Source organism: Vulpes vulpes, chromosome 16 (assembly GCF_048418805.1).
Source record: "Vulpes vulpes isolate BD-2025 chromosome 16, VulVul3, whole genome shotgun sequence".
Taxonomy (NCBI): domain Eukaryota; kingdom Metazoa; phylum Chordata; class Mammalia; order Carnivora; family Canidae; genus Vulpes; species Vulpes vulpes.
In genome coordinates, this window is record NC_132795.1 from 50,272,210 (window position 1) to 50,341,633 (window position 69,424).

Consider the following 69,424-nt stretch of genomic DNA (forward strand, 5'->3'; position numbering starts at 1 on the left):
AGGAGATGAGAGGAGAGCCGGGCAGGGAGGAGCCCACGAAGGCTTGGTCCCCACGTGAAGCTAGGAGCTGGGGTCAGGAAAGTTCACCCTGGGAGGAACTTTCCAGGTGGAGGAGACAGTGCTGTGAGGCCTGGGGCCTATGTGAGGTTGGCAGCCACCCGGCAGGGCAGGGGCAGGTTTGGGCTTTACAGAGCTCAGGTGAGGACCGTCAGGGAGCAGGGCACCTGACGCAGGGGACAAGAGGCAGGGAGGGCACTCTGGACAGAGCAGGCGGCAAAGGGCCAGGGGAGGAAGGCCCAGAGCAGACTGCAGGAGAGCCAGCCCCTTCAGTCCCCATGGGCCCTACGCATGGTGCCAGGGCCTCAGGCTGCAGGTAGGGACACAGGCAGAGGGGCCACAGCGCTGGGATTAGAGGGGGGCTCCTGGGCAGCCCCTCTGCCTCCCACCCACCCTGGAGAGCTGGGGGCGTCCTGGGCTCATGTGACCCCCTAGCCACCCCACACCTGGGGCCCCAGTCCGACAGCCATCACAGCCCGGGGCTGTCCCAGTCCTGAGAGCTGCGGCCTACCACGCAGGAGAGGGCTTGGCATGGGCGAGGAGCCCTGGCTGCCGGCCCTAGCCGGCCCTGACCTTGACCTGCCCTTTGGACTCATGTGGCCATGTCACACAGACACCGAGTGAGGCCCTGGGCCCGGTGGCTCCAGGGAAGGCTGTTCCCGTAACAGTCTGCCCGCATGACCTCCCCACCCCACTGCTCCCCTGACCCCGAGCATCTCCAGCCCCCCACCCAGGCCCTGGTCAGCAGCCAGCCGTTGGCCAAACGGCTCCACCACGAGGCCGGGTCAGTGGTGTGTGTGCCCCCAGGGCTGTGAGAGGCCCAGATCCTCCTGATGACCCCCCTCACCCCTCATCCCCAGCTTCCCCAGGTGCCCGGGACCCCCCAGCCACAGTCAGATAGAGGGCTACTGCTCACAGCACCACCCAGCACAGACCAATGTCAACCCAGCACAGAGAATGTCAACTACAAGTTGAAACCCCAGGTTGGTCCTGGTTGGAGGTCAACAGACTGAGGTGTGGAGCCCCTCTGAGGGGGAACACTCAGTGCACCCCCTCCCCGTGTGCAGCCTCACGGGTGATTGGGATCCAGAGGTCAGGGCAGAGGGTGTGCAAATGTTGCTGTCCTGAGAGGGTGGCTGCAGACCACCAGGCCACCCACGGGTCTGGATCCTGCTGCCGGGCCAGAGGCCTTGGGTGCCAGACACACACAGGCCAGATGCTGACGGACGCCCCCAGCTCAGGCACCTTGGCCTAGCTTCCCAGCCTGCCTGGAGCTGGTCGTGGGTGTGAAAGCATGACCCAGAAGCCACACGAAGATGCTTCTGGCATGGGCCCTATCCTGGCCACCCTGGCCACTGGGGCCACTTCACACCCTCAGCTCCTGTCATGGGCCATGCCTCCTAGATTCGGGACCTGGTCCTGGACCCCAAAACCATAGTCATGCTGGACAGCAACTTCTAGAAGCATCTAAGCCCCAAATCACGTACCCCTGCAGTTCCAACGGGCCTGTCCTAGGACCTTTGCACTTTTGCTCCCACTGTCCTCTCTGCCTGAAGCACCCTCTACCCCAATACCAGAGGCGCTCATCCTCCAAGAGGCTTCCCTGGACCCCAGCAGAGGGGAAGCTGTGCCCTGCACCCCCTGGTGAAAGGTTAGTCCCTGAAGCCAGCCCCCACACCAGGCACCGGAAGCTGCTGGCTGGCCTGCTGTCTGGTGGTCTGGGCCGTGGGGTGGGGGCGCAGCCCCTTCAGAGCCAGGTCTGCAGGCCCGGGGAGCAGGAGCAGCGGGAAGGAGGATGAAGCCACAGGGCCCCACAGCACCTGGGGCCGGGGGAGGGGAGCGGAGGGACTGCGGCTGGACCCTGCCAAGCGCCATGGGCCGGGGCTCCCCCTAGCGGCCGGGCCCTGCCTGGAGCAGCCCCCCCAACCCCACCAGCTCCCATGGCCTCCCAGCAGCTGCAAGGCCACCAGCACTTCCAAAACACACACCTGATCTGTCATGAACCTGTAAAGCCTTCACTCGCTCCCCGTGGCACTCCAGGACCCCAGGGCCTTCACGGCCTCCTCACTCAGCTCTCACCTCCAGGTCCCAGGCCTGCCGGGCACCCCCTCACCTGTGGACGCCACCTGCTTCTATCTCGGCTCTTTGTCCCTGAAGACTTGGGTCACATCACCTCCTCCAGGAAGCCTTCCAGACTCCCAAGCCGGTAAGGGCACGCCTCCCACGGCCCCTGTATGCTCTCCGCAGCCGCTCTCTCCCTGTGAGAGGTAGTGTCTCCCAGATAGAGCTGCACAGTCCCGGTTCGGGCTGGACAGACAGACATACCGTCTTGCTCCGGGGGTGGCGTGGAGTACGGAGGCCCACATCCATCCAGAGGCCGGAAGCGCTGGCTTTGAGTGCATGACCCAGCGTGACCTCAGGGGCTGCTCCTCCCTGGGCTTCAGGCTCTTGACCTGTGACACGGGAGCCGTCTCTGCGTGTGGGGGTCGCAGGTGCTTCCAACCCCCGCCCCCCACTCACCACCATGTGACCTTGGGGTGACCTCGCCTCACCTCCTGGCTGTGAAAACACCCAGAGCCTGAGAACAAGGGGGCTGACTCGGGGCAGGAGCACCCAGCTCCCTGGGCAGAGTAGCTGGGACAAGGTGGGCCCCGGGGGAGTGGGGACGACCGGTCAGGAGCCAGCAGACCCGCTTCCGGCCATCGCCCGCCCATCTGCCCTGGGAAGCTCACCGCGCCCCGGAGCTGACTGCCCCTCAAGACCCTCCTGCGGGGCTGGGTCCTGCCCCTGTTGCCAGGCCTGGGTGTCTGCCTAGCAGCCCAGCTGGGCCTGGGAGCTGACCGCAGGGATAGCACAGGGGGGGCCTGCCCCAGGAGAGAGCGGGAGGGCGCAACCACGAGGAGTCCCGGGTGCTCTTCACAGCTGCAGGCAGGCTCAGAGCCCCTCTAGCTGGGGCAGGTTCTGGGCGACACTCGACCTTGTGGACAGGTGGCCATCGGGGATGAGCACACCTCATGGGGCCCAGGGTGCCCCCCATTCCCCGTGGCTTGGTTTTCCCCCCGTCCCTTTCCCTGCTCCACTGACTGAGGAATTTGTCCACCAAGCACCTCCTTGGCCCCATCTAAGGGGCCCCATATGGTCCAGCCAATTCCAGGATGGGCCAGTCCCTGCCGGGGGTCAGGGGGACAGGGAATATGGTGCAGGGGGCACGAGGGGAAGGGAAGGGAGCCACATGTGTGGTCTGGGGCCAGAGACCCTGGCGACTTAGCACCGAGGGACAAGGGACACGTGGGGCTTATCCCCGGTAGCTGATGCACAGAAGTGTCACTGGGCCACCTTGCGCTGGGCTGTGGCTGGTCACTGCAGCCGAGGCACCCCACCTGCTCCCGTCACCCCCACCAGGCACGTGGGCTGGGGGCCTGGCTGAGAGTTCCCACTCACCCTGGGGCTGCCACTGGGGAGCCTGGGGGGCCTGGGAGGGCTGCTGCACGTGGCTCCCAGCCTTCTAGGGCTGTGGTCAGGGAGGTGGGACAGCGTGGAGAGCCAGGGGTGGGCATGGGGGGGCCCTCCGCAGCTGGGTGCCCGGCCTCCTGACCCTTGCTTCGGGCCCGACCTAGACCTGTGCTCAGGGAGCTGCCCAGAGACAGCTGTGCCACCGCTGGAAGTGCTTGGGAGGGTGGGGGCATTGCACGGTGGCCACTAGCCCAGCCCGGTGGTGGGGAGAGCGCCCCAAAGGGCCTCAGGTCCCCACTGTATGGGGACAAGCAGGAGGGGCGGGCCGGCTGGGTGGGGCTCTCCCCAGGGGGCTGCTGGGCTAACGGCAGGGGTCGGGGTGCTGGGGAGCTGGCGGTTGGGTGTGGCCCGAGGGCACAACATGGGATGGTGGCCCAGGCAGGGGACCGGTCACAGGGAAGCAGTGACCACTGTGCAGGAGGGCTGAGGGCCACGGGGGACACGGGAGCGGGGGAGCCGGCTTTCTCCTTGGAAAGTCTCCTGCAGGCCTAGCCAGGGGAGAGGCCAGAGCCTGGGAGTGGGGAGGGCTGTGGGACAGCCCAGCGGGGGTGCTCCTCAGGGGGCCTGCGGGCCGCAGTCTGGGGGACAGGATGAGGTGTGGGGCAGCACCGGGGCCACCCGCCTGCATCACTCACCAGGGTCCTCCAGGCTCAGGCCCCACACAGGCCTGCAGGAGCTCTGTGTCATGTTCTCAGAGTCAGCCTCAAGTCTGTGGCCGGGGATCCCCCACATGATCCACCCCAGCTGGGGGTGTCACTTTGGGTCACCCCAGTGTCCTCATTTGTCCAGTGGGTGCTGTCTAGCCCATGGGAGGGGTCACACGGGCTGTCCAGGGCCCAGTACAGGGGGCCGGAGTGGCAGGGTAGGCAGGGAGTGCCACCAGCCCGTGCCGGGGAGGCCCCCTGGAGGAGGCAGCTGGGGCTGGGAGATGGAGGGGAAGCAGGCCAAGGCCCAGGGGCACCATGAGGCCAGGGGCAGGGAAGAGTGGACATTGGCTCCTGGAGGACCAGGACCTCACCTCCTCCTCCTGGGGCCCTCCACCTCTTTCGCAGCAGCAGAATACACAGAGCTCCTGCTCACCTCTGGGCCTCTCTTCTTTCCTTCCCTCGATGAACTCCTACTCATCCTTCAAAGCCCAACAAAAATGTCCCCTCATGGGTCTGTCTATCTGACAGAAGCCCTGAGTGCCAACTTTGTGTGGGCCCAGGGCACAAGGGGAAAGGGCTCGAGCTCGGGGGGACCGCCTTCCTGCGTGGACCTCACGTCGGGGCTGGGCTGATTAGCACCTGTCCTTGTGGGTCCCACCCTCTGGGACTCCCCAGGGTGGCGCTCAGGATGGCAGCACGGAGATGCCGAGTTTGAAGGTGAGGGAGTGGGGGAGGGGCAAAGGGAGGTGCTTCGGAGCAGGGAGGGGAGCCCCGGGCCAGGCTCTGGGCACCCTGTCCCCCAGCAGGCAGGTGTGCGGGCTGACGCCATGGGGCCTCTGCTGGCTCCTCCTGGGCTCGGCCTGCTTGCCGCCCCCCTGGGGATCAGAGAAGAATGAAGAGATTTCCCGAGGAGGGTCGGGGAGTGGGATGGGGGTGCGGCCTTCTCTGCCTTGTCAGGAAGAGCCTGCCCAAGAGGGGTGGTACGGGGAGAAGGCAGGCGGCACAAAAGGGCAGCGTCCTCAAGACACCCTTTGACCCAACCATGCCTGACGCTGGACCAGCTCCTGGACTTTTGGTTGCCTCAGCCTATAAACCCCCCTGGGCCTACACCGGTTTGGCTTGGGTTTCTTTTTCTTTTTTTAAAGATTTTATTTATTTATTCACAAGAGACGCAGAGGGAGAGGCAGGGACACAGGCAGAGGGAGAAGCAGGCTCCCTGCAGGGAACCCAATGCGGGACTCAATCCCAGGACCCCGGGGTCATGACCTGAGCCGAAGGCAGACGCTCCACCCCTAAGCCCCCCAGGTACCCCTTGGCTTGGGTTTCTATCACCTGAAACTACAGCTTCCTGATTCATTCTGAGACTGGTTCTAGGAACGACCTGCCCTTTCGGGCATGAGTGGTCCCCAGTGCCCACAGAGGGTTCCTCAGCCTTCCTTCACATCAGCACACCACGTAGTGACTCCCCAGAGGCCCCCATAACCTACACATATGATCAGAGTATGAGGGTGGGGCCCCTCATCCCTTTCCTTGCTCTGTAGCTAGCAGACTCCTATGCATCCTACAAAACCCAACTCAGGACTTTCCTGCCCGGGGAAGCCACCGTGAACCCTTCTCCACCGAGCCCTGCTGTTTCTCCTGGGGCTGCTCCTCCTGGGGTGCTGCAAAGCTCCCGCAGCCCTTCCCCCAAGCCTACTGTGTGGCCGCTGCCCAACCCAGGTCTGTCTCCCCGCCGGAGAGAACTGCATGAAGGACAGTTTAGACAGTGGCACCAGCAAGGTGGTGAGCGTCCTGTTCAGGCACATCTGCAGTCGAGGCTGCCCTGGACCGTGAACCGCTCCCGCCGCCCCCTCCCAGCCATCCGTAGTGCCCGGTGCAGGACCAGAGAATGTCTGGGTACAGGACTGCTGCCAGGAAGGCTCCCCAGAGGTGGAGAGGCCGGACCCTGGCCTCTGGGGCAGCTGGTTGAGGCAAAACCAGGCCTGCCCGTGTTTGTGCAAGTACACCCACGGCCCCAGGCACCATGTGTGTCTGCCAGGCTGTGGGACCTTGGGCAGACTTCTCATCATTAAGAAGTCTGTTGTGTGTTGGGGAGACGGACACCCACAAAAGGGTCGGATGACACGGCAGTGCCCGGCTTGTGGCAACAGAGGCTGGGGGTATAATGGAAGGCTCGGGGGATGGGGACGAGGAGAAGAAGCAGGAGGGGCGTGCTCGGCAGAGGGCCCCCCCGTGAGCAGGGGCTGGGCACCATGCACTCCAGGGTGGCAGGGGCCACTGTGGCCGCAGGTGGGGGGTCAGCCTTGCTGCAAGTGAGCTCCCAGGTGGGACGTCACCAGGTGACATCTGGCCCCCCCTCTGGGAGGCAGGCCCCATGCTGGGCAGGACAGTGGTCTGGCCTCAGCCTCCCCCAGGACTGCCGGGCCCAGGCCCAGTGAGGTCACACAGCCTGTGGCCTCAGCCTCCCCACAGGACCCTGGTCCCGGGCCCAGTGAGGTCACACAGCCCATGGCCTCGGCCTCCCCTCAGGACCTCCGGGCCCAGGCCCAGTGAGGTTGCACAGCCTGTGACCTCCCCCAGGACTACTGGGCCTGGACCCAGTGAGGTCACACAACCTGTGGCCTCTGCCTTCCCCTAGGACCGATGGGCCCAGGCTCAGTGAGCTCACACAGTCCGTGGCCTCTGCCTCCCCCCAGGACCGCAGGGCCCGGGCCCAGTGAGGTCACACAGCCCACGGCCTCCCAGAGAAGGCTGCCCAGCTGAGCCCTGGCCTGGCCGTTAGGGTCTCTGGGAGCAGCTGAACCCACCCGATGTGGCCCGGCTCCCATTCTGCTACCCTCACAGCCACCAGGCTCCCCCAGGCTGGCAGCCGCCCCCGCCCCCGCCCACTGCCAATGGGGCAATCTCACCTGTCAGGCCACCTGGGCCTCACCGGGCCGTGGGCCAGCTGGGCTGGAAGGGCCTCGGTCTCTCATGCGCACGTGTACCCAGCTCCTACCAGCTGCCAGGGGTGGCACTTGCCCAACTGTCCATGGCCATTCCCACACTCCCTGCCCACTATGCCACCGGTCTGTCCTGGTGAGTCTGCAACTTTGGGGGGCGGGCCTCTGTGAGGCTGAGGGATTTCTCCGGGATTCCCTTGGGATGGGGCTCCCAGAAGCCCTAGGGGAGCGCTGACCGCCCAGGGGCACCAAGCAGTGACCATGTACATAACGGCAATCAGTGTTCACTGCTCAGCATGTCCATGCTGGGCTCAAGGGACACAGAGGGGAAAGGGGGACCCATGTCCCCAAGACACTGCACTGTGTGACCCCAGACGTGATGCTGGCATCTCTGGGTCTCAGTGTCCCTGTCCCAGGCATGGAGATGGGAAATCTGATTCAGCCCCTGTTGTGGGATCAGATGAGACCAAGCCCCCCCTGCTCCCCCGCCCCCTGCCTTGTGCCACCTGGCAGGTGGTGGATAACGGGGGCTTCCCTCCTAGACCTTTCCTGCCATCTCAGACCCTGAGAGCTGTGACCTCAGGCCACAGGGCCTCCTGCGTGGAAGGGATGGCCAGCCTCACCCACCCAGGGCTAGCTTCTGGTCCATAGAGGGGGAAACTGAGGCTCAGAGAGACACAGGTGATGTGGCCCGATGCCACATGTGGGGGTGAGTCCAGACAGACACAGGGCTGGGCTTCAGCCCTGGAGTCAGACCCCCCCCCCCCCCGCACAGTGCAGGGGAGGGGCAAAGGGTGGCGGTCCTTCTGGGGCTGGAAGGGGGGCCTCCCATGTCCCTCCCTCCCCTGCCAGCCACCAGATCACTGACCCCCCACCCTGGGGTGTTTGAAGGGAGAAGGGGCCCTGCCTCCCTTGGTGGTGGCCCGGCTGGTGCTGCCTCTGCCCCACGTCCATCCCAGCCCTAGTCCCACGTCGGTGATCCTACAGCCTGGTGGGCCTTGGGGCTTCAGGGACTGTGGCCTCCCCGATCCCCCCAACAGAGGCCAGGCCCCAGGACCACCAGGCCAGCATGGCCCCTCTCTGGCTCACGTGGCACTGTTTACTGGGACCGGGTGCCACCTGGTGGTCACCCCAGACGGCAGGCCGGATAGTGCCATCCCACAGAATCAAGTTCAGGCCCTGGTGGTTGTGCAAGCAGGGAACCGAGGCTCTCGGAGCGCTCTGGGAGGGACAGAGGCCCAGGCTCCTGACAGCAGGTCATGCCCGGGCCCCTGGTGGTGGTGGCACTGGGTCACAGCAGCTGCAGGCCCGTGGGGACCCCAGCCTCTCCTGGCAGGGGCTCCAGGCGCAGGGGGTCTTGCACAGGCCCCAGCCGGTGGGTCTGGCCTGTGGCTCCAGCCAAGCCAAGGCCCTGCCTGCTGTCCTGGGCAGCCTCCCAGAGCCCGCTGCCTGCCACACCCTAGCGGGACACCCGCTCACCTGTGACCTCAAGTCCACAGGAGCGGGTCTGGACGGCACAGGCCACCTCGCCTGGCCGCCCCCTGGTACTTCACGGTCTGCCTCAGCCAGAGACACGTGGCGGGTTCCCCTCCTCGGGGTGAAGGCCTCGCCTGAGCACAGAAGCACCTGGAACTGGGGGTCCCGGCCCTGAGCCTGCCCGGGGCCCCTCAGTACACTACGGCTCACTGTCCGGCTCTAAACCCCATCCCAGCCCCCTCCCACCCCCCGGCCTGGTTCCTGGGAGCCTGCTGCCGTTCACAGGCCGGGCCTGATGCCCATGGGAGCGCGTGGGAGCTCGGCTTCTGACCCCGAGGGCCCGGGGCGAGTGAGCGAGGAAGCCTGAGGGCCTCTTGGATGCCCCTTGGGCAGGACACTTAGGGAGCGGGGCAGGGGGGTGTATAGGCCTGGCCTCCAGCCCACGCGGGGTCCCCAAGTCCTCACACGTGGCATGTCCTCAACCTCACCTGCTCCGGGCCTGTTCCCAGCCTGGCCCCTCTCAGTGACTGCCCGCCTGTCAACAGCCGAGGCTGAGGCCACCCGGTCCCCCTCCAGGTCCATCGCATGGTGTCACCTCCCAGTGGTTCTCCCAAGGTGCCCCTTGGTTGCCATAATGGTCCAAGTGTATCTGCTCTGGCCTGAGCCTGGTGGCTGCCACCTCTTGGGGCCCTCTCTCCTCTCGGTGGCCACAGGGAGATGCAGAGTTGCCAGGCCAGGCTGGGCTACAGCTTGCTATGGTGGCCCATGTTCTGGGGAACGGCCACTGGTGTGACTTGACCGGCTTGGTGGGTGTGGTCAGGCCTGAGAAACTGTGGGTTAAACTAAGTCTAAGAGCCTGTGTCCTCCAGGCAGGCCTTGTCAGAGCCTTCAGGAGCTCCCCAATTCCAAGAAAGGACACGGTTGGCAGCTGCTCTGGATGTATTTATGCAGGGAGCCCCCTGGGTCCATGTGCATCTCAAGGCCCTTTCAGGAGGCAGCCAGCTCCCTCCTCAGCCTGGGTCCCCCGGGTCCCCAGGTGCTGCTCCATGCCGCCCACCTGCCCTACTCTTCTCCCACCATTCTCCCTTGTGGTGCTGGGCTCCACCCCAACAGACCATATGCTCACTCCAATTTGTTTCTTCACTTGGTGGGTCTTTATGGGGCACCAGCAGTGTGCCAGGCAGTGGGCTAGGTGCTGGGGATCCTGCAGGGGTGAGAAACCATGAGTCCCTGGAGCCTCCGCCTGGGGGGTGGGGGTGGGGGTGGGGGCAGGAAGCCATAGAACATGGTGGTGGGGGCTGCTGAGAAAGCGGGAGCAGCCTGAGCTGGGAGCACACTGGACATCCCCCGGGCCTGGGTGTCCTTCCAGGAGCCCCAATGGTTTCCCCGAACAGCAGCGCTGGACAAGGCCGCAGTGGGGCCCCGATGGGTCAGGACATCACGGAACAGGCACGATGGCACGGGCATCATTCAGGCGACAGCGTGGCCCTGTCCGCTCCGGGCCCATCTCAGCCCTCTTGCTGCCCAGGATCCTACATGGCAACGGGGCTGCTCCCCACCCAGCCACCCTTCTAGAGAGAGAGAGGCCCAGCCCGGCACCTCCCCTGGCTCCATGGGGACTCCCCAGACCCCCAGGGCCCAGGCCGCTCTGACCCTTCAGACCCTGCCCACTCCAGGAGGCAGCAACACCAGGGAGACCCAACTGGGCTAAGCGACACTGGGTGGCATTAGGGCCCCTCTCCCTTCCTGCGGGGAGCCTGGCCCAGTGCCTGGGGACAGCAATGGCCCGAACTCCGCAGCTGCCTCGGAGCCCCGCACTTGGAGAGCGCCCGTGCCCCTCACGGGTCTGCTCTGGCTGTGGCTGTGCCAGCGCCGGGTGGGGGTGGTGATGCTGAGGGCTCAAGTGCCTGGAACGGGACCAGCTGTGTCACCTGGGGCTCGGTGACCTCGGCGAGCAGGCTGTGGGGGGGTAGTGCCCGGAGCCGGAGGGGCTGGCGGGGGCCAGAGGAGCAGGAGCGTCCCCGGCTCCCCCACCCCTCCCCTGTTGACCTTAAACCTGCCTCTGCCGCTGCAGCTGCTGCACAGGGCCCTGGAGGGCAGGGGGGGGGGGCCTTCCCGGCAGCCGCCATGCTCTCCTGCTGCCACACGGTGTCGCTGCGGGGAAGCGCCGCGGTCCGAGGGGGAAGGAGGGCAGCAGCTGGCCGGGGCTCGGCTGCCTGGAAGGGAAGGGGGACCCTGCGGGGGCTGGCGGCAGGCCGAGAGAGAGAGGGGGGCCTCCCCTCCGCGGTGGGGCAGTGCGGCCACCGTGCTCGAAGGAGGGAGACCCAGTGCCGGAGGGGGGATCAGGGCATGTTCCCTTTCGGGGTCCTTCCTTCAAGACAGATGGGGGGGGGGGACACGCAGAGGGGGTAATTACCCGAATGTCACCCAGGTCGGGTTGGGGCTCACAGAGGTCACCTGAACACCGTGCATCAGCACACGCTCGCTGTCCGTGTGGGATACATGCGCTGTGCTCAAAAGCTCCCGTTGGGCCGTTTGGCTTTTACAAAGACCTGTGTTAGGACCTGTTTTCGCAAACTGAAAAAAATCTGACCAGAACTTCTGTTTTTACAGGAAAAATAAAGGCGGGGGGGGGGGGAGAAAGAGCATTTGCACTGGTTTTACAGTGAGCTGGTGCAGACGCCGCGAGTGCCCTGAGCAGCAGGACAATGAGCGGCCCCCCGGCCCCGGCCCGGGACCCCCTTGGCACCCAGCCACCGCCCCGGGACCCCCTTGGCACCCAGCCACTGCCCCGGGACCCACCGCCCTGGCACCCCCTCGGCACCAGCCACCACTGCTCCGAACCATGTCCGGGAGCATCTGTGCTGTGTCTTGAGTTATTTTGTGCATCCGAGTCTAGGAGAGCTGATTTATTAGGTCTGGGAACAAACTTTTTTTCATGTAAATGAATGGCACCGGGGCTTCTTTGCTTTCTGCCACTGGGGCTTCGGGAAGTTTTCCTGGGGAACGCTCTACTTTGTGATGGGGGTGGGGGACTGGTGTTTATTTTTCCTTAGGATTTTAAAGGAAACTGAAATGGAGCCTCTTTTGGGCTCCTGGTGGCGTGTGACAGGCCAGCCCTGCCCCATGACCCTGAGAGGGAGGCCCCCCGCGAGGCTAGGCCTCGGCCACCTTACCTGGTCCTGGCCCCAGGTGACCACCCCACCTCGCAGAGCCAGGCCTGCGGGGGGGGGGGGGGGGGGGGGCAGTCCTTTGTCCCCCTCACCTGCAGGCCGCCCCAGGCCATAGCCAGTGGGAGCCACAGCCCAGGACAGGCAGCAGGTGGCGCCAGACGTCCAGCCGCAGGGGGGACTCGGGCCCTCCCACCTCGCCATGCCCCCCCTGCTCACCCCCTCCGCACCCCCGGCACTTCGGCTCACGTGCACACATTTAGGAGCATCCTGACCCCCGTCTCCAGGGATAACCAGGTGGCAAGTGAGACGCTGGAAGGTGGCTGGCTGGAATGTGGGGAGGGACACTGGGTGATCCAGGTGAATCAGGAAGCGACCCCGACGACAGGTCTGGGTCCAGGGCTCCCTGGGGGCCTCCCAGCCCCCCATCTGTCCACCAGGAATGGCTGCTGCATGTTCCTGGCTGCTCCCCGCTGGGCTGTGGACTCCGACCCCAAGGCTGGGCGCAGTGGAGCTGCCGGGAGGAAAGGGCGAACGAGGGGCTTAGACACAGACCACTGTGGTCAGACGTGGTGCCTGAGCCGCAACATGCGGCGGAGGGGGCTGTGCCCTCAGAGCAGGAGGGGTCCAGGTGAGAACACGCACAGGCGAGAGCACGGGGCTGGATAAAGGGATTAGGATCCCCAAGAAGCTCTGGGGGCGGAGGGAATGAGGTGCCGAGAGGGCAGGGGCAGAAAGGACACTCAGGGGACCCAGTGGCCAGTCCCTGCCAGACTGACCATGGGTGAGGAGGGAAGTGGACAGTGCCCAGGCTTGTCAGCCACCCTGGTGCCAGAGGGTGACAGGGGAAGGGAAGATGCCCCCCCCACCCCCCGTGGAAAGCCTTCTCTGCCTCCAGTTGCACCAGCTCAGACGGCCCCTGGCGTCAGACGCCTTCTGCCCGGGTGCCTGCTGTCCCTGAGACGGCAAAGTGGAAGCTCCTCGGGCACGCAAGCCGCACATGAGCTCAAGCTGCAGAACCCCGGCCAAGATGGCAGCTAGGGGACAGTGGAGGTGGGAGGGCCCAGGGCACCCAGAGGAGGGTCCTGCCGAGCCCTGGCTGCTGCACGCATGACCAGGGAGGGCCCCCCTTAGCCAGCCCCGCTGGGCCCCTGGCTGGGTCTGGAGCCTCCCCTGGTCCCTGGCCCAGGGTCCCGACCCTGGATCAGGGAGGACCGTCCGAGTCTTCACTGTCCTCCTGTCGGGCTGGCGCATTTGAGGACCGCCTTGGTGTCCAGTCCCGTGTGCCCTGTGTGGCCGGCAAGAGCCAGCGGGGGGTAGCCTCTCACAGGGGGCGGTGGGCAGACTCGGGGGGCTGGGAAGGTGGTGCCTCATCGGGTCAGGGCCAGGCATCACGGGCGAGGGGCAGGGTGTGGACTCCCCAAGGGGTGCACTCGTGCTCTGTCAGGCGCAGACGGGCGTCTGCTAACCCCCAGACTTTGGACCTGGGGGGACAGGGCTGCAGCAGCCGTCGGCATGAGGCTCGAGGCCTCCGGGAGAAACAGGGTGAACACTGGGAAGGCAGTTGGCCCAAGGACGGACACCTGAATAGGGGCTGCCCCAGAAGCCGTCCCCAGGGAGCCGGGCACAGGATGGGGAGCTCCCGGGCTGAGACGGAGCAGCAGGTGTTGAAGTGGCCATGGAGGCTGGGCCCTGGCCTGTGCCTGCAGCTGCTGATCGGCGTCCACGCCCCCGGCAAGGAGTTCTCGGGGGTCTCTTCGCAGGAGGGGGGCTGAGTGACATGTCTTGGGCCTGGGGTCCGGGACGGAACCCTCTGGAAGGGCCCACAGGCTGCTGGATGGCAGGCCGGGAGTACCGCCTGGCCACGGCTCCAGGGCCACGTCATGCACACCCCTTCCCGGCCAATGCACCCCACGACAGCGCCCACAGGTGCACGCCCTCCATCACCTAGTCCCAGGGCTTTGGGAATGAACAGGGCACGACTCCAGATTCTCATCAGAACAGCTTTTATTGAAGCCGAGGTGTGCGTGCTGCAGCCTCCCGCCCACCTGGCCCATGGCCCGGGACCCCCAGAGTCACTTGCTGGGCATGGAGGCGGCCCTCCCGTGGGGACGTGTCGCTGGGCTCCTCGGGGAAGGCAGTAGGTTGTATAGTTATCTTCCGAGGGGGCAACATCACTGCCCTGAAACCACACAACCTACTACCTCACCCCGCCGGTGCCCGGGGTGCGGGAGGGTCCGCTGTCCCGCCCCTGCCCCATGCCCAGCCCCGGTCCCTGCCTGGTGGTTGGTGGCCACCAGAGCTGAGCCAGAAGGCTGGGCAGGCGCAGGGCAGGAGGGATAGTGCAGATGGCACATGCGGCGCAGCCCACTCCATCCCCCTACAAGCTGTGGGGGGGCGGCGTGTAGGAGCCCGTGTCCCCAGGGCCACGGTGCTCACAGAGCCTCCCCTCACATCCTGCCTGCAGTGCTGAGCGGCAAGGACTGGGCAGCCTCGGCCCCCCTCCGTGGAGGTGCCATCGCTGACCAGAGGCCTGACGCTGAGCTGGGCAGGCTGGAGAAGGTGCTGGGGGGCATGCTGACGTTCCCCCTGGGGGTCTGCCCTGCCACCCCAGCCTCATCCTAAGTCCACGGCTGCTCCTCCCAATGCCCACTGCCGGCCATGGGGATGGAGCCGAGGCCACAGTCCATACACAGGGGGTGGGAGGGTGGGGAGCGGAGGCAGGCAGGGCAAAAACTGCTCCCTCAGTCCCCTCCGGCTCTCAGGACAGTGTAGGGGGGACGGAAGGGTCGACTCTGAGCCCTCCCCTGCCCTGCACGCCTCACACAGTACCATCTGCAATCCTCATTCGTCCCCATTTCACAGAGGAGGAAAGTGAAGCCCAGGGAGGTCAAAGGACCTGCCCAAGGTCACACAGCGAGTGGAACCTCGGCCTGCCAGACCTAGTGCGCAGCAGCCACTGCCTCCGCCCCCGCGGCTGCTGCCCCTCCCCAACTGCACCTACATCCCTCCCCAGCCAGGGTCCTAGGTGCTGTCCATCGGCGATATTACAGCCACTTCAGGAAAGACAGTAGATTGTATAGTTACCCAGAGCAGGGCAGAGCCCCAAACTATACAACCTACTACCTCACCCCAAAGGGCCGTCGGTCATGGCACACGGACGGACGTCGTGGCTTCCAGAGGCGCCTCCTGGAGTGGGGGGGGGGGCTGCAGGGAGCGGCGGGTGCGGGGCTGGCTGGCTGGCTGGGGCCAAAGGGCACGGGGAGCCCGGCAGGCAGGTGGGCAGGGGCCCTGGGCTGTAACCCCCGGAGCAGCCACGAAGGCGGGAGAAAACCACAAACCCAAACCGGAGGGGAAAAAAAGAGAGAGATGTAGGGAGGGAGGGGCCAGGCCTTGCGGGAACTGTTGCAATGGCTGGATCACCCCCCTTGGGACAGGAGGGGCCGTTATGTTCCCACGGGGCGTCTCCTGCCTTGGCGACACCGGGAGGAAGGCCACCGTTTGCTGGAAGCCAACGTGTGTCTAAAAAGGCGCTGTAAGTGTCCCCCTGGCCACCCAGCCCCTCTCTGGCTGCCCCAGGACCCACTGGGGGCCTTAGGGCCTGCTCCCTCCACCCGCTGGACAGGCGGTGATGCCCTACACATGCGCTCTGCTCAGCCTGCTGCCGCCCAGAGTGACCTGAGCGTACCCACCTCGGCAGAGGCCACAGGACGCTCTTCTTTCAGAAAAGGGACCTGACTCCTCTGGGGAAGGCATCTGGGGCAGAACTGGAGACCCTGGCAGGCTCTGCACTCAGGGCCCGAGGGCACAGCCAGCCTGGATCAGTGTCCACCACGGCCACCACCTTCCTGGGGGGACCCTGAGGCAGAGCTGGTGATGTAGATGCCACTCTCAACCCATCTGATAGGTGAGCACACCAGGGCCCAGAGACATAGCATCACCTTCACACCGTCACAGCTGGCAGGTGGCAGAGCCGAGATGAGGACAGTTTGCTTTCCATCTAGTGAAGTAGTCCGAGTGCTCTGAGCTCCCCAGCCCCCAGCCCTCCTTCCATACCCCCCACGACACCCCCAGCAGGCTGCCTCCTCTGGGCAGGCCCCAGGCTGGGCGGTGCTGCAAGGTCCTTGCAGGCCCGGTGAGGCTGGGATTGCTGATCCTGTCTTGCAGTGATGATGGGCCGGGGGGTAGGGTCCTGGGCCCCCTTTCGGGGTCGGGGAGGGGGGTCTGCTCTTGGGCCGTGCTGGGCGGGGCCTTGCCCACTGCTGCAGAGGGAGGTCTCATGCCCAGGCCCGTAGGCAGGGGCAGCTGCCGCTCCCTGAATGGCCCCGGGCATCCTGGAGCCCACCCAGCAGCTCTATGAGGTGAGTGACTGTTGTTAGACTCATTACTGGGGGAAAAAATGGGCCAAGGACCTGGCTCCCGGCCCAGGGCTCCCCCATGAACGCCCAGGGGACTCTGGGGGAGGGACCCTATGCCTGACCCAACCTCTGGGCTTCAGACTTAGCTGCTGAGACCCTTATGCCTGCACACTGCAGGGCCCTCCTGGCTCTGACCTCTGGTGCCAGCAGGGGGAGGGTGGCACGAGGCAGGGGGGGAGCCCTGCAGGTGGAGCTGGCTGCAAAGCCAGGCTGGCCCCCTCGCTGTGCTTCTCTGGGCACATCTCATGCCCTCGAGGGCTTAGATTTCCTCACCGAGACATGGGGTCAGTGCAGGAGCTAGCCCTCGGGGCATCTGGGTAGCACCAGGCCACCCTTAACCAGGGCTGGAATCCATGTGTGTGCCACTGCGCAGACTCCGACACCCCTTGCCTTGCAATCTGCACCCGCCTGTCCTCCCTAGGCCTGGGCTTTTGCTTCGAAGCCTTCTGTGCTAACCCCTTCCAGCCCCAGCTGGAGACACAGACTGTACATCAGGCCAGCCCATGTGCTGGTCCCCCCACGGTGGGGAGAGACGGGGAGAGAAGGGGAGGCTAGAAGGAGACACACACCGTGCTCCGCACTGGCTGTCACCACAAGCACCCCCTCCCGCGGCCTCCAGCTCAGCCTGGGACAGGCCCAGGTGCCCTAGTTTTCTTCACTGGGCCTTTGTTCTTGTTCTAGGCTAGACTCACCGTGCGGCATCTCATGTCGAGGACCGGTCCTGGGTGCGTTAGGACTGCACACAAGCGCTGGTTCATGGCTGGGCAGAGAAGGGGCTACCTCGAGCACTGCTGGCCCCAAAGGGCCCTGAAGGCAAGCAGGGCACCCGGACGGTGGGCCCCAGGGACAGAAGAGTCTCACGTGCAGAGCAGGTCGGGGCTGAGCACTCCTCTTTCATCCAGACTCTGCAACAGAGCACATCACATCTCCTTTGGGCCACGGCCAGTCGTGGCGGAGGCCAGAGGGAACCGTCAAAGGGGATGGTGTCACGAGTGCAGCACATGCACATTGTGGGCATCACTGGGGGAACCTGCTGAAGGGTGGCAGGAGGAGGAGAGACACAGCTGCGGGCAGAGGGCACAGCCTGGGCAGAGGTTTGGCGGTGGGACCATTAGATCCCTGCCTAGGGACCCCCACGTCTGGTGGCAGGACCTGGAGACGAACAGGAGAGACACAGCTCTGACCACGTCCCTCCTTGCTCTGAAGTCTCTGGAGCAAGGACGGTCGGAGAGGCGTGCGGTGGCGCCAGGGGCCATCCTGGCCATCCTGTGAGCCCCCCTGGGGTGCACCCACACTGAGGCTGGGGCTGCAGACCTGCGCACCCGTCTCCCGCAGGATGGCAGGGCAATGACCCTGTGGGCTCAGGCCGGGCGGGAAAGAGCAGGCCAGACTGTGAGGGTGCACTCACTGCGAGGAAGGCCAACTGTGGACAGGAGCCCCCAGATCAGCACCACTTCTTGACCTGTTCGGGATTTATAAAAAAAGTAACCAGCGTCAGGATTGAGAGAGGCCTCAGCCATGCCAGAAGCCACGCCAGAGCTCTGTGTCTCCTCCCCAGACATGCCCCACCAGCCCGCGAATCCCATGCTCCCTGCAGGGGCCTGGAGAGGAGCCTCCATGGCCACCTTGGGCTGCACAGCTCTGGCTCAGAGACAACGGAGACCCGGGCCTTGTCTTTGGATGGTCAGGGCCGCCGATGTCCTGGTGCTGGGTGGCTCATGCCACACCAAGCTGCACGGACGCTCTGGGGCCTGGAGTTAGGAGGACCCAGGAGTGGGGAGCCGAGCTCCCCGCTTTACAGAGGAGGCTCTGGCCAGGCTGAGGCTCTTGCCCTGTGGCAAGCAAGGCCTGGGATCCTCCAGAGGGCAGAAATCCCAAGGAAGGGGCTCCCAAGACCTGCCCGGAGGCCTCAGCCAGGGCTTGCTTGATCGATCGTGACCCCACCTGGCTCTGGCCCATTCCAGCCAGATGCCCACCCAGGACTTGCAGGACGGAGGGGAAATGGCAACACAGGTCCTCAAACGAAAGGACACGGGTGTAAGACACGCACACGGCGGAGCACTGACCATCTGCAGGGCACGGAAGCTGAACTTGGGATGCTGCACGTGGGGCCCGACCCACGGGACCTGTGCCTCTGCTTCTTCCCACCGATACCCTGCCGGGTGCCGGCCCCCCAACCCTCCTTGGCCCGTCTCTGTCCTCTGCCAAGGGCGACCACCCCAGCTCTTCCAGCTTCCTGCCCACGAGGGCCCTGTCTCCTGTCTGGACACTGGGGAGGCCCCCAAGGGGCGTCCCAGCTCTGCCCCAGCTCAGGGACCAGCCATACTCTCTGGGGCCCTAGGCCTCCTGCCCGGAAGACCCAGCACCGCGGCAGGTGGTGTGGCAGGTGGGAGAGGTGCCCGTGGTCGACGGCGGCATTCCTCTCTCCCGGGGGCCTGGGCGGGTTCCCTGCACACCTGCTGCATTATTTCTCTCCGTGACCAGGAAGCAGAGATCACGACCCCCAGCAGGGTCCCCACTCTGGCTTTGCCCATACGAAGAAGGGGTTCACGCAAAACGTGGTTTTCTTTAGCCAACAACACGGGTTTTTTGGGAGGTGAGAGTGAGGACTTCCATTTCTGGGTCTCTGGCCCATCTGCAGAGACATTTCTGAGTGAGTGGGGTACAGCCCCAACTTGGGGTGTCCAAGGTGGAGGGGCAAATTTGCTGGGCCTTACCTGCCCCACATTCCCAGGGACCAGCACGGGCCTAGGCCTGGGGAGGACCCTCTTTTTCTTGGGGGAGATGGCAGGAATCCTGAGACAGAGCCAAGGGGACCCTTCCCAGTCAGCCCAGATGACGGCTGGCAGGGTGGCAGTAATGCTCCACGGAATGGGCTCCCTGAGCAGGGCCGCCGGGGCGTGAGAACTCGGCAGTCGCCCTGCCAGCCACCAGCCCTGGTCCTGCAGTGTCCGCCTGCGGGCAGGGCACTGGGCAGCCCCGGGTGGGAGGAGCCAGGCCAGCTGGGGACAGGTGTGTGGGAGGCCTTAGTGGGCAGGTGGCCCTTTCAGGGCCGGGTGGATGTCTGGAGTGAGAGAGGCAGACAGACGGTGTCACCCCGCAGTCACCTTGGGCTTGGCTCGGGGCCACCGAGAGCCGGGAACCCCCCCTCCAGGGCCTCCCCCCACTGCCGCCCCGATTGGGTTTCTCCCCATAAAGCGGCCAGTGTTTCTGCTCGGCAAGCCGTGCCAACAATGGAGTCTGGGAAAAAAACGTGGGGGTGGCATCCGGGGGCCCCGGGCGGGGGGCGGGTCTCCCTGAAAACGCGGCCCATAAAGCTAAGGAGGTAGCAGCCTGATCGACTCAGGCCGGGGCCGTGTGCCCACCGTGGGCCTGGCACGGCCAGGAGGCGGGGAGACTCCCACCCCGGGGCGCATGATCTACGCAGCGCCCAAACTCAGCAACTGAGACAAATACCGTCAAGTTCTTAAAAACCAACACAAAAACATCCACGGTGTAAAAACCTCAAACCTGAAGACAGAACGGACCTGGGTGCTGACTTCTCCTGCCTCGGGCCCCAGCAGCACCAGCCCAGGGCCCCGCTGCCCCCAGCAGCACACCTCGGGGTTGGAGTAGCCAAACCAGATTGGGAATCCAAATCTCTCTGGCACGAGGCTCCTCCCAGAGCCCCACGTACCCCCGGGTGCTTCAAGCCATGCGGGTGGGGAACTGGTACCTCCAGACCAGAGCCCCCGCACCAGCCCCCCACGGGTCTGGACAGACCCCAGCGCTCCGTGTTTTGGGGCCCTTGTGCACCCTCCCTGTGCAGCTGCCCACCCCCCACCACGATAGGCACCTCCACAGCCTGTGTCCGACCCTCCAGCTCCCTGCTTTCCTGTGCCCAGGGACCTCCGGGTTGGCCTAGTGAACGCCGCTCCCCAGGGTCAGGGCCAGGCCCGCAGGGGTGCCTGGAGCCCAGAGAAAGGCCAGGCACACAGGTGGCAGTCCTTGGGGAGCCAGGGCACAGGCTCCGGCCGGGGATGCTGACACACCTGCATCCATGGGGGCCACGGGCCTGGGGGAGGAAGGGACACCTGGCTCCGAGGTCCCCTGGGTCAGGGTTCCAACCTCTGCTCTGGCTCCAAGCAGTGATGAGCATTGGGCGAGCCAGCACCTCTGGCCTCAGCTGCCCTTGCAAGTGGGACAAGGATGCCGGGGCCATCAGGAGGATGCTGGGGGTGCCTCCGTGCCTGGGACAGGGTGTCCGCGGGGGTGGGGGGAGCTGGGACTCCCGAGGGAGAGGCAAGCATGCAGAGCCCTCTGTGATCCCGTGGGCATCTCCACATGGTGTTCACCGATGGGCAGCAGCACTAACCTCAAGGGCGAGCGTGCATCTGAAATGTTCTCCATTTAGGCTGCAGCCTGGGTTGCGAGACGAGCGGCGGCGGGCACGGGAGGGCACCAGATGCACACCTGTCATTAACAACGTCCGGCAGGGACCCCGCCCCAGCTGCAGCAGTCCCCCCAGACGGTCATTCTGCCGAGGGGCTCCACGTTCCCCTAGGAGCTGGTGCGTCTGGCCTGGCACGTGGTCACCACCTGGTCCCACGGGCTTTCCTGGGGGGAGCCAGGGTATGAGTAAATCTCACTTCATGGTGACAGAACGTTCTCTCTGGGAACCGCAAGGAGAGCGCGTCTGGGAAGGGCCTAGGGCAGCGTCCAGCAAGCTTCCCCACCTCAAGGGCCGGGCTGGGCCACAGGTGTCTGGGGAGGCCCCAGCCGGCTCCACGCGTGCTCTACTGGGTGTCCCCTGACGGGGTGGAGGTGACCCTCAGCCATGGCCAGGGCTGCCCCCGCTCAGCCTGACACGACTCCCTGGGAAACGGCTTCAGCCCCTTTAAAAGGCACATGCTGTCCTCGAACGTCACTCCCGGCCACTCCTGGGGCCAGACAAGGAAATTTCTATGATCCCCCTCGAGGAGGCAGGCGGCCCCTCGGCCCCTCCAGGACCTCATCACCCTAGGGTCCGCAAGCCCTGCCCGCTGCTCCCGCCACCTGCCAGGCGTCTGGGGCCCCACTGCCCGGGGCTGGCTCCAGAGACAGCGGCGTGTCCTCTGGGCCGCTCCGCGGGTCCCTGCGGCCAAGACTCCCGGGATGCTGCGCAGCCTCTGCTTGTGGCGCCATGGGGGCTACTACCCCGCTCCCTGGGCGCCGCGCTGAGCAGGAGCCGAGCCGGAGGCTGGAGGCGGGGGGCTGCTCCCAGCCCTGGGAGGTGCTCCAGGAAGTGGGGCCTGCGGGACACAGGACGGCGCAGGGCGCGGCGGGGCCGGCCACGGGGATGAGGAGGCTCCACTGGCTCCACCCCGTGAAGCCGGCTGCGAGCGGCCGAGCCGGGGGCTCCCGTCCAGGAGGCCCCGTCCCGCGCCCTGAGGACAGGCCCGAGCCGCGTCCAGCCCGGAGCGCAGGCCTGAGCCGGCTCCTCTCCCCGCGGGGCCGGAAGGGAGCGGGTCCTGCTGCCGGGGTCCCGGAGCCCCCCCCCCGCCCCTGGGGCCGCGTCATTTCCAGAACTGTCCGAGCAGCTCGGTGGCTGCCAAGGACTCCCTCCAGGAGCATGGCTTTAATTACAGCTCCTCTGGGCCCTGCTCGCAGCATCTCCGTCTGCTCGGCAGGGAAGCCCGGGGGGCGGCGAGGGGGCCGGGCCGGGTGAAGGGCCGGGGTTCCCGGCTGCCTTGCCAAGACGCGCCGGTGCCAAGCCCAGGGCGGCCGCGGCCAAGGCCGGGCTGGGGTGGGGGCCGCTGCTGGGCTCCGTCCAGGCCACTCGGGGCAGCCGGGCGGGCAGTGGTCTCCCTCCTCCCGCCGCCGCCAGCCTCACACAAAATGGCGGAGGGCTGCCGCGGCCATTTTGTGCAGCCCGGGAAGACAAAGGCCGCGGCGGCGGGGCGGGAAAGAGGACCGTCCACTCCTGAAGCGCGGCCTCCCGCGGGCGCGGGGGTCCGGGAGGGCCTGGCCAGAGGTGGGCGGCAGTGCCCTCTCCGGAGCCTGCCTCCTGCCCCCGCCCCCCGAGCTCCCTCACCCCTTGGGGGACCCCGGGTGGTCCTGGGGATGACCTCCCGCCCAGGGCGGTGGCCGCACTCGAGGGGACGCGGAGACGCAAGGCTTAACGGAGGCGCCTGCAGGACGAAAATCCTCCTGTGCCCCAGACCCTCAAAGGGCGGTCTTCACCGGCCGCCGGCGGGGTGGCCCCTGAGCAGATGGCCCGAGGGCTGCCCTGCATTCCAGGGACATCCCTGCACATCCAGCCTGCAGGCCGGGCTGGCAGCCTGTCCTCACCCGCCGCCGGCAGGCGCACGGACAGCTGGCAGGACCGGCCATGCCAGGGCAGTGCCAGGGGACACCGGGCAGGCCGGCTCCAGGGACGCCGGGCCACACCCCATCCCGAGTTCCTGTGGCACCAGAGGCCCTGCCTGATGGGGGCCCCGAGCCGGCCACGTTTCAAGCCTCAAGAGCCCTGTTCTGCATCTGCCGGGTGACAGCCCACCCCTGGTCTGTGTCCCTTTGGAGACACAAGAAACTGCCCCAGCAAACACCCGCTGGACCAGAAGCCTCCCTGGAGCACAGCGTGCTCAGCGACCGGAAGGCACCAAGAGCCCGTGTCTCTCTGACTCTGCCCTGCCCGTGGTCTCCACGTCTTTGGTCTCACTCAGAACCCCAGACGTGAGGCAGTGACCAGCAGGACTGCTCTGGGGGCCTCGGGTCCAGCCACAGGCCACCCCTCCCCACCTGCGCCCAGTGAAAACCCAAGGTTGAACCAATCCCACTTTACAGACCAGCAGACTGAGACCAGGGGGTCATCAGGGCCTGGCTCTGGACGAGGCCGGTGCGCGGCTCCTGAAGGGCACTGGGTCCAGGGAGAGTCCAGGCCCACGTCAAGTTACAGGAGAGAGTGGGATCTGGAGGGAACCCCAGCCCTTCCTGCAGGGTGGGTGCTGACGTGGGGACACACGTGGTCTGGAGGGCAGGTGCCACGGTCCCCCTTGCTTGTGTGACCACAGCTGTCCTGACAACCGACTGAGCATGACAAGGTGCTGTCCTCACTGAGGACCACTCCCCGGGGCAGCTTCTCCTCGGGAGCCACCCCAAGGGGATGAGAAGGCCTCACTGCCCTGGTTCAAGTCCCCACTTGACCGAGATGGCTGCAAACGTGAGTACCACTGCCAGGGCATATGCTTCCTATTGAAAACGGGGCAAATGCAAACAGCCTGCACCGGCCACGTGCCGGGCACCAGCCCGAGCCCACCGTGCTGAGCGCCAGCCAGTCCCCATTATGGCCAGACCTGCAGAGCATGAACAACCACAGAGAGGCTAAGTTACTCTCCCCCACACGCAGCCAAGACAGCCGTCATCCTGTCCTGTGCTCCAGGCACAAGGGAACAGAAACCCACAGACGTCTCCATTTACTGAGCCAGGTCACTCAGCTGCTAAGGGCCGGACCCCTCTGTGCTAGGTGACCCAGGCAAGCCCCACATCAGAGACCTTCCCTCTCTCTTCCTCGAGGTGACAGCAAGGCCGTTCTGGGTCCCCCGGGTCTCCAAGGCCAGCCACGCGAGGTGGACTCGTGTTCTCAGACAAGAGCAGCTCGGATCCAGGCGTGCTGGAGCCGACGGGAGCCCGCGCTTCCCAACCCAGAGCTGGCCTGCTGACCCTCCAGCTCCATGGTCAGCGGGGAACAAGGCCTCCAACCGGGGAGATGCCCGAGGCCAAGTGTCCAGCAGAGCGCAGACAGGGGAGGGAACCCAGGGCAGCACAGATGGCAGCCCCAAGCACTGTTAGCCCCACCGGTCTGGGAGCCTCTTGGTTTCATTCCAGCGAGAAGACTCCTCACAAACCCTCTGGCCCACCCCGGGCACCATTCCATGGAGGCCCTGAGCTGGAGGCCCCGTCCCCAGCCTCCTGCCCCCCCCCCCCCGGAGGCTGCCTTTCAGTACCCAGCAGCCCTACATGGCAGAAAGGCCACCCGCTCCTGGATCCGAGACGCATTTCTGCTCCTGAGCTGGCTGGGGCCAGGCCCCGGCCCCGCCGCCCCTTGACCTCCCGGAGCATATGCCCCCCTGGGGCACCCACCCAGCAGGGCCGTCAGCACAGCGATGGCTCTTAGAGGGGCGTCCGGCTCAGGGCCTGGCACACTCACAGGCACCAAATCGAAGGTGGCCGTGTCGGGGGGCAGCTGGCAGGGCAGGCCCTCCTTGCCACCGGCCCGAGAGGGTTCGCCCAGCACCTCTCCCCGCACGTTTCAGCATTAACCATCCCCAGCCAGAGCGCTGCTCAGACTCGGCGAGCAAGCACTGAGCGATGCCCATCATTCCGCATCTTGTCAACATTCTCACTGGGACAAAAAGACCGAGTGCAAAGTGTTCTTAAGGCCCTAATTTCTATCTGGTAAATAAAGGCTGTGCTATCTGGCCACCGGGCATTAGAATGAACTGCTGCCCTCCTCAGCCGTGGGCACCACACACGGGTCAGCCTCGGAGCAGTGGCTCTGCCGTGGGGCGTCAGGCCCGTCCACACCAACCTCTGAGGAACAGGGCAGCCTGTCTGTCCACACCGTCTGTCCACAGGAACCTGGGGTGCTGGGGACGGCGGGGCCACATCCCTTCAGAGAACCAGCTGCCACTGGGCGCTGAGCAGAGGCGCGCGACTCCTGTCCTACCGGGCGTGGGGGAGTCAGCAGGGGCTTAGCACGGCCAAGGCCCCAGAGATGGAGGGAGCCTCCCCTGCGCAGACCTCTCCCCACCCCGGGCCACATCCGGGCCGACTTCAAGGACAACGATACTGAGTCAGTTCAGACACAGATCCCACCAACCGAGTCACTGCTCCCCATAAACCTCTGACATCTCCCAGCTCAGCATCCCGAAGGGGCTCCATCATCCCGATGACTCTCCGGGACCACAGATGAGGCCAGAGCCAAGCTCTTCACGGCCCCTGGCCTCTGTTTCTGGCTGCACAGAATGGAGACGCTTGGCTGCACCTTGCTGGTCGCGCTGGGCTGCGGGAGGGCATGTGTGCACGCAGGAGGGGTGGTCCTCCCCTCTGGCCCTGAGCATGTTCTCACCCCTGTGGCGACTGTGCTGTATGGTCATCCTGCTGCCTGAGGACAGAGTAAGCGCCTACTGCATGCACTGGCCTTGTCTTCTGTCCACCGCACGGTATGGGGAATACGGGTCCTGCCCTGGGAGAGTCCCCCCACCCCCAGGCCTGTCCTCCACCCAGGCAATTCCCCACCTGTCCTGGGCCTCGGCGGCTGTGCACAGACCCCGTTCCTCTGGCCCCAGAACCCTTCTAGCACCTCAGGTGGGTTGGCCCTGCCTCCTTGGACCCCCACGTGTTCCTGAGGACGCACCCCTGTGGCCTCCGCTCAGGGCTTGGAGGCAGGACCCAGCTGCACATACTGGTGCCTGCCCTGCAGGAGGGCGTACCTCCGGGGGCGTTGGGGGATTTCACAGTGGACCCCCAGGAAAGCACCTAGACTAGATGGCTTTGGGCAGAGCCCCGCGGGCCCTGGGGACATCTGGGACCAGCTGCACCCTCAGGTCCATTTCCCCAGCCACAGCACCCCCAAGCTCCTTGGCCCTCTGCTCAATGTCATCTCTTACCCGTGCCGTGCTCTGCCCTGCTTTCTCTCTGCCTCCACTCTGTTCTTCCCCTTCCTCTGTTACCCGCCCTGGGTCCCCTTTTCCCTCTGTCCCATGGCCTCTGTGGGCCTCCCCCTCTCCCCACCCGACTTCCACCCCCACCCTGGGCACCGGCTGGCGCAGGCTCTGCGTGCAGACACAAAAGCCCTGGAGGCAGCATCTGCAGAGTCTTGCGGGCAAGCTGGACCTGTAAACACATGAGGCCCAGATGGCAGAGGGCTCCTGAGCCCAGACGCAACAGCCTGGGGTCCTCTCCACATGGACCTGGGGGGCAGGTCTGCCCTGGCCATGGCAACAGCGGGGGAGGGGAGGGGAGGGGATGCCTGTCTGGCCCACATGGCCCCACCGACTCCCCAGGAGCCTAGCATCAGCCAAGTGGGCCCTGCCGCCTGCATGGGGCGCCGGGCTCTCAGGGGAGGAGCAGGGTGTGTGCAGGGGGCTCCGAGCACAACAGGCCGCCATTAGGGCCATGGGGCTGCCGGGAGAGGGAGTGGCAGGCCAAGGGCCTTCTCACCTGCTGAGCCCCTGAGCTCTGTGCACTCCGAAGACACTCCCGAGCAGTCCCCAGCAGCTGGCCCGAGCTCTCCCACCGTGGACTCCCGAGACAGATGGCTCCTTGCAAAAGGAGCTTCACGCAACTTCTGTGCAGAAGGGAGCCACAAACACGGGCCTGAGTCCAGCTTCCTGGGGTAAGAGACCTGGGCAAGCCCCTGACTTCTGGCAGAACTTGGTCCCTCAGCTACAGAAAGAGGCTGGAGGCAGGTCAGGGCCGAGACTGGAGCAGACCCAGCGGAGCCTGTGCAAATGTGCGGGCAGTGCCCAGCTGGCTCCTTGGTGCTCTGCAAGCCCCGTGGGTGTGTGCATGTGCGTGTCCCATCCCCACAGCGGTACCTGGGGAGGGAGCGGGGAGACCTGACTTGCAAGATTAGAAATGCTGCACTGACCTGAGAGGGAGGCATGGTCGTCTGAGCTTCAGGGCTCCGCTGCAGAACAGGGTGGCTGGAAGGAGGTATGAGTCCTGGAAGGAGAGACAGAGAGAGAGACACCTGGTCTCAGGAAGGAGACCCCAACTGCGCGGGCATGCAGCACCCGCCCACCCTGCCCTGAGACCCTGGGAGGCCACTGCAAGGACCCCAAGGGCCATGAAGCTGCTGCATCAGTGTGACTTCACGCCCAAAACACTGGCAAGGACACACCCCAGTTTTCTGGGGCATCCATCTCCAGGGGGCCGCAGCTGGCGGCAGGTGTAGCGGCAGGACCCGGAGCCAGAGAGACGCAGGTTCAAAATCAGACTCGGCAAGGCCTGATGGCTTGGCCGGGGCCCCTCGCTGCCTCTCTCTCGCTGCATTTAGGGTTGGGGAGAATCAGATGAGGCAGTGTGGGAGGCGTTCAGGAGGATGAGAGAAACACAGCTGTGCTGAGTGTGAGTGCGCACCCTCCCCGCCCCCTGCCCTCACCCAGGGCCTCAGGGTGTCAGGGAGCGTAGGCACCAGGCAGCTCTCTCGGCATCCCCGGCATGACCGTTGCAGATGGTGCTCCCTGAACACTACTTCCTGCAAAGGACAGTCTTTTCCTCTTTGCTTGGGCTGCTAGGACGCTCAGTGCTGAATTCACAGGTCTTCACCAGCAACCCGAGACTTCTATGTGACATGGCTTCTTTTAGGGCTACCTTCAATTTTCTCTTTGCCCTAATTTCCTGTTTATTTTTATTTTCTGCATTGTCTATATTGCTCTAAACTCTAACAGAGATATACATATTTTCATATTTGTGTGTGTTTGTTTGTTTATTTATTTATTTATTTATGTGACAGAACAGGAACATAATATCTAACATCTCGGTGCCCTGTCCACCCATATGATCAGTGGCGGCTATGTGTGTATGCTTCATCTTGCAAGTAGTGGGTTAGGACTGATCCTAAGCCAGAACCCCCACTTCCTGGCCAGAAGAGGCTCCCTCTTCTGCTCCTACTGGTACCTGGCGGGGGCAGGGCACACAGGAAGAGGTCTTTTGCAAATGCAAAAACAGAATCCCAAGGAGAGGCCATGGTTTCCCCAAGACCACACAGCAGTGAAGGCCAGGTAGGTCTGCGACCGAGGAGGTCTGACCTGGAAACCGCAGCTTCGTCCCCCGCCCTGATGTGGGCATTCCCGTGAGCCCTCAGGGTTGGCGAGGCTGCCCCCAGGCTGACCCCGGCGATGGAGGTGCTGTCCTTGGACATTGCAAGAGGCACGGACAGAGAGCCTCGGGCTCTGCTGCCCCACACGGCACCTGCTATGGGCAGGAGGCTCCCCACCCTGTTGTTGTGCAAATGGACCATGACCCCCACACAGAGCTGCTCAGATCTTCAGATCAGGGTGCAGACCTCCCCGACTTGGGTGTCTCCCCAAGGTCGTGAAACTAACCTGTGGCATAGCAGGCCTGGGTTCCTGGGATACGGAGCCTCTCCTCGCTGCCTCAGAGATGCAGTCAACTAGGCCCCTGGCCACACAAGCCCCCACTCTGCCTCGACCCACCATCTCATCTCACTTATTAGCACCAGCACACGTAAACCCGAAATGACGAATGTAGGGAACTGGACCGTGCTGAGCTCGGCAGAGGGAGGGGCCAGAAAAGCACCACAGTGGCCAGATACCGGGAGGGTCTCCTGCCTTTCAGTGAAGCATAAACCACTGTGCTTCCTGGGTGCCCACCGTGTGCAAGACTTGTGTACCGTCCCCTGGCCCTCTCAGTGAAGCCACAAATGCTCTGGGATTTATTGTGTGTCCCCAACACTCCCCCAGGAGGAACTGCCGCCCCAGCCTTACGGACGAGCAGACCGAGGCTCTGTAGGAGCCTGTCCAAGAGGACGGCTCACAGCTGGGGGGCTGGGCATGCCCATCCCTTGGCACCACCGCAGGTGGCAATGGCCCACAGCTCGCTCAGGAGAGTCTCTGTGCCAAACTCGGCCCTCCCTGATTCCATCTGCTTGGAGGGGGCGAATCAGAGCACTCAGGCCGCAGGGTAGACAGAGGACGCACTGAGAGGCAATGGCACACAGCAGGCCAGGGAATCCTTGGCTCTGCTCCTCACTCCTGGTCCTGGAGCAGGGTCTCATTCACCTGCCCAGGGCCAGGCTAATTCCTCAGGAACTCTGGGCAGGGTGGGCCTGGCTGCAGACTGGGGTCTGCAGGGCTGGTGCTGGGCTCTTTTGAAAGATGGGCTTGTGTTCCCTTCCTGGCCAGGCCGCCCACCTCCAGGGCTGCCTCCCTGCCCTGGCCCAGGGCAAAGACCATCTACCTGGGCTAGGCGGTCCTGGAGTGTCTCCTGAAGTCCACGATGGGTTCTGGCTCCTTGGGAGTGGTCTGGGAGGGCTCACGTTCTGGAAGACACAAGGTGACCAAGGAGTCAGCGGCACAGGCCTGCTGGCACATGGCCTTGGGAGGGAAGGGGCCTCGCTGTGACCCTCCCCTGCCTCTCGTTCACCCTGCACAACCACCTGCAGATGGGCCCAGCCCACCACTCACTGCAGGCAAGGCGCCCAGGTGCCCAGAGGTTACAGAACCAAGGAAAGCCTCGTCTGACCGCCCTCCTCCCAGCCCTGACCTGGACTCCCACCCGAAACCAAACCCCAACCACTCGCTTCCTTGCAGCCCAACCATGCTCATCTCCAGTGTCTGCAGGGAAGGGAGCTGACGGCGTGTGGCACCTGGTGCCACACCACGGGGTGGCCCTTTGCAGTGCCTCAACCCCCTAGCTCCAGACCCACATTGGCTCCTACCCTTCCCTGGGCCCCGAATGTCCTCCTGCTGTCAAAGGCCTCATTCCTACCCATCCTTTAGGTCCCTCTTCCAGGGATGCTGCCTGGGTCAGAGACCTCCCCCGCTCTGGTGGTAGCCAGGCTGGGGTCCCCTGAAATTAGCTCATGGATTCTTATGCTGCCTGTCCCCACCAAGGCTGGCAGCTCGGCAGCAGCAGTGACCAGCTCCTACGCAGCTGCGTGCACCGTGGCCTAGCACAGTTCCAGGCACCCAGGATGACGGGGAAGCGCCCCCCTACTATTGGAACAATGTCTCTAGACAGGACTCCGGGTCTTTTCCCAATGAGCCAGCAAGAGAACAGCCCGGGACCGATGGAGCGGGAACACCAGGCTCTGAGGTCCTGATGGCGTCTGCCCGGTGACTCCCAGGCGGGGCTCTTGCTTCCTGCCCTGCCTCCGGCTCAGGCTTGCATCTGGGGTCCAGGCTTCCCCAAAGCAGGACTGGCTCCCTGCGCGTGAGGACAGAATGGCAGACCCGGACCCAGGCCCGACTCACCGCAGAGAGGAACCAGGCTGGGCTGCAGCGGGACCCACTCTGCCTCTGGCCCAAGCCGGGAACGGGTGGCTGGGAGGAAGGCACTGAGGCTCCCCTTCCGCATCGTCTGTGAGCGCCCCCGGGGTCCTGACCACGCCCATGCAAGGTGGAAGGCTCCCGCAGATCCCCAGGGGCAAGCAGGCTCAGTCAGGAAAGCAACCTTCCCCGGACCCATCACCTGAGCAGGTTCCACCCGGAGCAGGAGTCCCCGGCGCTGAGTCACCCAGTTGTCACCGGCTGGCTTCCAGCCCTCCCTGTCAGGCCTCTGCCTGGGGCTCATAAGGGCCCGGAGGCAGGAGGAGACCTACTGGTAGGTCCCCGGATGTGCTTGGACTCCCAGCCCCCAAATGCTGGGTGGAACCCCAACAACACCCCCGAAGATGGGGGCCTACAGGAATGTGAGCCCAACGTGCTGTCTGTACACAGTGTGGACTCAGGGCCTCGAGTCACACAGTGCTGGGTTCTAATCCTGCTTCCCCTCTCACTGCCTAGAGCCTCTCTCACCCTTAGACTCCCTAGCTGCAGGACAGGGCTTCTGGGCTGGAGCACCTCACCACCTCATTTTATAGGAGGGAAGCACCCCTGAGAAGGGACTGCCCTGAGGCAGCACAGCCCTGGCCTGGCCGGCTAGGACGCCCCTGCCCCTGCCCCCCGCCTCTCCTCCCAGCACGACGGAGCCCTGGCGTGCACGGGTATTTAATGACCCCAGGCCCATCTGCCTGAGCCTGTAGGATGGGCAGGTCAGGAAGTCCCCTGAGCGAGGGCGTCTCCGATGCCCTCACCTGGAGTTGATGGGACAGCACACTGGGGCCTGCCCAGGAAAGGAGCACCCCAAAGAAGCATGCACCCACTCCTCTGGACTGCGAACTCGGCCCGGTTGGGGCTCACCAAGGGCGGCTACCATGGGCGTCACACAGTGGTGCCCACAGGCCCAGCAGCCAAGGGAGCCCTCCTTTTTGCCAACAGCTCAATGCAATGTAACTAGCTGGTGTTAGGAGCAGAAGGCAGGCTTCCGGGGGGCTGGGGGAGATGAAGACAAGACGTGGCCACCCCACACCTGTTCTGGACACACGAGGGGTGTGGAAAAATTCTGTCCTGACATCCTGATGGGTGAGCAGAGCTCCAGCTTCGGGAGCAGGTTTGGCTCTGGGATCTGCGCCCAATCCCCATAGGACATGGGAGCCACACGTGGCCACGGATGGAAACCTCCCAAGGACAGCTGCCCTGGGTGGGTGATGCGAAGGCTAGGTGCCCCTTCCAACTTCAGAGCAGCGCTGAGAATGCTCTCCCCCGGGGCCTTCTGCTACCCCCATATCCTTGCACCCACTCTCCCAATGACAGAACAGCCAGGCTATGTGTCCACCTGTCCTCCCTCAACAGACCAGCCCACATGGTGTGCGGTGGGGAGGGAGGCCAGGGGCCCCCGCCTGTCTCAGGGCCAGTAATGAACTTGGGCCCCCAAGTCCCAGAAGTCACGAGGCAGGTTGGGGGAAGTGCAGGGATGGTGCAGACCCACTGGCTCTGCATGCTGGGCAGCTCTGGGCACAAGATTGCCCTCTCCTGCAGTTTCTACCCGCGCTGTGCAAGAGCCCGCCCACCTCCTAGAGCTGTGGCACCGCCGCTGACAGAAGTAGAGGCCTCACGCCCAGGCCTGGCTCACAAGGATGCCTACCATCACTGCCCGCCGGGGGGGCCTAGAGCCACCCAGGGGCCCGGCACGGGGGTCCGTCCCCTCTCAGAGCCTGTGCCCCGTGGGATGGTCACTTGGATGACGGGGTCGACAGCTTTTTCCCACACAGTTCTGGCCTCTGGAAGGACTGTGGCACAATGAGGCTGGTGCCTGACTGGTCAGAACCAACACCGGGCCCCAACAGGATGTCTCAGAGGTCCATCCCCGCCCACCCTGGTCCCCTCCTTGCCCATGCCCATGTCCCGGTCTCCAGAACATTCCTGAGTATCTGCAGGGTAGCCCAGGGACCCCTTCCAGCTCTGGACAAGCCCCTTCACCTCTCTGGGCCTCAGGCTTCCCACCTGTTAGGGACAACGACACATACCTCTTCAAACTCAAGCAAGATTAGGGATAATACCTGCTCCATGCCCAGGCCCAACGGGGCTCACTGGACTGCATGCCCACTGCTACTGTCCCCCAGGGTGCTTCGAGGACATGTGCGAACTTGCCCTGGGCCTTTACCTTGGAGAAACTCCTTCTTCTTTTTTTTTTTTTTTTTTTTTGAGAAACTCCTTCTTGATCTCTTATCTTACCAGGGACCAAGTTGCCTGGGGTGTGGGTCCTGAGTGGACACCGTGGGGCAGGAGCTCTGAGCCCCCAGCAGGAACCTTGATGTGGGCCACACTGCAGGGCCCAGAGCCACAGGAGCACGGACCCCCAGGGGGCTCAGCCTGCCTCGTCCATACTTCTCTTTGAGATTAAATTGGGCCCCTCCGAGGTCACGTGTAGGAGAAACATCCTCCCTGCAAGGGCTAGTTGCTAATGAGTCATGCACTGAGCACACCCTCGATTTATGTGCAGAAACGCCCTGCGGAGGACTGAGGCCTGGCCCCGGGGTCATGCCACGTCGGATTCCCGGATTCCCAACGCCTCAGATACTCAAGGCAGGTTGGGAGGCGTCAGAAATAGGCTGCAAGGGACGCCTGGGTGGCTCAGGGGTTTAGTGTCTGCCTTCGGCTCAGGGCATGATCCCAGGATCAAGTCTTGTATTGGGCTCTGCGCAGGGCGCCTGCTTCTCCCTCTGCCTATGTCTCATGAATGAATAAATAAAAACTTAAAAAAAAGAAATAGGCTGTAAGCTTGTGGGGATCCGCACCCTTCTGCCAGAGTCGGCCAGATATGCACAAGAGAGGGGTGCAGCTCTGTGGCTTCATTTGGGTCAACGTGGCTCCAGCAGGGACTTGGGGAGCCAACGGCTACCACGGCAGGTGAGGTCACAGGCAGGCTCACATCCCCGGGGACGCAGCATCTAGTGGCAGAGCTGCTGGCGCCTAGGGCGGAGCCTGGGCTGCAGGGCCCACCAGGCCACGGAGGATCCCCCAGGCTGCGTGGCCTGCAGGAGCCTGGCCTCTCGGAGCCCCGGGTTTTGCATCTTAAAAGCCGCCATTTACGGCTACTGGACAAAGCTGACATCGGAGAACAAACAAACGTGAAACCCCCAACAGCTCGGCCTGCACATGCACCAGGGCTCCCACCAGGCAGCGGCCCACGCCACACAGGTGACCGACCTGGGTCTAGAAAAGCGAGTCCCCGCCAGATGCGTGGCCGTTCACACTCCCACCTTGAGCTCCACCAAGTCGGGGGGCATCGCACAGGATGTGGATGCCTCTAACGGGAAAGGAACAGGCCCCAGCACCCACGTGACAAGAGTCCCGCTCTCCACAGGCGTCCGTTCCAGACGTCAGACTGCAAACACTCAGGGTGCGAAGGGAGAGGTCAGGGCGGGCCCTGTCCCACCGCGGCACTGCAACCACCATCGGCTTTGAGGGGCCTCTTCATGCTCCCCATTCTCAGTGCTCCCCCACCACCCCCCAAATTGCCTCTGCTCCTTTTCAAGGGGCCAGACATACCCTAGTGATGGTGCCGCCCTCATCGCAACCTCCTGCTCTTTCCCTAAACATGTCTCTTTTGGGGGGAGAACGTGCAGCAAGAATTTGGGTGGGTCAGGGTCACTCCGGTCGGGCAGCTTAGTTTTGTGATTTAAATGAGTTTTTTTCCTCACTCAGTAAGATCTGGACAACTGAGAAAAGGAGAAAGAGGCGGCCAACAGGCCTCCTCTGCTGAGCCCAGGCTGCGCGGACTCCCCTCCCCAGAGGGGCCCCCACATGCGCCAAGGTGTTCCCACCTGGCAGTGGCTCCCACTGGCGCATCTGCTGAGTGGCCACATGACATCCCCACATGCTACCTGACCCAGACTCCCCACCCCGGGCAGCGACCGGCCGCTCCGTTTGTCACAGCGAGGCTTCATGCATAGATCTCTCCCCTTCCCCAGGGGAGGTCCCCCAGAAGTGGGGTCCCGGCTCAGAGCCCAGGAGCACTTTCACACACCCAAGGCAGCAGCTCCAACCTGGCCCCTCGGAACCTTCTGGAGAGCCCCCCAAATGTCCGAGGTGGTGGGGGAATGGAGGCTGAGAGTGGGGGACAGTAGCCTGAGGTCACACAGCAGGCCAACCGTCCAGCTGGGGGGGACCGAGGCCCCTGCCCACCAGTCAGCGTGATCTCCCCGACACACACTTCATAAAAGGCCTTAACGGACGCTGCCTCAGACCTGCCCTGGCTGGACAAAGACACCAGGGCCCTGGGAAGGGTCTGGGCACCAATGCCCTCGTGCCACAGACCTGTGACAATGAATGGCAGGAAAGAAGAGGGGTGCGGTGGGTGCTACAGAGGGTCTGGGCAGCTGACAGCCAAGGGAGAGGAGGCAAGAGGACTTCCTGGAGGAGGAGGACCCCCATAAGCTACAGCAGGCAACAGGGCCGTGCCAGAAATTCATGAACTGGAAATGTCCGACCTAGATTAACAGAGCCGGCTGCCACTCACCAAGGACCTGAGGGGCTGACAGTCCACCTTTCACAGCCACTGAGTGCCTTCTAGGGCACCTCTCACAGCTGATCTTCCCGAATGAACCCCCGCCCCCCAACAAAGCAGCAGCTGTGGGTTTCCCATAGCCTGGAGTTACCTAGAGTCCTCCCTCCGTGGGCTGCAGGTGCTCAGGGCTCCGGCCCATCCAGTCAATCCGGCGCTGCCACACTGTCCCCGATGAGGTGGGCTCATGAGCCCCTCATGTTAGTCCTGAAAAGAAACACAACGATGGAGGTTAAGAAAGGAAGCTCTGCCCCCTTGTTTCTCTGAGTGCCTCGGCCCCCGGGCGCCGTGGCCAGCCTAGTGGCTCATGGCACCGTACTGACTGTGGGTTCCCAGCCTTCCCTTCTTCCATTTCAGCCTCTGGATCCCGTTTCGTTCATTCATGAAACGTTTCCCAAGAGCCCAGCCTGGGCCAGGCTGGTGGTTCTGGCCCCTCCTTCTGGGGACGCTCCATCTCCCAGGGCAGACACAAGCCATGAAGTGGTTGCCCAAGCTCGGAACTATGGGACTACAGGGCGGTGGGCAGGTGGGGAGCTAGGAGGGCTCCCAGGAGGAGGCGATGCCGTGCTGCAGTCCACCGAGGCGGGAGGATGGCAAGGTGCAGGGGCCAGAGCAGGCTGTTGGGAGCCTCTCCAGTCCCAGGAAGGGGAGACTGGGCTCCAGCCTGGAGCTGGATGGGAGTCCCACAGGGTGGAAGTCAGGGCAGAGGCCTGCATGGCCTCTGGTCACACGTTCCTGCACAAGACAGGGACATGCCAGGCAGCGGCAGGACCTGGGTATGGACTGTGTGGCAGGGAGGGGAGCCAACGACGACCCTGCAGGTTAGTGGCGAGGGGACATCCCCTGGGAACTACAGAGGGGAGCAGGGGACAGCTGAGGTCACAGCAGAGGGACTCCCCCAGTGGGGGCTGCCCAGTCAGGCCTCAAAGGGCGCACTGTCCAGGCAGCCTGCCTGGGCCGGCCCCGGCCTCCCTCGCACCCGGGCCAGGGTGGCGAGCTATGTCCTCATTTGGTTTTAGAGCCACGTGGCTCCGGAGCCAGAGAAACGAACGCACCTCCTTGCTTCTGCCCAACTCCGTGGCCCCGGCCCCCACGCCCCAAGGCACCAGGACGGAGAGGGCACGACCTCCATCCTGACCCATCACCCTTCTCATGGGCTGGCCGGTCTGGCTTGGGCTCCTCCGTGTGGGGGGCTCGGCCTCCCGGCTGGCAGCTTCACTACTCTGTGAGGTCGCCCCAGATAGCAGACATCAGGGCTCGGCACACAGAGGGGCTCTGTCCCCAGGACACAAAGCAGAGCTTGGGTGCTGGGCGGCGCCCGCTGGCCTCACCGCCTCCCCCACCAGCGGGTCTCTGGGGGCACCAGGGATGGAGACGGGAGGGGAGGTGGAGACCAGAGGAGCCGGCCTGCCCGCCATAAATCACCACGCCAGGCTTTATAATTATCTGGGCACTTAAGCTCCTCTTTCTTCTCTTCCCCCTTTCCCTGGGGAAATTTCCTTCATTTCCTACATTATCCCGGTCTCCCCGCATGTCTAAATCACCCTCAGCCAACGCCACAGCCTGCTCCTGCGAGCTGGTTCCCCGGCCTACTTCCACCAGGGAGGGCAGGCTGGATGGCTCCCAGCATGCCATCGTCCAAACCCACATCCCCTTCCTGCCCAGGACAGAAAGCTGGAAATGCCACCATGCCCATCCTTCGAGCTGTGCTGACTGTGTCCCTGCTGTCCATCAGCTGCCGCTCCCGCCCTCGAGATCTGTCGGCAAAGCCAGGCGGCCATGGGCTTCCTCGGTGGGCTTCCCCACCGGCTGAAGAAGGTGCGATGCCACTGCACCGGCTCCCCTGGCCTTTTCAGCACCCAGTTCCTGATGACCATGACAACAGCTTTCCCCGGGGCCAGGCTGGGCGAGCGTCACCCCGCGGGGGTCTGTGGCAACCTGGCAGGTGCGGCCCACTTCGTTCTCGGTGACAATGCCGCAGGGGAGCAGTTCTGATGCCACCACCACTACCATTGGTCCAGCCCGACCCCAAATCTCACCAAACCCCCACGTGCCCACAACAGGACTGTGTTCCTCTCCCCATGTCACAGGTGAGAATACTGAGGCCCAAGGAGGAGCGAAGTCTGCCCGAATCCTTCCCGGCTGCTGTGAAGGCCTGCCGAGGCTCTGCTCCATGCACATAAGCTGGAAAGTGGCCCCGCAGGACAGCAGCAGCCCAGGAGAAGGCAGGTGGGGCAGGGGTCCTCAGAGGGTCCCCCATCATCTCCGGGACAACTCCAACCTCAGGAGAGGCAGAGGGGAGGGCAGCACCTCCTCCAGGGCGTCAGGCTGGGGCCGGGGGCCGCCGTGGACCAGCCCTGGGCAAGCATTTCAAAGTCAACAAGCGGCAATGTTCTCCTAGGCCTCCCTCCCGGGGGGATGAGCCAGACTGGTTTTTTTTTAAATCTGGATCTCATTTTCTGCCCACATTTCTGACCTCCGGAAGCCTCCCGGGTACTTTTCCAGAGCTCTCTGGACTCTGTCACGGGCACGTTTCATGCCTCTGCTCACCGCATTCACAGCCAGGTCACTGGGCACCCCACAGATGCCAGGTGGAGCCTGCGGGCACAGCTGCCTGGGCCTTCCCAAGCCCTGGGCCCACAGGCTCCAACTGGTGCTCCAACAGCCATCTCTGCTCAAATTCCATGACTCCTTCCCTTGAAAAAAAAAAAAATTCCTCTTCGAAAACAAACAAAAGCCCCAGAATGGTGACCCCAGGAGAGCTGGCTGTGCCTCCACTTCATTTTCGGTTTTGTTCCGGCCTCCTGTTTGGCACAGCCAAGCACCTGGAGAAACCGTTGAACCCTCTAGTTTTTACAGATGGGTAAACTGAGGCCCAGACGGAGGAAGGGGCTTCCTGAGAGCTGCACACACGGTGATTCTATGGCTCAGCCAGGATGGAGCCGGTGGGGGGCTCTGGGCAAGGAAGCACAGGGTGTGAGCCCACAGCCAGCCAAGGTAAGAGCAGCCACGGCCCTGCGTGGGGTGGGGGACGCGGGGCATCGTCACAGGCCCCGTGGGCCCTCTCTCTGCCCAGTGGTCCCGTGGCCCAGGGCACTGAAGGCTGGCGCTCAGTATGTGCGAAAGCAAGCTCGGGGAGAAGCCGTGAACCTCAAGGAAAGCAGGCTGGCTCTAATGGAAACCAGTCAGCGGGCCAAATGCAGCAGGAACCCCCCCCCCCCCCGTGGTTTCCATGGGGACGGAGCCCGGGAGGTGGAGCTCTGGCTCAGCGGCCGCAGCAGATGTGGCCTGTGCAGGGCTGACGGGAGGGGCGGCGCTCGCCTGGCAGCAGGGCCCTGGGACGTGGCAGGCCCGGGCTGGAGGCAATGACGAGCCCAGGGCTGAGTCCGCCACCTCCAGGAGGCCTCCTGGATTCCTTGGGCGGGCACTGGGTGCTCCTGGCGAACTTTCTGCTCCCTGTGCAGCTGGGCCCAGCACCCCCCACCAGCACCAACAGGCCCGGGCCTCCTGGAGGGCGCCCGTGTTTGCTAAGTGAGGTCCCCGAGCCTGTGAGCGGGGGATGGACAGGACGCTGTGTCCTGGCTCTCGCCCTCTAGCAGAGGACCCAGGACTTGACAAGAGCGGCCTGATCCAGTCACTGGATGGTGCTGACTCTTGCTGGACCCCGAGCCTGGGCCTGCCCAGAGCAGGCTCCCTAGCCTCTCTGAGAGGGGCCCTCGAGAATCGGACGAGCTCTGAGCAACACTGGGGCACAACTCACGGGATCAGGGACACGAGTGCCACAGAGGGAGCCACATGGACAGACAGGGCACGGTTCCTCCAACAACGTGACCCCATCCCGTTTGCCTGCAGAGAGCTGCTTTCATGGGAGCTTATCCCGGCCTGTACGTGGTACTTCAGCACTTCTGCCCAGCCCTGACCTGAGGGATCCCCACTCCAGCTGAGACCCCTGCCGCGGAGCAGGCCTCACAGGTGCCGATGGCCCACCTTGTCTGCCTCAGCACAAGGTAGGAGTATCTCCATGAGAAAGGGGTCCAGGCCCATCAGGTGCACGGCATTGTCTACAGCCAGCCCCCACATGAAGAACCTGCAAAAAACCCCCGGCTGGTCACCTACACCGCAGGCTCCCAGCCCAGTGCAAGGCTGTGAATTCGGCACAGGGCAGAAAGGGCCATTTTAAGAACATGAAAGGCTCCAAAACGGTCTTGCCTGTTTCAGGTTCTCACAGTATCTCTCAAAGGCTTTTATCCCCAGTGTTTGAGGTGGAAAGCCGAAGGCCACCTGGGCCCCGCTACCTGGTACGACTCCCTGCTGCAGGAGCACTGAGAGCAAGGATGACATCCTGGCTCACCTGTTCCTAGTGCCTGCTGCTGTGCCACACACCGTCCAGGGCCGGCCAGCACCCAGAGCCACAGACGCCTGAAGCCTTCGCCCCAGCAGGGCATGGGGGCTTTGCGGGCCCCACCCAGCAGGCCTCAGATGCTGGGGTACCGGCAACCCAGCCAGAGACGGGTCCTTGGGAGCCACCTCAGAACCAGCACGACATGGCCCCTGGGAGGGAAGCAATGGAGGCAATCTTGGCTCTCTCCTCGGGCAGAAGAACTCCATCCTGGCCCTGCGTGTCTGGGAACCCACCAAGGTCAGCATCCATGACCCCATACATAACAGAAAGGGGTCTTCCATCCAGCTGTTCCCACTAGCATGGGGACAGCATGGGGAGAGCGTAGGGCCTGCACCCAGAGACCTGCTTCAGCTCCAGGCTGTTACTCCCAAGCTGTGTGGCTCTGGCGATGCTCCCTAGCCTCTCTGAGCCTTGGTTTTCTCACACAGCAAACCGCTAACACCTTCCACATGGGCAGGGCCCGCAGCCATCCTGTCTGCACCACGTTCCAGCCCCAAAGCAGCGCGGGCACATGCTGGCTCTGACGGGACATTAGATGAAGTACAATGAGGCCGACTACATCATAAAATGGATGTTTAAAAAAGCGGGGGGGAAGGGTAAATCAAAGTATGCAGCCCTGAGCATGGCGCTTAGTAGGTCAACAAAAGATTGGTCCCCCAAACCCCAAGGAACCAGGTCGTGCGTGTGGCCTCGGACATGCATTGACCCTCCCTTGGGGCAGCCGATCCTTTCCCCTGTGGTATCCCGAAGGCCGTGCTGGCCTGCCACGCTGCCTGGGCCAAGAGGGCTTCCCCAAGGAGCTGCTTCCCAGAGCCACCGCCGGCACTGCCACGCGGGGTGGGCAACCCCGGGGCTCGGCCATTTGAGCACGACTGCATCCTGGGGCGCGGGGCTCACCTCTGGCGCTGGAGCGCCCAGGACTGAGGCCCACCCATCAGGTGCCGAGCGCCTCCAAAGGTCTTGGCAACAGGCGACTTAATATTCGGGTGACCGTGACCACAGAAGCTCAGGTTGGAGGGCACCTTCTCTGCCCCGCGTCAGGCCCCACGGCGCTGCGGCTGCAGGCAGCCACCTCCATGTCGTGTGTGCCTGTGCATGGCCAGCGGGTGGGGGGGCCTCCTGCCTGATGCCACATGCCACGCTCAGGTGAAGGTCTTCGTCCCATCGAGCTGAGAGAAGCTGCACAACCGGGAGGCTCTGGCGGTGAGAACGGCGGGAACTCCTCTTGCCTCCAGGACCCCTCCGCCCACGCCTGGGCCGGAAGTGCGGGCACACCCAGTGCAGGAATCCTGGGGCAGGGCCGGGCTCCCAGGAAACTGGGCCAGAGGTTCCCCAGCACGTGCTCCCCCGGCGGCTCCCCTCTCAGGGTCTGCGGGCCTGGCCTCTACCTCCCTACTGGCCACTCGAGAAACCCAGGAGCCAGAGTCCTCAGGACCAGAGGCTGGGGACCCTTTCCCAGGGCCCACCCGCTGCTCCCCATCAAGGAGGGATGAATGGTGAGTGACATTACCACAGATGCCACGAGAAACCTGTGGCGGGATTGATCTCCTTGCTTTATGGACAGGGAAACTGAGGCTGGGATGGGTAGGCAGCTCACCTGAGAGGCCAGGCCTCTGGTCTCCACCTAAGAGGCGGCCCCACTGAGGGGACACACGAACCACCCGGGCCTCCCAGACAGGCTCTCATCTGACCTGACAGTTTCCCGAGTCTGATGTGGCCACGTTGACTTTAAAGACAGAGAACCGAGGCCCGTGGTAAATACCACTCTCATCAAGGCTTTTTGGGATCAAAGGTGTGCTGGGCATTCACCGGCCTCATCAAATGCCCCCGATCCCCACCAGGTCCCACGAGGTAGCTGGGCTGCTAAGGCTTCTGGGTGGCCACTCAGCGGCCCGAGCCCCCCACGCAGGTGCACACGTGCACACACGCAGCCCTGCCCGGGAAGACTAGCCCTGCTGGCCGCTTCTTGCAGGAGGGCCACCCGCGCACCAACCGGCCCACCCGGGCCTTCCGGCCGCTCCCCTGCCTCGGCCGCCTTCCCGGATCCTGTTCTGGGCCTGCCCGCGCCGCCATTTCCTCTCCCAGGCCCACAGGCTCACTTCCACTCCTCAGAGTTTGCAAATGGCCGGTGCCTGGAACAGCCCGCCCCTCCAAGGAGAGCGCACCGTGCCTGGCCAGGTCCCAGCACGTAGGCAGCCTGGCCAAAGGGCCTTCCTTCACCTCCCAGGAACCTGGCAGCTGGGTGCCCTGTCCGACCAGCTCTGGCCGGCCCTGGGCTGCGGAAGATGACCCCTGGGGCGGGGGGGCGGGGGTGCCTGGCAGGCGTCCCCGGGGTGGCCCTCGGGCTCCGCGGCTCACTGCCCCAAGCAGGCACGGTGCCTCCAAATGCCCGTGCACCTCTGCAAACCACTGACATACCAGGCAAAGCACAGGACACTACGCGTGTGTGCACACGTCACATGCACATGCCGTGGCACACAGGCCCCGGCCAAGGCACACCGTCCACACCTGACCACCCCGTGGACACGCAGCACGAACACGGGCTCTGGAGGCCCGGGTCTGAATCCCACCCCGATCATCATCAGCTGGTTCAATCTGGGGACCCAGCTTCAGGCTCAGTGCCTCCCCAGGGCCGAATGGAGCCCGCGTTAGCCCCCGCCTGGCAGGCATTTCTGAGACTCAGTGATGAACCAAGGCTTCCCAGCAGGAGCGGGGCACTCTGTGCGGGCCGGGGGGCCACGCTAAGTGCATTCCATGTGTTTCTACGAGGCCGGGACACTTACTGCCCTCATTTTACAGATGGGGAAACCGGGGGCCCAGAGCGCGAAAATGACTTGCCTTCCATCAACACGGCCAGGAAATAAAACCGACCCAATGTGAAGCCCGGCCTCAGTGCCGGAGCTCCTGCTGGTCTGCGCTCTGCTTTGCCGCCTGAGCGGGGTGGCTGGCTCTGGCTCCCAGGGCGGTGACTGCTCTGCTCTGCCTACTCTTTGAGAGCGCCCAGCCCAGCGCCGTATTCTCGGGGCTGCTAGTAAATACAGGTCTGATGCCAAGACTGGGGTCAATAGGCTGAAAGACTAAACGGGAAAGGAGGGAGTGGTTAAAAAAAAAAAAAAAAAAGAATCCAAGAGCAGAACCGCTAGGGAAAGCGGTTCCCATGAGCCCTGGCAAATTTCATCAACTTTTCGGTCTTCCTGTTTTCCCAAACATCTCCACCAACAGGTACGTGCTTTAAAATACACAGGCCGCAATAAAGCACTTGCATCCACACACGGAAGGGGCCTCGAGAGCTTGCAGGAGTTGGCAGAGGGAGGCGCCCGGGTCTGGTTCAGGTGCAGCCTCAAGCCCCGAGTGCAGGCTACCGGCCCGGGTACAGGAAGGTGGCCCCAGAGGCTGAGCAGGGCACAGAAAGTAGGCATCCGGGATTCAGGACAAGCAGAAGCAATCACTTCAAAATGAGGGGAGGGGTGGCATGCGGTGGGGAATCACTCTCTGAAAGGATTACATCATACATAACGTGAGCAAATTCACAAAATAAACAGTTGCCGTGTGCAAATTATTGTGGCTGTAAAACTTCTCTGTCCTCACGCGTGATGATAGCCAATAAATTCTGCACCTTGTTATCTCGGTGAGATAATTTTTTTTTTAAGTTTACAGCTACTTTTTGTCATTTACCTGTTGAATGTTTTTTTTTTTTTTGGAGGCAGGAGGAGAAGGGGTATATTTACACGCACCTTTAAACCACACAAAATATTTGTCATCTGATTTTTCATAAACATCTCAAAACGATTTTACGTAAGCCGACACAAGAACAGCGAGAGATTTAATGAAGATCTCAAAGATTTCAAATCCCAAACCCCGCAATTTTGGATTTAAATCTAGGGTTAACACTGTCCAAGCTGCCAAACAGCATAAAAATTGGTAATTAATTAAAACATTTCAGGTCCTCTAACGTAGGGCATTCGGAGCCTTCAAAGGCAAAGATGAAAACCGACATTTAAATTCTAATCTAATGAAAGTGATGGTTGCTCCTCTACCGAGTTGTTCAGGGGACGGACTAGAGGATCCCAGGACTGTTTTCTACACAAATGCAACTTGTTTATTTTGACCTCAGGTCTTTGAAATTGTCAACTCCACAATTGAAATATGCTGTGTGTTCCAACAAGGACCCAGCAGTCGTAATGACAGACCAGCCCATCTGTGCTGTGAGAATGTATAATTTCAGTCTATAGTGGAATTTATATAGAAGCAATGATGTGAAAACTGCTATGCGTGGTACTTTCTTTAAAAAAAAAAACCTGCCGAGAAGTACCAAGTGCCATGGAGAACGCTGATATTTTGTCTGAATCACAACACAAAAGATTCCACGGCATTTTCCTGATTTGGGGGGGAAGCAGAATGTCACAGCCCAAGTTAAAAAACAAATATGGTAACTGGTCACATATAAGCATCCCAGCTCTATAAGGTGTGTGCTGGAAAATGTGTTATCCGTAGACATTACACCCATTAGGTGAACATGATCTCGGTGGAAATTACTAATTTAGAATGAAAATGCTCATTTATGGAAATTAATTGATTTTATGCTACTTGCCCTTACCTCCAAAAAGACGACGACGAAGTCGTGTTCAGGAAATGTGACCATCATTTCGGGATTTAGGATTAAAGGCCTGTGCACCTACACGAATTCGACCAAAAAATAAAATTTTTGGAGATGAGGCACAGGCAGCTATTAAAGCATAAATTCTTTAAACATGAGGGCCCCTCCTTTCCCCTACCCACCTCTACACACTCTGGACTCTTTCACTTTAGAATTTATGACACTCTGGTTTTTTTCCTATTACTTGTATTTTGTCACCAATGTTTTATTTGGTGCTTGCTAAATATTTGGGTACAACGATCTTCCAGCTTGCAGCAGCAGAATGTGGCTGTCACAATCATGAAAATGTTTTAATTATCTCTGCTCTATACGCCTGTCTCTGCAGCCCCAAACCTCCAGTATCGACTGCTGTCTAATCTACGAACAAAAGCAGCCGTGATAGTCCTTGTGTGAGCTGAGCTCACTTTCATGTTTGGTGGTATCTGCCCCGGCCGGCTGCTCAGACCCACACAGACAGGGCCTGACGCCTCCGAATTAGGAAAACAAAGATGTATTTACGGGAGAATTTTCTTCTCGGTTGCAATTTAGAACTTTCTGGGCCCGATTTTCCATATTCCATAAATCAAGACCCTTGCTACCCTCAGACATGGGGGGAAAACCAGGCTGCATCTGTGGGCGCTTTTGTCAGCCTGCCAGAGGATGGAGGTAAGTCAGAGCTGAACTCTGTAAAATCCACCTTTTAAATGAAAAGGTTCAGCCTTTCTGAAGGGTCAGGGACCAGCCTGAGAAACTCGGGCAATCACAGAGCTCAGCTTTGGGACCCCAGGGGCAGCGTGGTCTGGGGGCGCAAAGGTCTTCGAGGGACTCCCACCTCCCTGCCACCGCTGGCCCCGGTTCAGGCCCTGGACAGCCCAGTGTCTCGGCCCACAGTCCTGCAGATGGGAACCCGGGACGGCATCTGGCACAGGCCGGCCCCGGACCACTCGGGGCCCCCGAGGGTCTGTGGGCTGCACGTGCCCACGTGCACCCCACGCACCGCCTGTGGGCAGGGTGGTTATGAGCTGGACATGGCACCGTTAGGCGGAATCCCCGGGCTTAAATAAGTGTTTAAAAAAACAAAGCACAAAACAACCTAAAAGATTTTCCCCATACTGAGCCGGGAGCCGAAAAGAGCCTTCTTTTTTCTCCTGGCCACCCCCCCCCCCTGCCGCCGTCACCCGAAATAAAATAAAACGAAAGGGAGAAAAGAACTGCATCCCTAAACTGTGGACATGGCAGCATTAAAGATGCCGGATAAAATAAAAGGGCCTCTGTTTCTCAATGCAGAACCCACCCTCCCGTGTGCCAGCCCAGCCTTGCCTGCCGAGGAGTTTGCTGGGAGGAGCATGGGCGCCTTGGTGTTTTTCCCTCTGCCACTCCTGGCACCACCAAAAATTAAAATAATAATATTAACAACAACAGTAATAATAATAACGAGGCGCCCCACGACAAACCAATCCGAGTGAGCGGGAACGAGCAGGCCGTGCCTATTAATACCTCCTGAAACACTCGTTCCAATGATAATTGAACACACGGCTACTGTGAAATAACAAACATTCATTTTTATTGTGATTCCCAAAGCCTAGAGCTTTGGATCTTAAAAATAAATGGGCTTGGCTTCTGCATTTTCCCTGCAGTTTTTGGAAAGGCTTATTACTTCACTGAAGATTGGGTGTGGGGGGGGGGGGTCGGAAATAGAATTTTGAATTTCGGATAACCAATTAGAGGCAAGGAAACGTAACAGGCACCCAGCACAAGATGGCAGAGCCATCGGCTTGTCTCCAGCCGGGGAGAAGGGAAGAAGGTGACTTACCCAAGGTGCAGGAGGCTGAGGAGCTTTCTCCAACGCAAGGACGTGCCCATGGTGCCCCCTGGCCAGGCCGGGCACCGCGGGGGGTGAGGGGTCCCGCCGGCCTGCTGGCCGTCCCCAGGTGCCAGCCCCATGCCGCCGGGCCCGCAGGCGTCCTGCTCTCCCCGGCCACCCTCGGCCATCGGTGCCCCAGTCTCGGCCGCCGCGGCCTGGGCCTCGGCCACCCCGGCCCCCGGAGGCAGGGCTGCCAGGAGCCAAGTGGTGCTGGGGGAGGCTCTGCTGCCAGCCCAGGAGGACGAGGAAAATGCTACTTTTGTCTCCTGCTCTCATCTGGCACTGGCTGCCCGGGGAGGGGGGGCCAGAGGCGGCCGCTGCGGCTCGGCCCCGCCCACCGGGAATTTTTGAAAGATGCTCCTGGGTGCCGGGAGGATGGCAGACGTGGCAGAGGCGGGTGGGCCGGACCCCCGAACCCACCACCGGGCAGGGGGAGGTGGGAGAGGGCGGAGGCGGCAGGCGCGGCTGGCCACTCAGCGGCCGGCCCGAGGAGGCCGGGGAGCCGGCCCGGCCCAGGCCCGGCCCAGGCGCCAGCCCTCCCCGGGGCCAGGCGGCACGGCCTGGGCGCCATGTTGCTCCGCAGTCCGGGCGGCCCGGGCCCGCTCCGGGCATAGAGGCCGCATTGTTCCCGCGCTGGCCCAAGGAGGAGCAGGGTGGCGGTGGCCAGCGCCCGGCGGGCTCCCCGGCAGAGGGCCCCCCCCAACAGCTCCCTGGGCCCCCGGCCTCCCCGCGAGCCCGTTCCAGCGGATGCCCCCCCGGGGGGGGCCGTGCCATTCGGGCCCGGAGTCTGCGCCAGGGCTCGGGGTCGGCCTTGTGTCCGCGTGGCTGCCCGACCCTGTGCCACACCAGCTCCCGGGCCTCAGTTTCCCCATCCACAGAAGGAATGGGGGATAGAACAGCTCCTACCGCCGGGGGCTACCGGATGATAGAGTGAAAGATGCACACAAAGGGGCGGGCACCCAGGAGCTGCTGGCCTTGCCCGCGAGGGGGGCACGGGCATCCAGAGTCCAGGCCGGCCCCACACTTTCTCAGCCGCCACCAAAGCCAATCCTGGCCACCCCCTCGGCCCCAAGGTGGAGCGAGCCCAGCCCTGGCCCTTGCCCCGTCAGCGGCCTGAGGGGTTCACGTGGTGCTTTTATTTGGAGACTGATCACATTTGGCTGTCCCCTGCTGGAGGCATCCGGGCCACATCTGTGTGGCCGCACCGTCTGCCTGCGTCTGTCCCTCAGCCCTTTATGTGGCCAGGCCCCGTGCCCCTGCGGCGGCTGAGCCCCAGGGCTGTGTGTGTGACACAGGGGCTCCCCCGGCCAGCGGCCCCGGCCGGCAGGGCCGGCCCTACAGGGAGTGGCCGGGCTGGGCCTGCAGTCCCGCTCGCAGGCCTTCCTGTCGGTGATGACTGGGGTCAGGGGCCGTCTGGACGCCTGAGCAGCGGGGGACGGGAGCCCAGGTTCCGATGCGGTCGTGCCCGCCGAGGAGGGGGGCCGGCACGGCGACTGAGCGACAAGGAGGCCGCCCAGGAGGGGCCCTCCGGTCCTCGGGCTCTGGTCTCACGCACACCACCACGTGACCAGCCCGCCAGCTGATGCCAGAGACAAAGCAGGTAGGATTCCGATGCCACGCGCCTGACCAGGAACGCCGGGAATTCCATTCCAGGAACGGCTTGGCACAGCTGCCAACAGCCGGGCCCCCGGGAGGAGAGGGTCTCCCCACGCTCCACGGGGAAGGCTGCTGGAAACCAGGTGGCCATTTTGGGGCTGGCCCCTGACAGAGGACACCAGGCGGTAGCTGGGTCACGGCCGGGAGGCGGCAGGTGGCACGACCCCGACACACACCGCACCCTCGCACACGCGATCACGCAGCAGAAGCGGCCTCTGCTGTGCCAGCCGGCCGCCCGGGAGGTAAGGGCCTCCAGCCCAGCGTGGGGCTCAGGACACAGCACCTCTGGCAGGTGGCAGGGCCCAATCAGGCCCTTCTGGGCTGGAACCCTCCGGCGTGAGGTTAGGCAGCATCGCCGCTGTGTCAGCCAGGACCAGCATCCCCAGACACAAGTCCTCCTCCTGGCAGGGCGGGGAGGGCTCCACAGGTGACACGCGCTGCCCGTGACATGCTCAGGACACATGCAAGTCCCCGTGGGCCAGAAGCCCAGGCGGCTCCGGGTGATGTGATGTGCACCCGCACGCCAACAGCACCCGCACACCACTCGTGCCAGCGTCTCTCTGCTAAAAAACGTAAGGGAGACTGAAGCCCGGCACCATCATTTTATTATAATTTAAAATGTAATTATAAAAGGCTGATTTGAATGTAAATATCGCCGTTAAACACATGAAAGGCGAATTGAGATTTAAGAGCCCCAAATCAGCAGGTAAATATTTCAGCTAAATGCTCTTCCTGCCATCTGAGATCCCAGAATCAAGAAAGGGCGTTTCACCGAAAAAACCCAGCCCCAGCGTTAGGAGCCAAAGGCATCAGGCACAGCGTTCCTTTTTTACTCTTAAGGGAAAATTCTATCACTGCTTAAAAAAAAAAAAGAAGAAGAAGAAGAAGAAGAAGAAGAAGAAGAAGAAGAAGAAGAAGAAGAGGAAGGCTGTTTCACTTTGTAAATGCCATGCACACATTTCCAACCACAATAATAATCATTGCCTCTGCTGCTCACATGTCTACTCAGAGAACCAACCTCTCAGCCGCCGCCGACGGAGCAGCAGGCCCGGCTGGCGGCTCAAGGGCTGGATTACTGGAGCCACGCGGGTTTCTGACCCGTCCAGAATCCGGCGCAAACAAGCCTGCCATCCAGAATCTCAGAGACCCTAGGGCGTTTACTTCTGAAACTGCCCCCACTGCGTGAATAAAAGCCTGTGTCAGAGGGTTTTTTCTGCCTCATGACACACCGTTCCAGTCTTTTCCACCTCGATTTTACCAAATCCACCCGTGGCCTTAGATGCTGTTTCGGTCACCCCCAAAAGAGTGCTCTCTTCATTGCATTTTGGCGGGGAGGGGGGTGGGGGTGGGCAGGTTAAACAGGCCACAGCTAAGCGGCTCCAGGATAAAAAAAAAAAAAAAAAAAAAAAAGGCAAAAAACAAAACAAAAAAACCCAAACAACCAAAAACAGAAACCGCATAAAAGCAGCTTTAAAAAACGAAACCTCATTTTTGAAAGCCAAACATCATCATCTGCCAACAAAGACTTCTGGGTGAAGGAGAAGCTTGGCGGGGAGGGGACTCTCATCCCTCACCCCGAATGGGGCCACTCCCTCCCCTGTCCTCACCCACTTCGCAGGGGTGTCCAGACTGAGGACCCCCTTAGCTGGCAGGGATCCCAGGCCGATTATCCACCGCAGCCTTCCCAACGTCCCCCCAGCGCCAGGAGGACACTGAACTCACTTCGGGCCCCAGCTGGATCAGCTCCTCTGAGTCCCTGACGTGAGCCTGGGAGCCGGGCCCTGCTTCTCAGGGTGCCTTCCTGGCCGCACCGAAGCCAGGCCGTGGATTTAGCAGGAATCGGGGTTGAACGCTATCTACCACAGCAGAGCGGGCAAGAGGGAGATGGCTGGTGGATAATAAGCCTCAGAGTGGAATTCTGTTCATTTTGGTAATTCAGAAAACATCCATCCGGTGCTAGCTCTGCGCCCGTTTGTCAGGAGTTACAAACACACCCTCTCTCCAGCCGGGGAGGGTATTTGAGGGTTGGCGTGTGGCTTAACCACGGCAGGCCAGGCTCTCTGATAACCTGCACACGGCACCCAAATGCATCGGACAATGGGCTCTGGGAGGAGCCAAGGGCCCCAGAGAGTCACAAATACCGTCCGAAATCGCCCTCGATGGTGCGGTCACCTCTTATGGTCTGGGTTTTCCTCACTTCCATTCTAGGAGGGACTACCTGCCCTCCCCCTCACCCCCCAGCAGACAAAAGCCCATCGGGCCTGGCCCATCCAGGTCACCATCTCAAACCTGGAAACCTGGCTACCTTTCTGGTGCCTGCAAACGCGCCCCCGCAGTCTTGCGAAAGAGATCACAGAAGGAAAAAATTAAACTTGAGAAAGTTTAGCCTCCACTCAACAAAGAAAGCCAGACGTTCCCACTGAATTTCCCAAGAACCACGGGTCAGGGGACTTTCTTTTCTCCCTTTCTATAAATCTCCATCCCTGACTGGGTTCTCAGGGCCTGTGATACCCAGAAACTCGAGCTCCACCATCTCAGCCAACGGGACACTGGTCAGCCCTGGAAATAAGTATTTCATATAAAAGATCCATTGTCTTTGCTCAGAGACAGTTGTTGCATTTTCTCTTTCCTCTGCTCCATAACATCAGCAAGCCAGGCCGATGCCCGGGCTCCTTTCTTGTCCCAATAGCATGTTTTCAGAAAGGGCAGTCTTGCTGGGTCTTCTTGAATCATCAGCTAAGAGGTAAGAGTCTCCTCGACGAAGCGTTCTGGTCAACGTATGCTTGTATTCGGCCAAGGAGCAATTAGCTCGCCAGTGGTGAAACGCTCCTACCACATTGCCACCCGAGTTGCCAGCTGGTGTGGCCACTCTAGATGCCCAAGTGGTGATGTCCTGCCCTCAATTTTAACCCCCACCCCACCCCTGGACCCTGAAGAGGTGAGAGGCACAGGTCAGACCCCGTGGTCAGCACCTGAGTGGGCTCCTCAAGTGCCATTCTGGGGGTGGGGGGAGTCTACTCCTTCCTCGGTGACCACGTCCCAGGACCTCACGAGGCCTTGCTCCCATCTAGTATACCCAGTGCATCCCAGCCAAGTCCCTGTGACAAGGGAAGCCCTGGCTTTGCAAGCTCCTGGCATTCCACCTGATAGAAAATATCAAAGTTCACCTTGCACCATTGCCTGCAGGGCAGGGGGGCCGCAGGCGTGGGGGGTAAACTCATAGGCATCCTTTGCAGTGAAACCAAAACCGGACTGTTTCTTAGAAACTCAAAAATATAGTAATCTCTAGCAATAAACATGGCGATTACCATTTACAACAGCAGCACGCTTTATGGCGTCCCTGCCACGCGCCAGGAACTGTGCTTCGCAGGAAGAACGCAGGCTGGACACTCCAAATGACCCTCCGAGGTTGGTGCCAGGGCTCAGAGTACAGGCCCAAGGCGGTGAGGGGCCTTGTCCCTGGTCACACAGGGAGCCAGGGGCAGGAGCCGGGTTGGGAGCTGCCCGACGTGAGCCAGGACACCCCTGGTCCGTGGGGTTCCTACGACAATATTCTCCATTCTCCCCAAACATGCAAGTTCACCCTCTAAACCCAACGAAAATCCAGCATGATGGTTATAAGACGTTTTCCTGGCTGGCCTGCAAGGGCCTCCCTCCCTCCCCAAACACGGTCCCTCACTAGGGGCACACGTGGGTTTCCCTGGACACCGGGGAGGACTCGCTCAGGAACAGTGCCTGCCGGGGTAGGCAAAGCCCTGGGGACCCTCCCTGAACCCCAGGGACGGCCTTCCAGGCAGGCCTCATCCACACCAGGGCAGAGAAGGCCCCAGAATCCTCCCGAGGATAGGTGCAAGCGAGCCCGGTTCATCGACTGCCCCATCAAGGGGCAAATCACACAGACCCAGAAAGTGATCCTGCCGCGGCTCCCTGCTGTTCCTGCTGAGCAAAGCAAACTGCCACCTGCACCTGCTCAGGTGGTGAGAGGAACCTGGCCACAGTGAGGGCCCCTTCGCCACACTGCCTGTGCTGAGCTGCCGGGCCCCATCAGCACCCTGAAGACCCCTCACCCAGGATCTGGGGCTTCAAGTGGCCAAAGGCTGGGCATGACTCGGCCCCAAGCACAGGCGAGGAAAGACCCGGGGGCTGACCCTGGTTTAAAACAAAAGCAGACACTCCAGGGTCATTTCCCACTAGCCCACCCCAGTCCATAAGACCCTGTCCCCCTGCTTCACACATTCTTCCTATTAAATCCAGAAGTGACAAACCCAAGACAAGGCACCAGTTCCTTCTCAGAACCTCGACTCTGCTGTGCATGTCCTCAAAAATAAATGTTGCCTGGATGGGATATCCCGACACGATAAGAAGCCCCAGGGGGCCCAAGTCTCCACTAGGACTGGGCTGGCTCCAAGTACGAAGGACAAAGGCAGGACAGGACAGCGTTGGTGCTGAGGCAGTGCTTCCATCCAGGGGGTGGGGGCGGCACTGTTTACTAGGGACTCCCCACCCGATCACACTCCAGGTGCCAGGGGCACACTCTGGCCGGGGAGATGGGCCTCCGGAGCCGGGAACTCCCCACTAAGGGACCCTGGGGGTGCTTCCCTGGATTCTCAGGCCCTCAGGCCTTTCCCTGCTCCCATCGGCCTAGGGAGAAGAAGCCAGGGCTGCCCCTCGTTGGGGATCAGCAGAATGCCACACCTTCCTGCCTGTCACGAGGTATGTCAGAGGTCATCCCTGCACCCAGGGAAAACATCTCCCGCGTTCTGCAGGCGACGGTCAGCTGGAACTTGAGCTTCTTCCGATTTCTAACCGGGTCACTGCCAATGCCAAGCGACAGCTCCCGGCTCGAGTGGCAACGACTTCAGCAGCTGCACCCCCGTTCCCGAGATGCCTCCTGAATGTCCCACCCGGGTTTCAGGTCTGCTAACTGCCTCTGATACAGGAGTCATAAATCAAAATTGAAAATGGGGGAGGTGGGGAGGTGGCAGGGGGTGGGGGGGGCAGCGGGTAGCGGCCGGGTGTGCTCTGTAGCACCGAAGCAAACTTTCGGTCTCTGCGCCTGGGTTGGCTAGGTCTTACTGAAATGGTCTCCTCGTTCCTCTGGGTTCCTCCCTGGGCTCTAGGGAACCAGGCAGCCTGGGGAGAGGTTGTCATGAGGCAGGCCTGGGCCACTCAGGCCCCTGTCCACGTTCCCGGAAATACGGCCTTTAGGTGCCAGCTCACAACTCTGGGGCGTTATGGAAACAGCACCCCCACCCCCAGCCCATTATTTTGTGGTCAAAGCACCCATTAAGGCTCTCCAAACCACATCAATAAGATGGGGAGAGCAAAGGGGAAATCGCACCTGTGATACGATGGTATTAAAAAGTGGGCTTAATCCCGCCACCGGCCTCCTCTCCCCGCCCGCCCCCACCCTGGGATGGGTTTCACTTTAACAGGATAGGTACACACGAGTACAAACATGCGTTTTAAAATCCCAAATGGCCAGAACCAACGAACTAAAATAAAACGAAGATGGTGCTGGCCTGCAGAGACCGCCCTGGCTTCTGAAACCCAACTTTGAAGAAATTAATTTCGGCGTTACCTTACAACCCTGTAATTACGGCAAACGCGCATTCCTTCACCCATTTCTTGCTTCCCACAAACTCCCCCAGGGCCGCCGGCTGGGCCTGTGTGTGAGCCACCTATAAAGGGGGATTTATTACGAAAAGTTATGAGTTGTTTTTCGTTTTATGCCACCATAAACAAAAGCCTCCACACAAGGGCCTTTCACTCAACCGGCCCAGGGGCGGCCAACGCTTGACTGCGGGCCCTGAAATCGGCTCTCCATAAATGCTTGACCAGCAGAAAAATAAAATAAGAATAAGACAAATAAAATAAAATAAATAAAAGAAGCAGCGCTTTTGCTGGTTTAGAAAGGGAATAGGAAAGAGGTCTATTTTTTCAAAAAGGGATTGTAGCTCCCAGATAATCCTTCCAAACACATCAAACCTACACACAGACGCTTTCTTTTTTTTTCCCCCATTCAGTCGAAGGTGCCTGCTAACGCTGTTTTCCGTGTTCAGCCAGATTCTCTCCCGCAAATGGGGCGCACACACCTGAGATCTGAAACTGTATTTCACAAATAACAAGTTCCCGCATTTTAATGCCGGCCGGCCGTGGGGGTGTCGCCAAGCTGGCCAGGCTTCGGGCTCCAGGGCAACCTCCCCGGTCGGGTCGGTCGGTCGGTCGGTGGGGTCGGTGGAAGCCTGCCCGACAGGCTCTTCTTAGAAATCCCTGCATTAATATTTAAATAGTCACTAAGTAGCGAAAGTGAGAGATGCACTTACCGTCCTCGGGAGTCGCCGGGAACGCAACGCGGCCGGGACCCGGGACACGCAGGTCGACCGCCCTGCCCTTGGCGGAGGGACGCGCCTGGACGCGGCGGGCGCTGCGCGGTCCTGCCCGCTCGGCCCAGGCCCCGGGCGTGCGCCCCGGTCCCCGCGCCGGCCTCCTGCGCGCGCGGTGCCACCTCCCGCAACTCGGGCAGGGCGGGACGGCTGGGGGGCGCGGACGGCCGGGAGAGGCGCGCGCCAGGCCCCGCCGCCCGTCCCCTCCCGACGCGGGCCGGCCCGAGAGGAGCCAGCGGACCTGGCCGGGGAGCCGCCGGCAGCACCGGGTCCCCGCGGCCGCGCCTCGCGCCCCGGGGGACCTTTGTCCGGGGCGAAACCGAAAGCGCGCCGGGCCGGGGGCGCCCACGCCCTGCGGCGGGGGTCCGGGCCGCAGCGCCCCGCGACTTTCTCCAAGTTCCCGAGCTCCGGGCGGGCGGGCGGCGCGGGCCCCAACTTGCGGAGCCGGCCGTCGGGCGCGCTGCGGGCTGCGGGCGGGCGCGGGGCGGCGGGCGGCGGGCGGCGCGGCCCGGGCACAATGGGCGCCGCCGGGCGGGCGGGCGGGCGCGGGGACGGCGCGGGCCCGGCTGCCGCGCGGCCGCTCGTCTGGCGCGGCCCGGGCGCCGAATGCGGCGGCGGCGGCGGCTTGGCACAGACGCGCCGCGCGCCCGGTGCATGCTAATGGCCGGCGGCCGCGCCATGAATTATTCAGCAGCGGCGCGGAGAGGGCGAGCGCGGCGCGGAGGGCGGCCCGGCCCGCGCGTCCCCCGCCGCTGCGAAGCGGCCGCGGCGACTTCCCAAACTTTCCCCGGTCGGCACCGAGGATGCGGCCCCCGCGGCGCCTCCGTCCCCGCCCGAGCGCGCCGGCCGCGCTTCCCACGTTGCCGCCTATTTTATGTCTTTTGTCTCGGAGTTGGCACCTGTCCCAGAGAGCGCGTTTCCCTGCCCACCCCTTCGCCGCCGGATCGGGGCGGGGGAGGGGGCACGGGGGACCCGGAGAGGAGGGGACGGGGAGGTGGGGGGGAAGCAAGGCGCCTACGGGCCCCGCAGCCGGGAGAGACCTCCCGGGGACGGCGGCCGTGCCCGCGCGCCCGGGCGCCTCTGTTCCGCGGGGAGGTCAAGGCTTCGGCTGTGCCCGGAATACCAACGAGGCCTCCGGGGGCCCCTGGCCGTGCCCGCTGCGGGCGAGGCCGGGCCGCGGCCCCTCCCCGGTCGCCACCCCCGCCCCCGCTCCCGCTCCCGCTCCCGCTCCGCCGCGCACCCTCCTCCCGGGCCCGGCGCGCGCGGGCGGGGCGGGCGGCGCGAGCAGCGGATTCGCCGCCCGAGCCCCGCGCCTCGCCCCGCAGCCCCGCGTGCGCGCCCCCGCGGGCACGCCGACCCGGGCGCTCCCCGCCGCGCGCCCCCGGCCCGCGGCCCCGCCCGCCAGCCGGCGCGGCCGGGGGGCACCGCGCGGCGAGGACCCCGCCGGCCTCCGGCTCCGCGCCCCGGGGCTGCGCGGCTGCGGGGGCTGCGGGGGCTGCGGGGGCGGGGGGCGGGCGGGCGCGAGCCCCGGCCCCTGCTCGCCGGGCCGCCCTGGCACCGAGGCGGCGGCCGGAGCGCGCTGGGCCGCTGCGTCCCGAGGCGCCGGCTGCCATGATTGCGGGCCGCGGGGCGCGCGCGCAGGCTCGGGCCGGGCTCGGGGACCCCGGGCGGACCGACGGCCTCCGGCCTGCGCGCGGACCCTGTGCGAGGGTGGCCGGCTCGGCTCCGCAGGGGCCGGCGTGTGCCCCGGAGCTCTAGACGAGGTCCCCGGTCGGGGCTCGCGGCCGCGGCGGCGGCGGGCTTCCCGCAGGGCAGGGTGCGCGCCAGGGCGACCCCGCGGTGGCTCTGCGGACCGCGCGGGTCCGGCGGAGGGAGGGGCGCGATGCCAGGGGCGGTGGGGGCGGGGGCGGGGGCGCACCGAGCCCGGAGACGGAGGGGCGCGCAAGGTGCCTGGCGGAGGGGGGGTGCCCTCTGGGTGCCGGGAAGGCGTGGGATGGCGGGGCACGGTGCCCAGGGCCGCTGCCCAGCTCCGAGCTCGCGCTCTTCCTTCCCCGCAGAAGCAACTTCCTGCTCCCCTGGCCCGGGGCGGAGGAGCTGCGGGGAGAAGTTCTAGGCCGCAGCTTCGCGCTCTCCGCGCCCGCCCGCACTGCCAACAGCCCGGGGGCCGCGCGGCTCCGGCCCGCGCCCCGCCCGGGGGTCGCGACACCGCTTGTAACGCCAAGGAGGCCGCAGCGGCTTCTCCTGCCGGCTCTGCGGGGGCGCCTGAGTGGTTTCCCCGCAGACAGGCCGTCCTGGGCCCCTGGCGCTCCGGGACGACACCGGGTAACCGTGCCCGGACCCCTCTCCCTGTGCCCCTGTGCGGGCATGCCCTCTCCCAGAGCCAGATGGACCTGGCTGTCCCCGGACGCCCGCGACGGGGGCCCAAGAGGAACAAGGCCTCCTGGGCCCCATCCCAATGTCTCTCTGTGCCTGTCTCCCTCCCCCCCCGCCCCCCCCCCCCAGCCGGCCTTGGCATTCTAACCAGTGTCCCTTGACGTCACATCTCGCCATTTCTGTCAACCAATTGAAACTTGCTCGTTGTCATAAAAATATATATACTTTTTATGCCATTGGTACATTCAAAAGTTCCTCGTGTGCCCTGCTTCCCAGGAAACTCCATTCTATATTGGATTGGACTGCCCAGAAAGGGGGAATTGGCTGCCCGAGGCAGGGCTGGGCTTGGGCAGCTGGGGCAGCCTTGCCAGGGCCTGGGCTGCCCACCGACCCACCTCGGAAGTTCCCTAGATCCCTGTGACCTTGGCCTTGAATTGTGACTGGACCCCCCCACACGCACTCACACACACACCACAAACATGGTTTTGTGGAGGGGGGGGCAAAAGTCTGAGATATATTAATATTAAGGAATCTTCCGAAATTGCTTCCCTGGGTGCTAAGCTCTTACAGTGGCCTCTTTCTAGGGACCACTTTTCTCACTTTTGTGAGAAAATTCGAGTTTTATAAAATGGAGTAGAAATGTTTTCCGGTTCATCTTTTCATTGAAATGCTGACCAACTTTCACTTTTCACAGCTGCTGACAACCAGCCTAGCAGCGGCAGCCCAAGCAGGGGTGACTTCACAACGGGGTGGGTTTCACCCTTTCCCCCAGGAAGTTCCAGGGTGGTCAAGGACTGGGGCGCCCAGAGCTGGAAGCCCAGGAATTCTGTGCTCCTCTTTCCTCAGAAAAGGATGCCCTTGTAGTGGCTTGAGACTCGGGTATGCCGTGCCCGTGTTCTAGCAATACAGCAGAGCAAGCTCTCCTGTCTAGCACAGTCCTTTGTAATTTTCTTCCTTATTACAATTTCCAGCCCCAGACCAGGGCTGTGGGATAAGAGAACACGTTCCTGCGGGCTGGGGATGCGTAGGGCAGTCCCAAAAAGCTGCCCAGAGCCCATCACCTTCCTCTTCCTCGGGCCACACCGAGCAATATCCCAAGCACCAACTGGCATTATACACCCTGCCTGTCCCCCCATCTCTACTATATGGTTCAACTGCTTTAAAAAACACATTAGACATTCTGTGGCTTAACAACTTTGTGGACTCCAGAACAACAAAATGCTTTTAGAGACCGGCTGAATGCAGAGATCTAAACACACTATGTCTCGGGCCCTTTTAATACCAAACCTTGTTTTTCCAAAATAATGAGCAAGCTCCGTAATGATCGAACGGGGATTTCGAAAATAAATATATGGTTACTATTTTCACATAAAACCGATCCCAAGTGCAAACCCTAGAGATGTGCATACCTTTGTGATAACGTTCACATGCACGCACGCACACAAATACTACATCCAACAACTACACTCTAATCTATTTATAATCACTTCCCTAAACACTATAAATATTATAACTAATGTGATATATGTTTTGTGATTAAATTGGTGGATTAAAACACTGAATTTAAAAAGCCACAAAGAAAAAGAGATTATCTTACATTATGCCACTTACAACTTTTGTTCCTTTGGCACAAATACAAATTTGACAACTGTATCATTATTGAAGGCGAGGAGCAAATGCTAGCATATTAGCTTTGTAATTTTCACCTGAAATCATTGTATAATCATGCCGACTTGCTAACCTTTTTATTAGCTGATTTTTTTTTCTCGCTCTCACACACAGTAATAAGTTAATTTAATGCCACTTTCCTCCTCCCAATTTTTATTTGGTAAAACAAGGAACTGGGTGAGTCAGAACAATATTTGAGAACACACACCTTTTTTTTTTTTTATCCCCCGCTACACTTGGCAAGCATTTACATATAATTTGGTTGCAAATTCAGAAATCAAATTCTCCTTTATTCAAGGAAAATAATAGCACTCAGGTAATTCCATTGGGCATTATGCAGGTTGGTTTTACGAAGTCTTTTTCCAACTTGCTATCAAACTACGTTATTCAGAGTAAATAATATTAAAAAGCGTGTTCAAATTATCGAAAAGGAAACCTGGAAGATTTACTTTGTTGGTGAGTGCTACGGCGGACAGTTTTCCTGGAAGAACTCGGGCTTGTGCCTGCGGACCACACCACGCCTGAGGTCAGATCTCGAAAAAATACGTCCTAGGAAGGCTCTTGATAGACCCGGATGTTTACAGTATCAGACTTATACAGTTATTTTTTCCTGATTTATCCCAAGATCTGCCTAATGGGAATGCAGTTGGCGACTTCCTGCTCTGCCCCTGAGCCCCCGTGTCCCCGGCTCAGCCTCCGGCCTCAGACCAGCCTAGGAAGGCCGCAGACACTCCAGTTTACTATCTCTATTTCTCAGCTCAGCGACTTGTAACAGTTAAAAAATGTCAGTATCCAAGGCATTCCAAGGACTTAGTAAACAGATGCATTTAATCTAATTAAAGCAAGCAGGATGCGTGTGAGTGAAAACTTACATTTTCACTTGGGTTTTGAACGTTCGACTTGCACACTCATTCAGCTTGCACACTCAAGAATAATGATGTTTGCAGAGCTGGCCCAATGAGCTTGAGATTGTCAGAGCGTGGCGGCTCCTGGGTAAGATGCCCCTTCCTCAGTCATCCCACACAATGTGCTTTTGAGGAGCTGCTAGAAGGCTCTGGGTGCTGCGTGTAAAGGCAAACCAGGCTTATGATTTTTTTTCTTTTTTTTCTTTTCTTCTTCTTCTTCTTCTTCTTCCTCCTCCTCCTCCTCCTCCTCCTCTTCGTCTTCTTCTTTTTGTTGTTGTTGTTCTTGTTGCTTTTGTCTCAAAGTAGTTTGCCGGTGTGGGATTCCATTTCGATCTGCCTATTTTGTCATAACTTGTACCCCTACTTTATGAAGGCTTCGTTTGTACTCTCAGTGATTTGCGCACAAACCCATTGGCATCAATTTCCCTTGGGTAAGCTTTTTTTTTTTTTTTTTCCTCTTGCGGAGCTAAGTTGAGGAAGGGACAAGGGGGGAAAGAAGCCTGCTAGTGTCACTACAGGTAAACCAAGGGAAAGATCGAGTTAGGGTCTCGGGCTGGGTAAGTAAATGCAAGCAAGCACCCCGGAAAGGGTTCCTTCTTGCCAACATAATGAAGCATTTTCAAAAATCTTTTGCTTTAGTTCACCCCATTTCATGTCTAACCTTGACATTAGTTCACTAGCAACTGAAATAAAACTTTGGCCATAGGACAAGCATGTTTGAGGAAGAAAGCAGAGGCCAGAACTCTACGATAGCAGCCACCTCCCCCACCAAAACAAAACAAAAACAAAACAAAACAAAAAACCAGCATACCGGCAGACCATTTCTGTATCTTTCCTTTAAAAAATGTGTGTGTGCGCGCACGCGTGTGTGTGTGTGTGTGTGTGTGTGTGTAGAGAGAGACAGAGAGGGAACAGACTTAGCGTGCCTGCCCTGAGGATGATCAGTAGCATGCCCCATGCTCCCTCCTGACCGATGGGTAGTAACTCCCTATCCATGTATTCACAGGTCTGTTTAGGAATCTGTGAGCAGCTATTTTGTCATTTTAGAAGTCCACACATCCACCTTTCATGATGTGTTACCTGTCTATGTATATTAAAAAAAAAAGTCTAACAACCCTGAAAGCACTCGTAAGAGGTTAATTTTTCTCAAATAAAAGGAGAGTGTAAAATAACCAGAAGTTTGCAATAAATATTAGTGTCCGATCACATATACATATATATATGACTATGCCTTATATAATATTGACATGCTGGTATCAAAAATTTCCTCTTACAGATGAGGAATTGCACTGAATCTTTTTCATTCTGAAGTAGTAACAACACAAATCAGAAGAAATGAATTAAGGATGACAGGCCAATACCTCTAGTTATACATGCATATACCAAATGCCAAAGTGAGGTTCTCAGCATTCTACAAGGAATGACAAAAAGCACAGAACAAAATAAGGTTTTTAAAAATCAAAATTAACTCTCAAAGAGAAGTGGGCACTGAATTTATTTCAGTTGTTCAATTCTGCAATCTCTAAAATGGAATCATCATTAATTAGGAAATGGACATTTTCCTAAAGAATTTAGTGGCCACGTATAGCAAATTTATATTAGCAATTAAAAACAGATTGGAATTTAGAATTTAAGTTTCCAGTAAAAGAGTTACCTATTTCTGCAAAAATGAAAAGACAGAAAATCTGAAAATAATTTCTCCCCCCCATATCCAAGGAATGCCTTCATTTCACAGTTGAAAAGCCTTGATTTATTTGAAATGTTTTTTTTTTTTTGAAATATTTTTGCATCTTATCAATCCTTTGTATGGAGCCTGAAATCGTTATTATTTCAATAACTACGTAGTCTTTTTGAATCACATCTAAGCAGACTTTAGCTATTTAACATTTAAAGCAATTTTAAACTTTAAAAACTGTCAAATGTTTATTTTTAAATTTTTAAAAATACTGCTGAAAGTCAGTTCAATTTTTTTTTCTCCCCCACAAATGAAGTGAGAACTTTAGTATCATTTCTTACCCATACAGTTCCTCAGGGAGCTAGGTAAATTATAAGCCCTTAGAATGAAGAAGAAGAAAAGAAAAGAAATAAATCCTGATTTAGAACTCAAAAGGTTCATTGTTAAATTGCAAAGGACAGCAGGAACGCTTTTTAAAATCAAGATTTCACAGATCTGCTCTTTAAAATGATTGCAAAGAACCCAAGCTGCCTGCAAAGTGATCACATGCAGAATGAAGGATTTTTGAGGAGACAGTTTCAAGTTCAGTTTGAAATCTGACCGTGGTGTGGTGGTCTTACTGAAATACTCTCGTTTTATTTTCTTAAAATCTAATATGATTTCACCCACATAGTCAAGTGATTTGCTTCATACATAACAGCAGTTTCATTTTTTTCTGAATGTGTCTACATATCGTAGCTTTTAGATCTGATTACCACAAAGACAAGGTTAAGGCTGGATTTTTCATATGTGCCCTTTCCACCAAAAGTAAAGAAATGTTTTAGCTAAATTTATCACTTCAAGACAAGATAATATTTAATGGCTGTGAAGAAAAATACTCAACAAGAAAGCTGATGCTTTTGTTCTGTTTTGTTTCTTGCTATTTATAGAGCAACTTTTGGTGTAATTCCTAATATTAAAAGGACACAAAGTTCATTCCTCTTAACCAAAAGAAAGTGATAATGTAAGCAACCAGGTAAGAGATGGCATTGAAAATAAGAGTTGATGTAATTTTCAGACAAGGAACATATATTTTAAGAATCTATTTCAAAATAAGGGGAGACGTGCACAGGCTCGGTTCTCCACGAGGCTCCCAGGAAGCAATTTTTCACCACAACCAAGGGCTCATGCCTTTGCTAATATCTTTGCATTAACCAGGTTCTCAACTCCGTGTTTTAAATTTGCTATGCGATCCTGCTCCCAGTGTGGCCCCTTCTGCATCTCCTTATCTAGGAGGAGTCACTGCCGCCTCCTTGCTGCACACCGACAGCCCCCAAATTGACAGTCTCTCACACGTAGGACGCCGGAAACTTCTAGGAGGACTCCGAGGCTCACTGGGAAACCTCTCTCGCTGGGGGAAGAAAAAAAAAAAACAAAACTTCTCAACGCACACCTGGATCTACAGATTCGGAAAAACTAACCAGCTGTGGCCAAAAACCAAAACACTCAACCACCCGAACACAGTCTGCAAGAAACACAGAGCCCTTTGACGCCACGCAAAGACTTGTAAATAAAATAGCTCCAAGGCAGACAGGCTGAATGAGCCTCTTAAGACAGCCAGTTGGTGCCTCAAAATTTAAAATTAGAACGTTAAATGTTAACAACACGAGGATATCCTGGGATGTGTGTGTGTGCGCATGTGCACGCACTTGCCTGTGTGTGTGTGTACATGCGTGTGTATGTGTATACAGGAATACAAGTTTTTGCCACCCTACGGCTTAGAGCTGATTTGAGGTCCTCCTGGAGAGCCCCTAACCAGGCAATGGGGTGGCCCCACCCGCATTCTCTTTGAGCCACTTCCCTTTTCATCCCACACGTGCAAACACCCAAAGCCAGTGAAAACATAACCTTGCCGTAGATAACAAGGGCCGATCTCAGATACAGAAAGGCTTTGCCTGGAATAAAAAATTGTGATCTGTGGGTGGCAAAGCAAGCTGACCTCATTCTTTGTCATTAGGACAAAAGTGGCAAGGCCAGTGTTCGGGAATGAGGCAAAGGGCCGGGCTTGAGGTGGACTCTCTGCACCGGCAGGTCTGGGAGCCACGTGGCCTGGATTCTTCTGAGAGAAGGTCACCTTCTGTGGGCTGGGCTGGGGTTCGGGCCCCCCCCCAGACCCTTACCCTAGCCAGGCTGGGCACGGCTGCAGACAGAGCCTGGGCTTGGACTCTGGGATTAACATTCACAGCTCTCAGGTGTCTGTGCCAGAAGTAGGAGGGTCTCCAAGCCGTCATACTGGATCCCCCAAACTGGGGGCCATCTTGGTGACATGTCCAGAGGCCTCGAGAGGATGCCGATGTTCTTTACCTTGCCCAATTCTTACCATGCTTGGCCCACACGTCCTTCTTATAGCTAATGCAGAGGGTTTCAATATGGTTCAGGTCAACAGAAACACCCAGAGCATGTAGTCTGTGCCAGGCACCACATGAGTCACTAGGAATTTCAATCATAAAACAGCAGCCTTATAGCAAAGGGCTTTTCCTACACTTGATATTTCAAGTGCATACAGCAGGCGCCTCATAATTTATACAGTCTTCTCCCCTGTCTCTGTCTCATGGGATCCTCACAACCCAAGAGGAAGACAAAACAAGAATCATTATACCTCCCTGTAGGCCAGGGAAACTGAGTCTCCAGTGGGTGGAACAGTGACTTGGCTGATATTGCACAGATTCTCTTTCTTTCTTTCTTTCTTTCTTTCTTTCTTTCTTTCTTTCTTTCTTTCTTCTTTCTTTCTTTCTTTCTTTCTTTCTTCTTTCTTTCTTCTTTCTCTCTTTTCTTTCTTTCTTTTCCAACATCACCACCCACCTCTTCCTACTCGTACACACATAGGCTTATTTTATAGGTAAGAACCGTTCCCAGGAAAAACAGAGCCCCATTGAAATCTGGGTCTGCCTTAAGCTGGCCGGGTTTGGCGATCCCCCACCCCTGCAGCCAGATTCGGTCATCCGAGGCGTGCACCCCTCCCAGCCAGGTGCATCCTGATCTCCCCCTCAAATCTGGCTGGGATGAGTCTACCTCCAGTGTAAAATCGCAGACACAAGCTTGCCGCTGGGCCTGCCAGAGTCCTTGTAACAAAGCAGCCTCGTCTGAGCTCAGGGGTTGTGATGCTTTCTACCATCCTTTCTGCTGGGGACAGGGATGGGGGGGGGTGGGCAACACCCCGAGAGCAGGATCTCCCCAGCCAAGCAACCAGGATGGCTCCAAGCCCCATCTGAGCCTTCCTCTCTGCTTTCTGCCCTCTATGAACCTGGTAGGCCCATGCCAGGCATTTCAATATAAAAGGCCAAGCAGGTGACCAGGATGGCTTCGGGAAAATCTCCAGGTCTCACATCAGCAAAGACCCCTGACGACTGGCTGCCTGCGGAGAGGCTTACCGCGGCAGTTCTCTCCTGGAGGGGTGGCCAGGGGCCTGGGCCTAGACATCAGCATTCTGCAGGTGCAAACGAAGGGTGATCAGATGAGACCCTATTGCTTCTCAGAACAGAGGAAGGACAGGTAGGTGCTGTGGTGGTGAAGGACCAGCAGCGAGGAAGGGGATAAAGAAAGAGGAAATGGGGTTCTTTAGGGAATGGTACTAGGGAAGGGGAGACTAGCAGGGCATGTCTCCAGGGGGCTTCCCTTTCTGGCAGAGATCTGCACCACATATAGAAATTTACCACAACACCTGCCTGGCGGCCAGCTCACATGCACTCTCAGCTCCTCACATGCACCCTCTCCACCTCAGCTTGGTCCCCACCACAGGCATGGCCTGCAACTCCAGAACACCAAATCTTCTCGAATGTTTCACAAACAAACGTAGGACTTAAAAGAGTCTCCCTAGCAAAGCCAAACGAATACAACTACGAAATTGATGAGGAGTAGGCCTGAGGGCTCTGCAGACCGAGCAAGAACCAGAAGCCAGTCTGCTCCCTGATGGCAAACTCTTCCATGACTCCTTTCTGCACCTAAGTACAAGAGAAAGTACTTTTTAAAAAACAGACAAAAATCTTTAATAAAGAAAAAAGTTATAAGGAGCTAAGTCTCAAAAGCTTTTTGGGTTAAAAATTATAACCTTGGGGACAGCTGGGTGGCTCGGGAGTTGAGCATCTACCTTTGGCTCAGGGCATGATCCTGGGGTCCTGGGATCGAGTCCCACATCTGGCTCCCCACAGGAGCCTGCTTCTCCCTCTGCCTATATCTCTGCCTCTCTCTGTGTGTCTCTCATGAATAAATAAATAAAATCTTTTAAAAAAATTATAACCTTGTCTGGAACTTGAGGGAAAGAGAAAGAACACAGGGACACGGAATGGCCAAGGCCTGACTTTAAGGTCAACTGCCTTAATAACAGGTCAGCATCTCCAGCCGAAGCTACCCATGGACCCGGCAGGTGCTGAGGCCCACTGGGGGACAGAGCTCACAAGCCGAGCAGGGGAAGGGTCGGAAGGCTCCTATTTTCCCTCATAGGGGACTCAGAATTCCAGCTTCCTGGATCTCTGATTGTTTCCCATCTGCCGCATTCCCAGCAGAAATAAAGAGCAAGAAAGAAAAACAAGGCACAGTAAACCTCTGTGCTTAGCCTAAAGGGCCCTGCCTCGAGGTGCCTCCTGCTGGGGTGCTGGGGCCCTTCCCCAGGGGGACAGGTACCCACATGGCCGTGGTGGCGGCCTGGGGTCTGTCCGCGGACCAGGCTCATCGGCGCCGGGGGCGTCTGGTGCAGCCCCGGGGGCCAGAGTCCGGGCTGCGCGGGGTCCAGGACCACGTCCCGGCTCCGAGGCAGGGAGGCCCGCGTGCGCCTCCACCAGGCAGCCCCCGGGCTCGCAGCGCAGGACGGCGGGCGGGGTCCGCGGGCCGGGGCGGGGCGGGGTGGGGCGGCGGAGGGCCTGGGGCCTGGGGCCTGGGGCCTGGGGCCTGGGGCCTGGGGTCCGCCTCCGGCGCTCTAGAGCTGCGCCTGAAGTCTGAGCCTGCGGCCGGGTCCGCTAGGGCAGGGCGGGGCCCGGGGTCCGAACCGGGGTCTGCAGCCTGAGTCGGAGGCGGCGGCCGGGTCTGCGGAGGGCAGAGGTCGGGGTCCAAGCCGGGGGCGAGGGTCCTAGTCCGAGTCCTGAGCCGAGCTGGGGACCAGGATCCGGGTGGGAGTCCGCGTCGGGGATCCGGGGTCTGGGTCCGCCTCCGGGTCGGAGCAGGGGCGGGGTGCGGGGTCCGGGGTGCGGGGTCCGGGGTCCGCCTCGGGGTGCGGGGCCGGGTCGGAGCAGGAGCCGGGTCCAGGGTGCGGGGTGCGGGGTCCGCCTCGGGGCGGCACCGGCTGGGGGCAGGGCCCGGGGTCCGCGGCGGCCGCGGCACGCGCCCCAATTAGCCGCGGCGGGCGGCGGGGCGGCCCCACTGAGGGCGAACAAAGGGCGCGACCCCGGGGTCAGGGAGTCGCGGGCCGGCGGCCGCCGCTTTGTTCGCCCGCCCTGTTTACTTTGCCGAAGTAAAGCGCACAATATATTGACTAAAGCGGATTAGAGGGTCGCGCCCCGGAGGCCGGCGGGACCTCCCAGCCGGGCGCCTCCCGGGCCGGCCGGGCCTACCGCGCGCAGACCCCTGCCCGCCGCCGGCCCCCCCCGCAGGGGCAGCCGGGGAAACTGAGGCTGCGCCCGCCAGGCCGGGCGGGGGGGCAGGAGCGCGGGCTGGGGCCTGGAGCGGGGACCCCGCGCGCCGCCGGCGGGTCCCGGGGCTCACCTGCGCCGCAGGGCTGGGCACTGGCGCGGGCTCCGAGCGCGCCCCAGGCCCTCCAGGGCCGCGGGGCGGGGCGGGGGCGGGGTGCACTGCGTTACTTCCCAGACCGCTGCGCCGCGAAGGTCCTATCTACCCTTCCCAACGCTGCTGGTCCTGGAGATGCATTTTACGGGGAAGAAAATGACACTTGCTTGAAGGCTAAGCGTATTTTAGATGGAAGCGTGGACAGATTTTTCCGCATCACAAAATCCCGTAGCATCGTGGTTAAAAAAGAAAATGCTCGCCTCGTGTCTTGACACAAGAGAGGCTCCCATGCATCTCCAGCTGTGAATCAGCAGGTGACTTAAGACTGCGGGATAATATTTTGAGATATGGAAGTCCTGCAAAGTACAGCTGGGGGAGAAAAAGTATTTTCTTTCTTTTTTTTCAAAGGCAAATAATGAGTATAAATAAACCAAGATTTCCACCCGAAGACCGCAGTTTATCATCTGGCATGATGAATCCAAAATCTATAGACTTCTCCAGATAGGAACTTGAAGAACCTTTTAAATTGCCAAGCAGTAGAAGCAGAAAGCACAAACCCCCAATCAAACACCGAGTCTAACCATAGGTGGTTAGACCAAATATCAGACCAAGTATCCGAGAAGACCAAGGATGCCTTTTTTTTTTTCCTTCCTGATGCTATTGCTAAAGAGACAAAAATACTTCTTAAATCCACACAAAGCCTTAGTTGAGATTTTTATGCACTGGCCGTGCAAGTATACATGTTTGGTTAGCAAACCCATGTAGTGTTTGATTAATAAGCTATCAAGGTATAAATCTTTTATAAGAAACGAATAATATTTACTCACTATGCATATTTGTTGGTCTAACGAATATTTCTGCTACATGCTATCTATCCACAACGACTAAAGGAAAATATGCCATTTGTCTGTATTTCTACTCACTGGTCTTCAAAAATTACTTCTTTTCTGCTTATAAAAATACCATGTGTTTAGAGAAAGGACAAAAAAGTCTAAAGCCTGGATAATTTAAAGACAGATATTTAAGGTAGATATCTTTTAAGCAGTAGACACAAAATATAAATAATTCAAGTATAAAATACACGGAAAAAGGGAAATTAACCGATATGTCATTATTCAGAAATAATATTCTGGCTTTCCTTCCCAACAGTAAACATGTGCCTACAATTACGTAATTTACATACATATTTAGTTTTTGTGAAATGTTGTATCCATTCATCCCCACGCTGTCACAAACTCTTTGTCAGCAGCATTTTAACAGGGACACACTATTGCATTATTTTGTTACGTGATAATTTACGCCACCATTCCCTATTATTCCAAATTTCATTTCTTGCTAATATTTCTCTGCTGTAACTAACCCTACACCAGCAGCCTTGCCTGTAAAGTCTGTCTGCAATGCGGGTTATTAATAAATCTCTGATGATCTGCTGTGAGGGTGTGGAAGGGTGCATTCTTCCAAAGGGAGATTAAGGCAGACCCCATAGACTCTATTTTTTCCTATCAGAAATGAACTTGGAAATTCTCGAATGCCCCCCGATCACGGTCCCCCCAGAAAGCAACTTGGGAGTCCGTTTGTCCCCCTCCGGAGGCCTGACGGATTTGCGGACCAGCCAAGGCACATACCTGATTGCGACACGGCGTTTGGCAGCGGTGCCCTTGCACTAAAGGGCTGGCCGATTTCTGCCTACCAAGCTACTTGGCACTAACCGCCAACCGTGTGGTGGGTTTAAGTCGGGACCATACCTCTGAACACCTTGGAAACATGATCTCAACAGTTCGGTCGAAACTTTGCGCGTCTAAGAGGCGATTTGCCCCGAGTGGCTTTCTTTGCCGAGAATCCAGAACCCAGGCCTGCTCTTTCACCCCTTTCCCCATCCGGTCCTCTGCCCTCTCTCCCTGTCCTGCATGGAGAAGGCCTAGCTTAGCTCTTCCCCATCGCTGCAGCATGGGCCTTGCAAGGGGCCGTATCTTAGTCCACTCACCCCCATCCACCAACACCCCGAGTCAGTCCCAGCTCCGCCATGGAGCCGGACTGGCGGTTTGTCTGGCCTGCCCCGACGTGGCTCCCAGAACAGCTCCCAATTTCTAAGAAGGCTGGGAGCCACGGAGGCCAAGGTCTTTTCGGGGAACACCAGGGCCTGCACGGGGCCTGCCTGAAGGAGGTGGCCCGTGGGCCGGGGAGGAGCTGACCCAGAGTACAGGAATGTACAGAGGACCCAGGCATGGAGCAGAGAAGTCCTGGGGTTATTTCCGAACATAGGTGCCTGCAAGACCTGACACGGTGGCAGTGAAGAAAGCCTGGAAGGAAATCCCGGAAAAATATGACGGAGCTTTCATGGGGGGTGGGGGTGAGGGAGCTGGACAATTTTTTCCCTTACGTGCATTTTTCTGTATTTTCCAAGTTTTCTGCGATGAGCGTGTATTGCTTTCATACTCAGAGAAGGATCGTATTACCGATGCAACTATATTTATCATAAGTCAAGTAGATGTAATTCATTATAAGAATGAAATGAATTACTGTTAAATATGTATGAGTTTCACATAAACGGTAATAATCATATATTGCCAGAGAAGTTACTAAGATGATAATGGCCATTCACGTGTCTCTAGCACTTTACCCTTTAGAAAAACACTTGCAAACAGAAAATGAAACTGGGCAGCTTTGCTGTGCAAATATTGGCTGCCGTTGCAATATTTCTGCAACGGCCCTTGACAGTGGGCTCAGATGGACACCATTCTGCTCCTTTGAAAACTGGGAAACAGGCTTGGAGAAGCAAAGAGCCCCAGGACTGGAACGGAGGCTCGGAGTCTCCCATGTGTCCACAGCAGCTTCCCTACCTCGTTCTGGTACCTTCCTGCGAGGGAGACAATCTCCCCAGGGATCGGCTGTGTTTCCCGTTATTCCAATTTTTTTTTTTTTCCATTACTGGAGGTGGTGCCAGCGGCCAGGGCAGAACCACAATTAGTGAAGATTTTGTTGGGTTTGTTTTAAAATAATGGTATTTGCACAGAGTCTGTTGATCACTTGCGAGGTATGGGTCACCCTGGGAAGTAAGTGGCTGGCCTAGGTGTGCTGGTGGCTCAGCGGGCAAGGACTGTTTTTGTCACAGGGAGATGTTAGAGTCGACTGCCACACTCCCCCTGGGAAGGAAAAAACATGCATAGGATGATGACTCACATACATGTCTGTGGAACCTCTGGGGCTAGAGTCCACCCCAGAAGAGCTCATCACGCCCGTGTGGGAAGACACCTTTTCTTATCTTATTTTTCAAAAAAGGGGGCCATT

General features: G+C 60.3%; 1 protein-coding gene and 1 long non-coding RNA gene across 4 annotated transcripts in view; both read right to left on the reverse strand.

The window, feature by feature from the left end:
- Positions 1-11,967: 11,967 nt before the first annotated feature.
- On the reverse strand, positions 11,968-54,179 carry LOC112935828 (uncharacterized). 3 transcript variants are annotated; one of them, XM_072742599.1, is made up of 6 exons: positions 43,817-47,718; positions 34,912-35,024; positions 29,169-29,250; positions 26,836-26,909; positions 16,916-26,532; positions 11,968-12,319 (listed from the first exon to the last, which is right to left on the reverse strand). In XM_072742599.1, exon 1 carries the CDS (start codon positions 46,491-46,493, stop codon positions 45,453-45,455), a length of 1,041 nt encoding a protein of 346 aa, XP_072598700.1. In that variant the 5' UTR covers positions 46,494-47,718; the 3' UTR covers positions 11,968-12,319; positions 16,916-26,532; positions 26,836-26,909; positions 29,169-29,250; positions 34,912-35,024; positions 43,817-45,452. The 3 variants fall into 3 exon arrangements, 2 of the variants coding, with proteins under 2 accessions (XP_072598700.1, XP_072598699.1); XR_011997989.1 differs by lacking the exons at positions 11,968-12,319; positions 43,817-47,718 and adding an exon at positions 53,702-54,179 and having other exon boundaries at positions 13,795-26,532; XM_072742598.1 differs by lacking the exon at positions 11,968-12,319 and having other exon boundaries at positions 13,795-26,532.
- Positions 54,180-58,071: 3,892 nt separating this feature from the next.
- Positions 58,072-69,424, reverse strand: part of LOC140595971 (uncharacterized) — a 15,344-nt gene continuing 3,991 nt past the window's right edge. The window contains exon 2 of the long non-coding RNA XR_011997990.1: positions 58,072-61,772. This is a non-coding gene — a long non-coding RNA (uncharacterized lncRNA). The remainder of the gene's footprint in view (positions 61,773-69,424) is intronic.

Bases quoted from the DNA above. Each gene is read 5' to 3' on its own strand.
- LOC112935828 (XM_072742599.1), bottom strand. From the start codon at position 46,493: ATGGCACGGCCCCCCCCGGGGGGGCATCCGCTGGAACGGGCTCGCGGG.